Source organism: Schistocerca serialis, unplaced genomic scaffold (assembly GCF_023864345.2).
Source record: "Schistocerca serialis cubense isolate TAMUIC-IGC-003099 unplaced genomic scaffold, iqSchSeri2.2 HiC_scaffold_1428, whole genome shotgun sequence".
Classification (NCBI taxonomy): Eukaryota; Metazoa; Arthropoda; class Insecta; order Orthoptera; family Acrididae; genus Schistocerca; species Schistocerca serialis.
This window is the reverse complement of record NW_026047656.1, coordinates 102,130-174,218: the sequence shown is the minus strand read 5'-3', so window position 1 is coordinate 174,218 and position 72,089 is coordinate 102,130. Positions and strand designations below refer to the sequence as shown.

Sequence of the window (72,089 nt, the reverse complement as noted above, 5' to 3'; positions counted from 1 at the left end):
GGGCCGGCTGAGTAACGCCTGTCGGTGCTGCAATATCCTCCTGGAAAGGGTGTTTAGTATTTCTAGCCGCGTGCTACTCTTGCGAATACAAGTGTATATGGAACAATTTCTCAATTGGTTGGACAGGTCGTGGATCATCAGCAATAGTGGCTCCCTTGAAATGGCCACCGAGAAGTCCTGACCTCACCACACCTGACAACACGTGATGGGGAGTCATTGAGGTACATGCATCTGCACGTCGCTATGCTGCAGTAGAGGAACTGTGCAATGCTGTTCTAGGGGCACAGACACTAGTCCCTCACCCTCTACGCACACACACACAGCATGGTAAGAGCTGCAGAGATGACGAATTGGTAATATTTAGTGGATAAGCTGACAAAAAAATATACTCTTTATGGAAATGGTAGGAGTGGGTGGGTTCAATCACCCTGCCCGTTTCCTCCAATCTGTTGACGACCCCACCTCAACCAGGTGCAACCAAAGACACCTTGAATTGAAACCAGCCATACCAAGATCCGTATAATTGAATATGACAGATCACCGCTTTTTACCCCTGCAACTACTGCCTCATGAAACCATCCTATCCAGTTTACCAACTCACTAAAATGCACAGGACTAACTATTGACTGGAAACTAACATGAAATCTGCACATACAAATCTTACAGGAAAATTATACAACAGAACAATAATTCTGTAGCCATTTACCGATCAAATATGAGAATTTGATCAGATGAATGACTACTGTCGATTGCCCAACACCGTAAGACGTGCCTCAGTCCTACTGGAACTAAAAATTCTTGATGTTGACGTAGAATAGGCCAGTAGGGGCTGTCTAAGGAAAGTGGCAGATGTAAATTAACGGCTAAGGCGGAGATGAACATTCTTGGGCACTAATATATATTTTTAGAAAACTGGGGTCGTCTGCATCAGCCGACATGTCTCCACAGGCCCTTACATAATCTAAGCTCTCGTATACTTAGTTTGAGCAGGACCCTCACCTGATATACGGATTACTAAATGTAGCTACTTCAGCGAAACCATATTGCCTGTGACAGGTATCGAACGAAACAGTGAGATCTGTTCCTGAAGAAAAGGAGGAAAGTTTGAACTTTAAAGTTCTCTTGTCGTCGAGACCATTCGAACAGTGACATGGGTCCTCAGTAGACAAGGATGGGGGCAACAATAAACAGAACCTGTGTTCAAGGAAAAGCCACGCTGGTTATTGAAATGGTTTGCCGAAACCACAAAAATTTAAATCTGGTAAGATGGACCGCGATTTCATCGTTACCTCTCGTAAACGCGGCGCCGAATATACCACGGCTATTGCTACACATTTGTGGTTTCTGCCGACATTCTGCGTATGGTCATAATGTGGGAATGTCAGGCTCCCTAGCTGTATACCTCGCTTGGAACAGGAACACAAACGCGCACAAAAGAAATATTTGTGGAATAATGTTTGGAGAAACTGTTTGCCAAAGCATGAGGTTGCCACATTCTACAGGCTAGTAGAGTAATTAGTCTCGTGAAAGCTTCAAAGCCACAGCGTGACCAGAGAAATCTGAGTTTCAAATGTGATGTCATAAGACACAGATTCTTCTACGATATTTCTGCAGCCTTGGTCCAGGGGTAGTTCCGCATCGAGCGCCGACTGGGAGGGTCGCCAGTTTACTGTCTCACCACAGTACGCGCGCACCTGGACAGCTTTCTCTCGGTGTCTTTTGTGTCGTCGTGTGAAGCACATGGTCGTCAGAACGTTAGTGTCAGTTGTTGTGTGAGTCCACTGATAACAGAGTAGTCCGCTCATAATATCGGCCATGGATGTTCTGGGAAAAGGTAAAGACAGCTTCAGTTTCGACAAACCCACTGGTTCCTTCCAGCCTGGGTCATTGGAGATTCACAACTGGCTCGTTGATAGAATAGGTGAAACATCTGATCACGTTCATACCGTCTATTTTCATTCTGATATGTCTTTTTCGTTAAGTTTTTGGATCAACTACAAGTTGATAGGTTGCTTTAGCCTCCATGTTCTCAGCTTCTGTTTAAGCACTGAGATGGTTCCAGAAGTATGCTGCTTCCTGGTAACGAGGAACTGAAGTATACAAATGTCTGAGTGTTTAATCTCCGCCAGAAGCTGACAACAATCGACATTTCTCTCTTATAGTCATGTGAAGGGTATACACTGCGAAGCTAGTCCATTCAATACTGGTTGTAATGTTATAGCAGGATCCGTTCAGTGGACATGGTAGTCAAACAAAACATTCCTTCTCATTTACAGAACTCTGATTACCGCACTCATGGAACGAATAAGGGCAAGTAGGGACGTGCTTTCTCTGCAACGAACCTTAGACCTAACGTTCAGAGGCAGGTATTTTTGTTGAAGGTCTCCTCTGAACAGTGTCGGAAACTGCTGTTGGCTGGTCTCGTTTCTACTGCTCGCGAGGTTGGTGCCACCTGTTCTCCGTGCGCAATGGAACAACACCGCCGCAGCACGGTCCTGAAATTGCTGTGGCCAAACTGGCAGTGAAGACAGTGCAACACGAGAGACGTCGTGTGCAGGACAGTGAGGAGTCGGACACATCTACCCCTCACACACCGCCCCCTCAAGTGAGTCTGATGGTTGCTGCATCCTGTAGTGCTGAGTCCTGCACTACTAACAGGGTCGATGGTGTGAAAATGGAAGCTGAGGTGGCTAGTGTCTCTCCTAGTATCCCTCCCACAGCTGCAGCAACTCCTGCACAAACACACAAAGGTGGAGAAGTCGTTGAGCCTTATGGTGCTGCAGTGACTAAACAGCAGAAAACTGACGCGCCCCTGAATTTATCTGTTCCGTTGACGTCCCCCATTCAGGCGACGTGGCAACGACCTTCTGTTGTTACTCCCATCGAGGGTATTTGTTTACAGGAAGTCCTGCCTGTCGACCAAGATGTACCCTCTCTTGTGCGTTGATCGGAATATCAAGTCTCTAATTCTAATTGTTTTCACCAACTTTGGTTAATGTTCAACAACCAAAAATGAATGAGAAGGCGTTATATAACGTGATACCGTTTCCTTCTTTCTCGTCTCAACATATACCTATGGCACAAGAGTAACATAATCTGCCTGACGTTGTCGTCTACTTCCAGCAATGATAAGGACAATGCGCCGGGACAAATAGGTGCTAACAGTTTCTTATCACCAAAAGCTACGCTCTCGTACATGGAGTCAGTGTATTGAACAGAAAGCAAAGTTTTTAATAGTAGACAGTAGTTGTAGCATAGCAATTGTCATTGCCCTAATTTTGTCATGCTTTTCAAAGATTAGGTTCACTTCAGTTCCTAGTAGTTTTCTATCATGGAGAATTCAAACGCGCACATCACATTCCGCTTGAGTAGCTACTAATGACAGATTTCTCCTCTGTCGTCATCAAGTCTACTCCGATGCTGCTTATGTACCAGGCCGGAGGGTGAACGATGTCGCAGATCTACTTCACGGAGGAAGAAACAACTAGAAAGAAAACACTTTGGCAACAGAGGTTGCGCGATTCGAATGCCGAGCAGAAAATAAAGCGAAGGAAATCCCTACGTTTGTCGCTTGTAAACCACCCTGTTCCTAACGATCGATTAAATGTACACAATTTAAATGTTTTAATTGCGTATTAGGGCTTGTTTCAGTGAGAAGGGTGTAAGGAAAAGCTCTGTCAATTGTAGGGGCCGCGTATGTGGCGTTGCAGTGTCAGTCGTACTAAACACGACGACAGCATCCATCTTATGACGACTCGGCTTTGTATCACACAACGAGATTTGCCGCGAAGTGTGGAATTGTATGTGTAAATGTTCTAAGGTAGATGACTACATCTCCATACGCGTTTCCGGGGCTGGGTTTACAGTGGTGAGTTGTCGACACTGCTAAAGGTGCGAGTGCTTGCCGACCATCAGAAGCACCCGTGTAACAAAAGTCGTTACAGTTTGCCCAGTGACGAATCACCGGGCAAAAATTTGGTCACTCTCTTTCAAAAGGGAGAATTTCGAGCTAAATGACTGCACGAGCTACGCAGCCATCATATTCCAAAATCCTTGCTTCGATGAAAGTAGGGATGTAGGCTACGTCGGTCGTCAGAACTAAAACTCTACGAAAGGCGAAAATTTTTGACACAACAGAACGTTAATCTCTAACCCAGTGTTATGAATTCCCCCTACAAGTAACGTATCCTGGCACATCTTTCTTATCTCGATATTATATCGTTAGTCGTATTCGATTAAGGAGAAGTCATAGCCTTTTATTCCCTGTAAAAATCGGGCATTACGGACATTACTTCACAAAGCATAATAAAACACATCACACGTACTCCTCAGTAAATGGCCAGAAAACCATGTGCTTCCCGTCAAACCGATATTCGGTCTCCTGTGAAAACGGCCAGCTAAATGAGCCACAGTTCAACAAGAACAGAAAATCGTCGAATTACTGCAATTCTATCGTTTGTGTAAAAAACGAATTGCCGGGACAGTGTTTGAAACGTTTGCTGTCGTTACACCGAGCCAAACGTAACAACGATAGTTATCGGACTAATACTGCGACTCTTGGGGAAATTTGGTTAACTGAATTACTGCATGTGTGACACTAATACAACAACGAGATCAGTTGTTGAAATCAGTTCTTGATTCCAGGTACAGAGGCTACAACTGTCTGATCTATTTGGTTTCAGATACCATCAAGCAGGGATTGAAGCATGCGCCGTTTGTTTTTGCATGTCTATGGTCCATGGCATGAAGGGTGGTGTTTGTCCATATACGAGAACTAGGGGCGTATAACGCAGTCAAGCACCGTAAAATAAAGCTTTGGTGGCCTTCGTTCTCGCTATCGCTGCTGCCCAGCGACACGACCGAATAATATCGCTGACACAAGTTTCTTTTTCTTTTCATTGCCTTTTCAGTGAATTAATTCTCGACTTGGATGCGGTCCTCCTCCATTCTGTAAAGGCCCTCGACGCATCGTTTTTTATCTGTTGCCGTTTGACGAATGCTGTTTATAGAATCAGAGGGAGAACAGCGGGACACATTGCCACGAAGTAAAACTGGTTCTCGCACTGAGTTTATATTTCGCATCGATACAAAACACGTGATACTGTTATCTTGTTTGTTGGGTCTAGACAAGCGATAGCTGGTGACAACATATCCACTAATTCTACATACATAACTAAGATATCGGCTTGAATCGAGAGGGATATTTCTAGCCACTCCAAACATCAAAACCATGGAGTGTGAACACGTTCGCCCTTTTACCGCTTCGCATATTCTGCACAACGCATGTCATCCAGGTGAGCATAATAAAACAGTATCACGTGAGTTAATTGGCTTGGATAAAAACGTTTTAAAGGTAGTTTTGACGATTTCTTTACGTGTTTTCCGTAAGGTTTTCTCACACAATCGCCTCCTTCTCATGTAAGTTAACATCAGCAGGAGGCAGCTGTGTCAGAAGGCTATCCATGAATGTGTGGAGTACGAAACAGCACCCTCCGGATCCATTAAAATGGTACAACTGGCCAGCGACTAGGAGTGTGATTTCCATGTGGGAACGGACACGCATCTCCCAACTGTAGGGATACGCGAGCTTCTCATGTGGGAAGATATTAAAAATTAAGTCGCTGCACCAAGTAGGGATTCACTCTCATTTCGATGATGAACACTTGCATGTGAATTATTTCTCCGTTTTCATTTACTTCAGAAAACTGCCATTACGAGAAAATTAAAAACTGCCATCATTCCGCGCTGCTAGTAGCAACAGTCAGTCGCTGAGACAGCAACAACGGTTGAAGGAGACATAAGATTAACTTAAAACTAAAGTGGATAGGTTAAAATTAGATATAGTGGGAATTAGTGAAGTTCGGTGGCAGCAGGAACAAGACTTTCGGTCAGGTGAATACAGGGTTACAAATACAAAATCAAATAGGGGTAATGCAGGAGTAGGTTTAATAATGAATAAAAAAATAGGAGTACGGGTAAGCTACTACAAACAGCATAGTGAACGCATTATTGGGGCCAAGATAGACACGAAGCCCACGCCTACTACAGTAGTACAAGTTTATATGCCAACTAGCTCTGCAGATGAGGAAGAAATTCATGAAATGTATGATGAGACAAAAGAAATTATTCAGGTAGTGAAGGGGGACGAAAATTTAATAGTCATGGGTGACTGGAATTCGAGAGTAGGAAAAGGGAGAGAAGGAAATATAGTAGGTGAATGTGGATTGGGGCTAAGAAGTGAAAGAAGAAGCCGCCTGGTAGAATTTTGTGCAGAGCATAACTTAATCATAGCTAACACTTGGTTCAAGAATCATGAAAGAAGGTTGTATACATGGAAGTACCCTGGAGATACTAAAAGGTATCAGATAGATTATATAATGGTAAGACAGAGATTTAGGAACCAGGTTTTAAATTGTAAGACATTTCCAGGTGCAGATGCGGATTGTGACCACAATCTATTGGTTATGAACTGTAGATTAAAACTGAAGAAACTGCAAAAAGGTGGGAATTTAATGAGATGGGACCTGGATAAACTGAAAGAACCAGAGGTTGTACAGAGTTTCAGGGAGACAATAAGGGAACAATTGACAGGAAAGGGGGAAAGAAATACAGTAGAACAAGAATGGGTAGCTTTGAGGGGTGAAATAGTGAAGGCAGCAGAGGTTCAAATAGGTAAAAAGACGAGGGCTAGTAGAAACCCTTGGGTAACAGAAGAAATATTGAATTTAATTGATGAAAGGAGAAAATATAAAAATGCAGTAAATGAAGCAGGCAAAAAGGTATACAAACGTCTCAAAAATGATATCGACAGGAAGTGCAAAATGGCTAAGCAGGAATGGCTAGAGTACAAATGTTGTGGCACAACTTGACTAGAAGAAGGGATCGGTTGGTAGGACATGTTCTGAGACATCAAGGGATCACCAATTTAGTATTGGAGGGCAGTGTGGAGGGAAAAAATCGTAGAGGAAGACCAAGAGATGAATACACTAAGTAGATTCAGAAGGATGTAGACTGCAGTTGGTACTGGGAGATGAAGAAGCTTGCACAGGATAGAGTAGCATGGAGAGCTGCATCAAACCAGTCTCAGGACTGAAGACCACAACAACAACAACATAATCAGCTTCTACATTATTGCTATTGTCCTTTATGATTAACGTCTAAATGTGCTCACAGTCAGTAGTGTGATTATGCGGGTCAGATGGTGCTTTCGTGATTCTGTGTTTCGCGTGCTGGCTTTGCAGTGACGAATAGCCAGACGACCGGGCTGGAAGTCATTCAATGACGTATGTATACCGTACGTAAAAAATGTATAATTTAAGCAGTGGTGGTTGAGCAAGGTTTGCCATCCGGCAAAGTTATACAGAGTGCGAAAAATCAATCTGCCCAAAAGAGTAGGGAGGAAAGACAGTATGAAAGACATGAATTCGAGTACAGCAACTCGCGGTTGCAAATCCATATTTACGGCGCTACAGTAACGCAATTAAAATCTGACATACTGACGTCTTTACTGAAAATGAAATGTATGCGCAAACACACTCTAACCAGTCTCCGGGATGATATCAAGAAAAACTTAAAACATCACATACTCAGCTGACGTTCCAGACAGCACTTCATTAGAAACAACCACATGTCCATGTTTTATGTTTCAAGATGTCTTAACAAGCTCGATGTAAATAATAATTAAGCGTCCACCTTAACAAAGGTTGAAACAGACTACCACTTTATGCTGGCATAGCGCCGTAAATATTCAACTACGATCTCTAGTTCCCATACTCAGACTATTATTATTATTTTTGATGCCGTCTTTCTGCCTACACCTTCGGTCATGTTGTTTTTACGCACACTACATATCCCAGACAAGATGTTACAGAATGATGGTCGAATTGTCAGGAGACCATAGAAAGTGCTGGAAACGGCAAAATGACAGAATGCGTTCATGGCGATTTATAGCTTTGAAATTTACCAGATGGTAACTACGTGACAGAAAATGAGATACGTTTAACCAAGGTGCTACGATGTAAGATGTAAAATATGTCTCTTCATTACAGAAAGTTATCAGCTGAAATAGTGAATGTATAAATGTCGTGACAAAAGGGTACGTCCTGTTACTATGGGCAACATATGAGACCCTACAGGATCGGTATTAATGAAGCGAAGGACTATGCACCGTTGGTCAGTTCTCAAAGCATTGAAAATGAAACACAATTTGTGTTGGTAGCAATGCTGCTGTCATTCTGAGTAAAGACGAAATAATTTTATTGCTTCTGTGATGTGGAAGTGATGACTCAGAGACTGATGCATAGTATGATATCAACTCCTCAACTCCTCTTTGCATCTGGATATCTATCTGGGATACAGTAACCTAGTGAGTAAGCCTTGTGTGCATAGTAATTCTTGTGCACAATGACTCTTGGACATGCAGTAACTCTTGTGGATGTAGTAACTCTTGCATGCACAATAATTGTGCTCTTGTGTGTGCAGTAACTCTCATGGGTGCAGTAACTCTTGCATGTGCAGTAACTCTTGTGCATGCAGTAAATCATGTACATACAGGAAGTCTTGTGTGTGCAACAACTATTGTGCATGCAGTAACTCTCATACATAGTTATTCTTTTGCATGCCATACCTATAATGCAGTCAGTAACTGTTGGGTGTGCAGTAACTGTTGCATTTGCAGCAACTTTTCTGTACACAGTAACACTTGCATGTAGAATAACACTGGAATGTGCAGGAACTCTTGCACATTCAGCAATTCTAGCTAGTGTAGCAACCATAGTGTGTGCAGGATCTCTTGCGTGCACAGTATTTCTAATGGGCAGTGTAAGTCACACTTGTGCAGTAGCTCCTGGGTACACAGTAACTCCATCATGCACAGTGACTCTTGCATGTACAGTAACTCTCTTGTTTTCAGCAAATGTGTGTGCAATAACTGTGCAGCTTGCATTAATTGCTTTGCATGCTGTAATGCAGAAAGAAATAGACGGAGAGAGAGAAAAGTAGGAAGTAGAGAGAATGGAGGGAGGGTGGGAGGGTAGGAGGGCGTGATGGAGGGTGTGACGCAGGGAGGCAGGGAGGGAGGGGAGGGAGGTAGGACGGAAGGGAGAGAGGGAGAGGAGGTGGGAGGTTTGAAAGAGGGAAAATGGCAGAGGACAGAGATAAGTGGAGGAGGAGGGGAGGAGGACGGAGGTATGGTGAGAAGATGGAGGAAGGGTACAGGGCAAAGAGGATGATAGGAAAAGAGGGGCTCGAATTCAAAGATATAGTAGCAACAGCAATTGAGAGATTCACACCTCATAAATTGGTAAGAGATGGAACTGATCCCCCATGGTACACAAAACAGGTCCGAACGCTGTTGCAGAGACAATGGAAAAAGCATGCGAAGTTCAGAACGCGAAATCCCGAAGATTGGCTAAAATTTACAGACGCGCGAAATTTCGCATGGACTTCAATGCGAGATGCCTTTAATAGGTTCCACAACGAAACATTGTCTCGAAATTTGGTAGAAAATCCGAAGAAATTCTGGTCGTATGTAAAGTACACAAGCGGTAAGACGCAGTCAATACCTTCGCTGCGCAGTGCCGATGGTATTGTTACCGACGACTGTGCCGCTAAAGCGGAGTTATTGAACGCAGTTTTCCGAAATTCCTTCACCAGGGAAGATGAATGGAATATTCCATAATTTGAAACAGGAACAGCCGCTAGCATGAGTTTCTTAGAAGTAGATACCTTAGGGGTTGCGAAGCAACTCAAATCACTTGATATGGGCAAGTCTTCAGGTCCAGATTGTATACCGATTAGGTTCCTTTCAGATTAAGCTGATACAATAGCTCCCTACTTATCAATCATATACAACCGCTCGCTCACCGATAGATCTGTACCTACAGATTGGAAAATTGCGCAGGTAGCACCAGTGTTTAAGAAGGGTAGTAGGAGTAATCCATCGAACTGCAGACCTATATCATTGACATCGGTTTGCAGTATGGTTTATACTGTATACAAACATTATGAATCACCTCGAAGGGATCGATCTATTGATACGTAATCAGCATGGTTTCAGAAAACATCGTTCTTGTGCAACACAGCTAGCTCTTTATTCGCACGAAGTAATGGCCTCTATCGACGGGGGATCTCAGGTTGATTCCGTATTTCTAGATTTCCGGAAGCTTTTGTCACCGTTCCTCAGAAGCGATTTCTAATCAAGCCGCGGGCCTATGGGGTATCGTCTCAGTTGTGCGACTGGATTCGTGATTTCCTGTCAGGAAGGTCCCAGTTCGTAGTAATAGACGGCAGATCATCGAGTAAAACTGAAGTGATATCAGGTGTTCCCCAGGGAAGCGTCCTGGGACCTCTGCTGTTCCTGATCTATATAAATGACCTGGATGACAATCTGAGCAGTTCTCTTAGGTTGTTCGCAGATGATGCTGTAATTTACCGTCTAGTAAGGTCATCCGAAGACCAGTATCAGTTGCAAAGCGATTTAGAAAAGATTGCTGCATGGTGTGGCAGGTGGCAGTTGATGCTAAATAACGAAAAGTGTGAGGTGATCCACATGAGTTCCAAAAGAAATCCGTTGGAATTCGATTACTCCATAAATAGTACAATTCTCAAGGCTGTCAATTCAACTAAGTATCTGGCTGTTAAAATTACGAACAACTTCAGTTGGAAAGAATACATAGATAATATTGTGGGGAAGGCGAGCCAAAGGTTGCGTTTCATTGGAAGGAAACTTAGAAGATGCAACAAGTCCACTAAAGAGGCAGCTTACACTACACTCCTTCGCCCTCTGTTAGAATATTGCTGCGCGATGTGGGATCCTTAGCAGGTGGGATTGACGGAGGACATCGAAAGGGTGCAAAAAAGGGCAGCTCGTTTTGTATTATCACGTAATAGGGGAGAGAGTGTGGCAGATATGATACGCGAGTTGGGATGGAAGTCATTAAAGCAAAGACGTTTTTCATCGCGGCGATATCTATTTACGAAATTTCAGTCACCAACTTTCTCTTCCGAATGCGAAAATATTTTGTTGAGACCAACCTACATAGGTAGGAATGATCATCAAAATAAAATAAGAGAAATCAGAGCTCGAACAGAAAGGTTTAGGTGTTCGTTTTTCCCGCGCGCTGTTCGGGAGTGGAATGGTAGAGAGATTGTAAGATTGTGGTTCGATGAACCCTCTTCCAAGCACTTAAATGTGAATTGCAGAATAATCATGTAGATGTAGATGTAGAGGAGGGAATGGGCGAAGAAAAGAAGCAGGAAGACAGATGGGGGACTGAATGCAGGGATATAGAGAAAAAAACAACCAAATGCATTTTATACCATATTTCCTTTCTGTTGTCTATAATTACGAGGTGTTTCCGAACTTAGGGAGGGAGTGTACATATATATATTACCCTCCGTTAGTTGGGAAACTGGGAAACACCTAGTAATTATAGACAACAGAAAGAAAAAACAGTATAAAAATTCATTTTGTTGTTTTGCAAATGTTTATTAAGCTCAAATAATACACAGGAAGATGCAACCATTAAATTTTAGTTTCCTCAAATTAGCCACCCTTTGCTTTCATCACTGCCTTGCACACTCTCAGCATGTGCTGCATCCGTTTTACCAAGATTTCAGTTGGAATTAATCTCCATTCTTTCTGTAGGAACCCCCACAATTGTGATCCACTCATGATTTCCCATTTTAGGCTCGTCCTGTCCAATTCATCAAATAGCAGTTCGATTGCATTACGATCAGGGGATTGTGGTGGCATTTCCATATTTTTCAATATTTTATGAACCCATAGAGACTTCACATAGTTCTGACACAAGCGAGACGTATGTTTTGGGTCGTTGTCTTGCTGGAAGTTAAACCCTTGCACAATCAGACTCAAACCAGATGTCTTAGCATGTCGCTGGTAAATGGCATGATGATCCTTTTGGCTCTTTTTTTCCATCTATTTTCAGCAAATATCTGACTTTATTCCCTCCATAGGATCCCCATACCATCACAGAACCCCCTACATGCTTTACAGTTAGAATTACACACTGTGGATTCAAGCGTTCATGGGGTAAACGGCTTAAAAACTGACGGAATTTACTTCCAAATATTTGGAACTTGGATTCATCAGTTAGTAAGACTCTTTCCCAATCCTTTGCTGTCCAGTGTTGGGGTGTCTTAGCCCACTGAAGCCGTTTCTTCTTGTTAACAGGGCGCAATAGTGGTTTCCTTGTTGCTACATAACCTTGTCAACTGCCAGTCGTCATCTCACTGTTGACTCACCCACTGGAGTATCTCTCGTTACGTTTATTCAGCAGTCAATTCAGGGACAGTTTCTAATCTGTTACGTTTACTGGTCACTACCAAATACTTTCCTTGGCGTTCTGATATCTTCCTGGGTGCTCGTGAGCGAGGTCGATCTCCATAGGAGCCTGTTTCTTGACGCTGGTGTATGGTTTTGACAACTCCGGTGATGGAAATCATCAGTTTCTTTGCTATTTGTCGGACACGATTGACATCTTGGTGGAATGTGATACTCATTACCCGTTATTCATAAGGTTCAAATGGTTCAAATGGCTCTGAGCAGTATGGGACTTAAATTCTGACGTCATCAGTCCCCTAGATCTTAGAACTACTTAAACCTAACTAACCTAAGGACATCACACACATCCATGCCCGAGGCAGGATTCGGACCTGCGACCATAGTCATCGTGTGGGTCCAGACTGTAACATGTAGAACCGCTCGATCACTCCGGCTCATAAGGAATCTGGCACTTTGTGGTTATTTTCAGTTACTTTCGCAGCGTGTTATACCTTTATGCAAACACATCTACAAGTGAGCAGAAATATAAACAAAGTACCTCTGCATAGCCATGCGGTCTACTCGCGCCACCTGGCGTGTTTAGTAGGACTGCTTCGACAGGTAACGTTGGTTTACATAAATAGGAACGATACTAGTATGTTCCAAAATGTATGTATATGTACAATGATTAAGTGTACAATACTGTACATGTCATTATTAACCGTTATTTGAGCTTGCTATTCCGTATACTAACAAATAAATCACACAGTGTTTATATATATTTTATATAGTGTAAATAATAATATGTTTACTATAATTGCGATCACGCCAACATGTTTTTCAGGCAATTAAGTGGAGACTGATGAGGAGCAAACACACACTAATTCTCTGGTGATACGAGAGTATGATCTTCCATGAAGGTGGGCGATATCGATTAATACAGTGTTGACACCAAGTTGTAGAATAGGGGCTGTGCCAAACTGCAAACTGCTATCTGTCACAACAGCAACAGAAATTTACAGATCAAACACGCACAAATCGCCGTACATTGGAGCATTACAATATTTAAACCACAAGCACTGCTGTGTGACGCCAGTGGAGAAGTTTTCAGAAGAGAATCGATGGTAAGCAATTTGCTCTAATGTGGGATGTGAGCGAGAGGTGCACCAGCCCCACTAGATATGCCTAATGCATTGTGCATCCAACAATGCACGTGAGATACCAGCCCTGCTAGATGTGCCTAATGGCATTGTTTGTCCATCAGTGTGTTTGACATACCAGTGCTGCTAGATATGCCTAATGCTGTTGTGTGTCCAACAGTCTGCATGACATACCAGTCCTTCTAGATACGCCTAATGGTGTTGTGTGTCCAACAGTGCAAGTGACATACCAGCCATGCTATATATGCGTAATAAAGATTTGCAGCCAACAGTACATGTGTGGCAGGATATGTGGTGGTCCCTCTGGCCTTCAGAGTGTGTATATTGTGCTGCCTGCTCATAGTTGCACTCCATGCTACCCAGCACAGGAAGTGTTCCTTTCACGGATTCTCGAGTTGTCATGCGACTTGTCCCCTGTGCTCTGCTTGATACCAGCCCCCTAACAATGCGATCACCAAAAGCAACTGACTGCGAGAGAAACTCATGTCTCAAACACCTCGCACCTACTGCACTTCCCAACACATCTCAGCTCTACATTACATTCCTTAGAGACTATTCACCACAACTTTTAATGACAAAGTATGCGACATGCCCACACTCGGCTTTTTGTGTCTTCTATAATCGCAAGCTAACAACTTTCCGCTATTTGCCTTAATGTGAACACTTGATTCTATCCATGTCTCATACTTCTAGATCAACAGAAAGCACACTACTGGCGTCGATGGCGCGTCTCTTCGTGTTTTAAAACATGCAACATAAGTGGCAGTCACGTCTGATTGACTTCACTTAGGAGCACGAAACTCTTACACCGCCAACAGACCATCAACCTCAGTTTGTGACATAAATTTGAACTTGATACACCAAATTGTTCCACGGAAAAACGGTTCATAAGACGGACACACAAACCAAATAACTGATGAAAAAGTGAGAGAAAAGGTATTTTTTCATGTTAGATAATTAACTAAACATCTGCCCATATTTGCCAGATGAGGCAAACCATACAGTGGTAACTGAATGACGCAGACAAGAGTATTGTGACAACCTGCATTCTGTGCCACTTTCCATTGTTGCCAGATGTATTGAAGATGGCGGCGATGACGTCATCCAAGATGGTGGCTATGATGTCATCAAAGATGGCGGATTTAGGTGGGAACTTTGAATTTTGATGAGAAGAAGGTCAACTGGGCTATCTGCACTAACATAACCCCCCGAAAAATGGGGGGAAGTTCAGATTCCAACAGGTTAACGAACACATCACACCACAGTTATCTATACTGACCTAAGAAAATGGCAGGAAGATAGGTCACTTGGGCTACCTCCACTATCCTACGTCAACCGACCACCACCTCTTCCTAGGAACTTGTGGGGAGTGGACTCGACCTGTGCTTGATGTAAGTCTTTATTATTTTGCAAGCGCTATTTTATTTAAACAATTAGAGGCACTACCACCGTCCAGTGTGGTCGCCAAGGTGTCCAGACTTCATCTCACCTAGTCACAGTAGCACCACCAGAGGGAGCTGTCATCTTCCTGTGATGTAATCGAAGATGGTGGGAGGGAATGGAGGGAAACAATGGGGTCGCCATGGGGTCTGGAGTCCAACTGATCTAGTACACAGTACCACCGCCAGAGGGCGCTATAATACATGCCATAATCCAAGATGACCACCATGATGATGCAAGTACTGTTATCCAAGATGGCAGGAAACAGTGTGTCCACCACAAGGTCTGGGTCTAATACACAGTACCACCACCAGAGTGTGTTGTCATACATCCTATGATGTAATCCAAGATGATGGTCTAGGGGGGGGGGGGGAGGAAAATGGTGGGAAAAGGACTCTGTCTGAGCTGTACATAAGTTTCTATTTTGCAGAAAGTGTGTCCATCACAAGATCTAGAGTTCAACTGACCTATCACACAGTACTGCAACCAGAGGGTGCTGTCAAACCATGCACACGTGCCCTCAAGCATGAGGCAGCGACATCCATTTCATACTTGACACCTAAAGAATTCCTCCCAAAAACAAGTGATCACCTAGACACTGTTGCTGACACGACCTGATGGGAGTGAAGCCCTAATTGCACAGTGAAGACACCCCATGGGCGCATGCACCTCCGCACTGCCATGAGTCACCACCAGATGCAAGCCAGTGTGACCCATCACTCCCTCACTGTTGCTGCCTACACTGACCGGGTGAAAGTTGCGAATATTTTCGAGTATACATTTAGAGTTCTCCAAGTGTTGTACTAACATCACAGAACTCCAGCATGCACTCATACCATTCCCATATGCAAGACACCTCTGGATAGCAAACGTGTTTTCCCATTAATGATGCGATACCTGAGGATACTACCGTCACCATATAGCACAGGGTGCATTGTTCCTAGCACGACATGTGAGATGCATGTAACCATGCTTAACCACCCAGCATGACTGATGCAATGCCGTGAAGTGCGCATGTGTAGCTACAAACCATCACAAGCGCATCTAACAAGGTTCTCAATGTTATACTGATGTCACATGGCTATGCAAAATAACTGCCAGGTCGACCTCTCAGAAAATGTATAGTGACCCAGAAAGAGTTAATGCTCGCTTTCTTGATGTCCCAGCTTGTATGCAAGGAAAGTCTTGCCCTAACAGAACCTTTTTACGAAAATAACTCAGCATAACGTCGAATGCGGTCTTCCTCGTGGTCCTAACATGGCACCCCAACCATTATGTCTTACCCTTCCTGCTTTCAACATACACAAACGTTCTCACCGCTGTGTAGAGATTCCTATATCCTAGCAAAAAGGATGTAAATAAGTAGAGAACTATGGTTGGCTCTTATCGAATTTACACTATGAATTACTGATGCTGCAGGTGTGGAAGCATCCTCTACCTTTTTTTCTTTCTTTCTGCAGACCAGACTTTCAGCAGTTATTTTACACAGATCGCTATATTGCACCAGCAATTAAATCTTACAAACTACCCTACATATCGTCAAATATGGAAAGACACTTATTCAATTACACTGCTCTCCCACAGAGGACAGGACCTTCAATATTAGAATGTGAAACCGACCCGAAACCCATCAATATATCACAGTGTACCCTACATATTGTCAAATACAGAAAGATTCCTACTCAGTTACACTGCCCTCCCACCCAGCACAGGAGCTTGAATATTAGAACATGAAGCGAATCTCCAACCCATCAATATATCGCTGCATACTGTGTCGATGTAGTAAACATACAATTCCTATCCTGCACCGTACAAAAATCGTCCATTTTACATCATTCGTACATGTAACGTGAAGTCAAACAGCACAGTACATATATCTACATCTACATCCATACTCCGTAAGCCACCTCACGGTGTGTGGCGGAGGGTATCTTGAGTCCCTCTATCTGTTCTCCCTTCTATTCCAGTCTCATACTGTTCGTGGAAAGAAGGATTGTCGGTATGCCTCTGTGTGGGCTCTAATCTCTCTGATTTTATCCTCATGGTCTCTTCGCGAGATATACGTAGGAGGCAGCAATATACAGCTTGACTCCTCGGGGAAGGTATGTTCTCGAAACTTCAACAAAAGCCCGTACTGAGCTACTGAGCGTCTTCCACTGGAGTTTGTCTATCATCTCCGTAACGCTTTCGCAATTAGTAAATGATCCTGTAACAAAGTGCGCTGCTCTCCATTGGATCTTCTCTATCTCTTCTATCAACCCTATCTGGTACGGATCCCACACTGCTGCGCAGTATTCAAAAGTGGGCGAACAAGTGTACTGTAACCTACTTCCTTTGTTTTCGGATTGCATTTCCTTAGGCTTCTTCCAATGAATCTCAGTATAGCATCTGCTTTACTGACGATCAACTTTATATGATCATTCCATTTTAAATCACTCTTAATGCGTACTCACATATAATTTATGCAATTAACTGCTTCCAGTTGCTGACCTGCTATATTGTAGCTAAATGATAAGGGATCTTTCTTTCTATGTATTTGCAGCACATTACACTTGTCTACATTTAGATTCAATTGCCATTCCCTGCACCATGCGTCAATTCGCTGCAGATCCTCCTGCATTTAAGTACAATTTTCCATTGTTACAACCTCTCGATATACCACAGCATCATCCGCAAAAAGCCTCAGTGAACTTCCGATGTCATCCACAAGGTCATTTATGTATAGTGTTAATAGCAACGGTCCTACGCCACTCCTCTGTGGCACACCTGAAATACTTCGGAAGACTTCTCTCCATTGACAATGACATGATGCGTTCTGTTATCTAGGAACTCTTCAATCCAATCACACAATTGTTCTGATAGTCCATATGCTCTTACTTTGTTCATTAAACGACTGTGGGGAACTGTATCGAACGCCTTGTGGAAGCCAAGAAACACGGCATCTACCTAGGAACCCGTGTCTATGGCCCTCTGAGTCTCGTGGACGAATAACGCGAGCTGGGTTTCAAACGATCGTCTTTTTCGAAACCCATGCTGATTCCTACAGAGTAGATTTCTAGTCTCCAGAAAAGTCATTATACTGGAACATAATATGTGTTCCAAAATTCTACAACTGATAGACGTTCAATACAACTGTTCGACGTCCCTTCTTGAAAACGGGGATGACCTGTGCCCTTTTCCAATCCTTTGGAACGCAACGCTCTTCTAGAGACCTACAGTACACCGCTGCAAGAAGAGGGGCAAGTTCCTTCGCGTACTCTGTGTAAAATCGAACTGGTATCCCATCAGGTCCAGCGGCCTTTCCTCTTTTGAGCGATTTTAATTGTTTCTCTGTCCCTCTGTCGTCTATTTCGTTGTCATCTGTGCGACAATCTAGAGAAGGAACTACAGTGCAGTCTTCCTCTGTGAAACAGCTTTGAAAAAAGACATTTAGTATTTCGGCCTTTAGTCTGTCATCCTCTGTTTCATTACCATTTTGGTCACAGACTGTCTGGACATTTTGTTTTGATCCACCTACCGCTTTGACATCAGACCAAAATTTCTTAGGATTTTGTGCCAAGTCAGTACATAGAACTTTAATTTAGAATTCATTGAACGTCTCTCGCATAGCCCTCCTCTCACTTCATTTCGCTTCGCGTAATTTTTGTTTGTCTGCAAGGCTTTGGCTATGTTTATGTTTGCTGTGAAGTTCCCTTTACTTCCGCAGCAGTTTTCTAACTCGGTTGCTGTACCACGGTGGCTCTTTTCCATCTCTTACGATCTTGCTTGGCACATAATCATCTAACGCATAATGTACGACGGTTTTGAACTTTGTCCACTGATCCTCAACACTATCTGTACTTGAGATAAAACTTTTGTGTTGAGCCATCAGGTACTCTGAAATCTGCTTTTTGTCACTTTTGCTAAACAGAAAAATCTTCCTACCTTTTTTAATATTTCTATTTACGGCTGAAATCATCGATGCAGTAACCGCTTTATGATCGCTGATTCCCTGTTCTGCGTTAACTGTTTCAAATAGTTCGGGTCTGTTTGTCACCAGAAGGTCTAATATGTTATCTCCACGAGTAGGTTCTCTGTTTAACTGCTCAAGGTAGCTTTCAGATAAAGCACTTAAAAATTTCACTGGATTCTTTGTCCCTGCCATCCGTAATGAACGTTTGAGTCTCCCAGTCTATATCTGGCCAATTAAAATCTCCATCCAGAACTATAACATGGTGGGGAAATCTACTCGAAATATTTTGCAAATTATCCTTCAGGTGCTCAGGCACAACAACTGTTGAGCCAGGGGGCCTATAGAGACATCCAATTACCATGTGTGAGCCTGCTTTAACCGTGACCTTCACCCAAATTATTTCACATTTCGGATCTCTGTCAATTTCCTTCCATACTATTGCACTTCTTATCGCTATAAACAGGCCTCCCCCTTCGCTGTCCAGCCTGTCTCTGCGGTATACATTCCAATCTGAGTTTAGAATATACTCGTGGCACTAGATATTTACCGTGAGGTTGACTGTCATCCACTCCCAACGGGTGACCAGAGTACCCTCAGAGGACCGAAGTCACTGTCAGAACTGTTCAACAGATTAGGGCTTGTTTCCCCCACGACACAAACGCATTACTGTCTGTGATCCAGATCTGCTTGCTTGCTTGTTTTTCTACACCCGTCTCCAGAGTCTGGGATTACAAGAACACATGTATTTTATCATGGTTCGCCATAATATAATACAGTAGAGCGTCGATTATCCGAACGTCGGTCAACTGAACGACCGCTTAACCGAACTGTGTACTCGCTCGCACCTGTTACTCTCCCACCCTACCGTCCATCATCGCCCTCACTCCCAAACCAAGTTTCCCACAGTAGTCGCCGCACTGGGCCACCGCTGCTTCTAATGGGGCCTTCACGAGGCGCTGCTGACCGGCCGAGCCGCCAGTCGCTGTGTTTCAACAATCAGCACACTTCTGTCGGCTCGGCACTGGCGGCAGAAGTAGCGGCAGTGTCAGAGCTGTCCACAGCAACAGCTGCGCCAGCTTAGAGTTGGGGCGTGCCGCTCCGCGCAGTTTGAAGGATTGGGCGCCTTCAAGAAGAGCAAACGGTCACCTTCTGTTCTCTGTTACGACCACTTGTGTGCTACTGCGTGAAGACGTGAACTTGACGATACAAAATGCTTCAACGTAAACGTGTTGTCCTTTCTATGAGGGACAAGTACGAGATTATTAAAAGTTTAGAATAAGGTGAATCTGCAACCACTTTATCCAATGAGTACAAGGTGGGGAAGTCGACAATTACGGACATAAAAAAACAAAAGACGAGCATAGCAAATTTTATAGCTATGCTTGATGCTACTGATGGATCAACAAGCCGTAAACCTATGAAGCTCGTCACTAACACAGATCTAGATGAAGCTGTTTACAAGTGGTTTACACAAAAGAGATCGGAAGGAGAACCTATCTCATGTTCCATTCTGTGTGAGAAGGCAATGCAGTTCAACGAAAAACTTGGAGGGCCTTCGAACTTTAAAGCGAGCACGGGCTGCTTAAAACGCTTCAAGTCAAGAAACGACATTCGTCAGCTTACAATACAGGGAGAAAAACTGTCGGCTGATTCTTCAGCAGCTGATTCTTTCAAAGTCAAACTAAGGGACGTGTTAAGGGAAGAAGATTATGCTCTCGAAAACGTTCACAATGCTGACGAAACTGGACTTAACTGGAAAGCTTTACCGAGAAAAACTCTTGTTTCACGTCATGAATTAGCAGCACCTGGTCCTAAAACAAGCAAGGACCGTATTACAGCTTTGGCTTGTGCTAATGCTACTGGAAATCACCGACTGCCTATGTGCGTCATTGGTAAAAGTAAAAAACCGCGTTGTTTCATGCACGTTAATATGTCAGCCTTGCCTGTTGTGTACACCTCGCAAAAGAGTACCTGGATGTATAGTACGATTTTTATGAAGTGATTTCAGGACGTTTTCGTACTCTCTGTAAAATCTCATCAGCTAAAGAATGGGAAGAGGGAGAAAACACTACCTCTCCTTGACAATGCACCAACTCATCCGTCATGTGATGTTTTAAACGAAAAAGACGAGGTTGTAACCTCCCCCTCACTTACCGACCTTAATGACAGTGAAAAATGAAACCGCGTGTACCTAATGGGAGTTTTGGAAAAGCAATCGTCACCGAAGTTAACCTGTCGGTAAAGAGGGAGGAAAGGGTTACATCTAAATGAAAGGAAATGTGCTAATGAAACTGGTGGAAATTAATTTTGAAAAGGGGTAAAGTTAATAAAGAAGGTAAATGTGCAGCCGTTACGTTAACAATTAACTAGCGGTAATTAGGTATTTGAGATTTGGGGGAAATCACGGTCGCCAGTCCTAAGGACAATTACTATAGTAACTGAAAAAGAAAGGTTATTACACATATAATTAGCACTAGAAGCGTGGCAACTAAAGGTTGACACGTGTAGTGTGAAAACTGAAAGTTTGTCAGAAGTAATAAATTTCGCTACACCCTGACTTAATTTAGCAAAAGAATTAATAAAACCGGAAAATCGAAAGTTAATTTAGTGACTGAAGTTAATAGTGACCTTTCTTTCTGAAGCACATCGAAATTCAGTAACATACAGTTAGTCTTGGACTACCTCAACAATCATTTCAAAAACTACTTGAATCTACGCAATTTAGAAAGAAGAGATTTAACTTTGAACTTGAATTAAATGATTCTGAACAATTAACAATAGTAAAATTTAGTACGTACCAAGCTGAGCTGCAGTCACAGGTAAGCTAAAATACGGTAACAAAGCTCGCACTCTTAATTCGTGCTTGTGTAATCTGAATATTGTAGCCAGCTATTAATGCCATAATTGAACTTTGAAATTAAAGCAGTGAAAACGAGTTAGCTATATTACTTTAATGCTGGCGTTTGAATTTCAACGACACTCGGTTCATTTCGGAAAAGGAAGGGACTCTGCTTGGTAATGCAATTGGGACAATGAGCAACAAAAGTTCATGCTAAGTTGCTGTAATTATAGTGACGAAAATGGTACAGTTTGAAAAGCTGAGGTCTGCCATACAGTTCTAAAACTTTACTTGCTTCCAGTCTTCCTTGTTGGTCGATTGAAGGTTTGAAGCCGTCGATCGAGGAGGTGGCGACAGTCACTCATTGTCGGCCGTCGCTGTTGCAGAAGCTGGATGTTGGCGCGCCTTCTTCTCGACACGGTCACCAGACGAAACGGGCTCTTGATGTGCGCCAGCTAATGCTTCCCGTCCGCGACACCATGTCAGAAACTATCATCGCAAGTCGAGCGCAATTACATGCTGCCAAACCCCGAAAGCGCGGCAACTCGCGGGAGCGTCACACAACACACCTGCTCCACCGCCCTACTCCCGCCAGACTCCTTCTGCCCCGCCCGCGCTCCACGCGGCAGAGTTAACACTACCAAAGATCCTACACACTTTGAGTCTTCACACGACCTATCGATGTAATCGTTCGATAGCAGTTTTCCCTAGGCAAGACCCAGCGTAAAAATACAAATAATATTTACGAAACAAACCAATTATACATCGACATAAGTGCATAAATATATATATATATCCAAACAGTAAAGCAATTACAATATATAAAGAGACAGAAATGTCATATCTTGAGGTAACAAAACAAGGAAAAAAAATAATAGTACAATAGATGGAAGTAGGAGGATATGCATTTCCGGCGTTACACGTGCCCCACATTGTCTGAGAATGTTCGTGTAACGTAAACAGACTCAGAAAATGTCCCAAAAAAGAAACAGCGGAAATGCATATGCTCAAAACATCAACAAAATTTAGCATTCGTCTAATTAAGCATAAATAAATTTTTTAGACCATAATAATTGAGTGGAGACACTCCTAATCTTATTCCACTCTGTCATCTTGCACAAAATAAAACAGGTTGACAACATATTAAAATTCATAGAAAACATAGAAAATGGTTTAGCTATTCCAAAATCATTAAAATTCGTAACACTATGAGAAATGGAATACTATTTGCAAAATTAATTAGATTGCATGGTCATAAAAACAGGTAGATCAAAATACGCAAATTAATTATTAATTACATAGAATACACATTTTATATAACCTTTTCATAATTATTATCTCGTCATGAGATTCCACTTAACGCTAAACAAGAAAATAATATTCAGTAGATCGAAAAAAACATAAATATTGACAGCAGAATTCTTTCAGCTGTCCAGGAAGAAAAACAATTCCGCCTTCCGTACTCGCAAGTACAAAGAATGCCGAGAACGGCACGGAGAGCCTACGGCGGCACAAGAGCCGACAGCGGCCCCGCCTCGTCAGTATTGTTGCGCCCGCCTGTGCGGCACGCTTGATCTCACTCGCCTGTCTAACGGCATTTCCAGAACGTCCGCTTCACTGAATTCTTTGGGAAAAACTCACTCCCGAGTAATCTCAAGGAGTCCATTAACACTATCACAGTGGATAACTCAACACTGTCCATCATCACACGCATGTACTAGCCTGAAACTTAAAACAGCGTCTAAGTACATCGGCAATGACTAGTAAATCACATCTTTATGGAATCTTACAGCTATTTACAAAATCATATTTACATTCCTTAATCTACTGTGACTCAGCTGAAAACTTAAATAGCAGCTTGGATTTTTCAGTTGATTAGATCATGATTAAATTGATTAAAATTAAATTGATTAATCAAAATTAATTACTTATTAATTACAACTTCTTTAATGACCTTGGTCAGTCAAAAGCATGGCAATCTAGCAAACCTTAAATCTTACACTCTATATTTACATATTGTACAAATTACCCATTGTGTGGTATTAATCGATCCTAGGTTGGTACAATTTCAAGTCTACTATATTCCGTATACCTAATCGGTTTCCAGAGCTTGGATACTCTAAGCAATAAGCAGTTGTGTGAGGTATACCAATAACTTTATATGGTCCATTATAAACAAACTTAAATTTAGAGATTTCATTGTCTATCTCGCTCGATTTCTCATGAGCTTTTACAAGTACTAAGTCTCCGATCGCAAACTTAGCAAAACGCGCTTTAGCGTCATGACGACGTATGCGAGCATCGGCTTTAAGCTTCATTACTTCTCGCAAACGATCTTTTTTCACACCAATACTAATGTCAATCCGTGGAGGGAATTTGATTATCTCTTCCACTAAACTTTTACTTCTGTCATCCAACAGGATTTCCTCTGGAGAAAATCCCGTAGATTCATGTCTCAAGGTGTTCATAATTCTCTCAAATACTGCTACATATTTGCCCCATGCCCTATGGTTGTGATGGCAATAGGTACGGCAAAGTCGGCCTAGCTCGCGCATATACCTCTCAGCGGGACTCCCAGCCGGACAATAAGCTGAAATATGGATCACCTCGACCCCATTACTTTCCATGCCTTCATTCCACAACTTAGAAGTAAATTGTGCCCCATTGTCTGATAGAATCGCCTTGGGCTTACCAATATGAACAAAATAATCGTTCACCAGCTTGCTATAGACCGCTTTGGCTGTAGCTTTCCTAATCGGGTATAGTTTGATGAACTTGGAAAAAGCTTCTAGCGCTACTAAAATGTAGGCAAAGTTTCCTGATGACTTGGGCAAAGGTCCGTACAAGTCCACGCACAGTAATTCAAAGGTGTCGTTAGGCCTTATACTTTGCATAGGACCACGACTCGTACAGTTGGTAACCTTCACCTTCTGACATAAATCGCAAGTTTTCACTCTGTCAGTAACGCGTTTTAACATGTTGTTAAAATGCACTACTTCACGCAGCTTTTCCGTACATTTCTTCGGTCCACAGTGACCATACGCCAAATGGTAGTAGTCTATTATTTCCGTGACGAATTTGGTGGGCCAGCATACCCGCCAGATATTACTATCTTCACCCTTACGTATGTACAAGATATGATCGTATATCTTGTAATACTTCCTTAATTTCTCTCCTTCTGGACTCTTTTCATCATATCGGGTTTTCACCATATTTAAACAACCATCCTCGTTCTGATGAAGACGTAGATTCTTACAGATGTTCATTATTAATTTACGTCCCTCAACTTCTTTAAAATAGTACAATTTGACCACTCCATCTGCCTCATCTTCCAATAGACCTTGATTAGACTCGGGCAACCGCGACAGCGCATCCGCTACGCAATTGTCGGTCCCTTTTACGCAACAGATGTCATAGTTAAATTGCTGTAAATACAGCGACCACCTAGTCAGTCTTTCGTGAAGTAGTTTACAATCCTTCAGATAAGTGAGCGCCTTATGGTCCGTATGAATAATCACCTTACGGTCCCACAGGTAACCCTTGAACTTCTTGAATCCCCACACGATAGCGAGACACTCTTTCTCAGAAATCGTGTAGTTTCGCTCACTTTTTGATAAAGTTCGACTCGCGAACGCTATCGTCCGGTGTTCCTTATCCTCTCCTTTACCAACTTCTTGGAACAGTTCTACCCCCACCCCGTAATTCGACGAATCCGTTCCCAGATGGAAGGGTAGCGATAAATCAGGATGAAATAGTATGTTAGATCTTAACAACTCGTCTTTTAATCTCTCGAAAGCGGTCTGACACCCGTCAGTCCACACAAACGGAACATTTTTGCGTAAGAGGTTATTCAAATTTTCATCATTAAACACTTGTCCTTTTACAAATTTACGGTAAAATCCTGTGAGCCCTAGAAAACTTTTTAACTGTTTCCTAGACTTGGGTGGAGGACAATTCCTTATTGCCTCTAGTTTCTCTGGGTCTTTCGTAATACCAGCAGTGGTAATTACATGCCCTAAAAATTTCAGTTCCTGCTTCACAAATTCGCATTTCTTTAGCTTTAGAGTCATTCCGCCACGGCGCAATGCTCTAAAAACTTCATCTAACAGGTCACAATGGTCATGCCAAGTGGCATTGGCCAACAATAGGTCGTCAACATATACAGTTAATCTTGAACTCAAAGCCGGTCCTAGCACTTTATCTAGGGCCCTGATGAATACGGACACGGATATATTAAGTCCAAACGGCAGTACTCTATACTGATAACACCTGCCCGTAAACAAGAAGGCGGTGTATGGCCTAGATTCTTCTTCGAGTTCTATTTGCCAGTAACTAGCCGTCAGATCGAGGCTAGTCATGAACTTAACGTCATGAAAACGTTGCAAAATCTCCTCCATACTCTCTGGTCTGTCTGTTTCACGTTGAACGACCCTATTCAACGTGCGTGCGTCAATCACAATACGCACACTACCATCCCGTTTTGCTACAATGACCAAACCGTTATTGTATGGACATGTACTTCTTTCAATCACTCCCCATTCGATCATCTTATCTGTCTCCCGTTGCACTGCTTCCTTTTTGGACAGCGGTATAGCATACGGTCTCACGAAGAATGGTTCGTGCGGAATTACATGCAACTTGCATTTATATCCTTCCACAAGACCCGGTTTGTCTGAAAACACACCCTTATTCCTCATTATTACTTCATACAGGCCTCGTCTTTGTTCGTGTGTTACGTTTGACACACCGTCTACAATACTTTCCAATTCACTTTCTACACTATTGTCAATGCCGAGATTCCTCACATTACAGTAGTTCAAATTCATACCTACGTCAATACCATTCGGCCAGTTAACAATGTGTATAGGCTGGTATTGCCTATGCACACCGTCTCCTGCCTCGTCAAAACTAACTACTATCGTTTTATCTTGGGACGTACATGTCAAAGTTTTGCTTTCGCAGTTAATCACTGCATGGTACTTTAATAGCCAATCTAACCCGATAATTACTTCCGTAGTTAAGTTTGGCACGACGACAAACTCTTGCTCAAATCGTGCCCCACATATCTCGAAGTTGACAAAAATCTGTTTTGTGAACGGTTTACTGGCTTTCCCAGTAGCACCGATAATTTTCACTCCTGTTACTGGCATAACTACGATGCCGGGTCTGTCTTTCAGTAACTCAAATATTTTCCCAGATACAGCACTCAATTCTGCACCGGTGTCAATCAACACGTTTAGTTGTAGGTCGTGCATATTAACAGACACTACTATCTGTCTACACCTGTCCTCGACAGTTTCTTTATTTTCCCACAGTAAATCCTCGTCTATATCCAGGTCATTCCAGAAAAAACCATCCGGCTTTGATCCTAAATTCGGCTTATCTGGCGGCTTTTCAGCCTCTGTTCACATACAGTTTTAATTTCAACACGTTTGTCCTGAGGCATAGTTTGTAGCGTCGCCTCCAATACCGAAACCTTTTCCTGTAACTCGTCAACTAGTGAGTGTTGCTTTGCTATCACTTCACTAATTGTCACCTTCGTTGATTCCTCTTTGGTCAGATTGATCTCATCTGCCAATCTACCTGGAAGAATGTGCCCAGTAGCATCTGAAATTACTTCCTCTGGATCTGCGCAACCCACACTGCTACCGTCTGACCGTATAACGTCAGCTCTAACCTAATACACGCTGTAATCTACGTGCTTTTCTACCAATCGTGTCCGGCTATCACTAAAATTTTCATAATCTTTCTCCTTAATACTCTCGCAATGTTTAAACTGGATGTTCGCGTCGGATGGGTCGGCTACTTCTACCACTACAACTTTCGGTAAAGTCTGCCGGTTAGGGCCAGAACTTTCCGTTACTACTTCAACATTCAACTCCTGCGGGACGAAACACGACGCATCTTGCTCGTGCTCCCCCTTAACATCAACTATTTCTGGTAAAGTCTGCCGGTTAGGACCAGAACTTTCCATCACTTCACAAATACTATCTTCCTGCGGGACGAAACGCGGCAAATTCTGCCTGCGCTCCCCATAAACACTTCTCCCGTACAGGCCCCTATAATCTCTTAGTTCGTCGTATAAGCGACCGAACTGCCTTAACCAGACCTCATCCCTCTCTGCATCCCCTCGCTCGATGACGGACGTTTTATCCGACATCTGATCTTCTTTCAACACTTGCGAATCATTCTTAAACTCAATCTCCAGTTCCACTGTGGGTGTTACAGCTGCCACTTTATAATCGATTTCCGGAACACTGCTTAAACTGTTCTCACTGACAGTGAATGTATTTTCTACTGCCGTGTCTACAGCTGATCTACTACTTGTGGGCGCACTCCTTTCTCCTAATACTGGCACACTCTCCCGCCGTTGATTATTCCATACGGAATTTCCATAACGACGACACCTCGGTTTTCTACTGTTATTGGGCCGCCAAAATTTCTCCACGCCCGGTCGGCCCCTCACCGGCGCGGCTAATGGTTTCCCTGTCTCGTCCCAGCAGATACGCTCCCCGGATGCTGCTGAGGCGGCTGATCACACCCTCTGGCGTTATTACTATTCTGTGAAGCTCGTATCACGTTAGTGTGATACTGGTTTCCGTCATTCCTGTTATTATTTGCATTGTACCGATTGTTATTACGGTCCGAACCATTATTGTTATTGCTGCCATGGTTGCGGTATGCATTATTCCCATGGTTATCGTTGCTGTGGTTGCTGTGGTACCCGTTGTTGTTACCACGGCCTCTACCACTGTCGCGATTATTGCGCCAATTGTCCTCGTCCTCAACTCTTTCTAGGAAATCATTGATTGTCTTGTAACTGCTTCCTATGTAGCGTTTTGTATCATCTGGAAGCTTCTTGTAGAGTTCCCAGACTATTTCGGATTCCGTGCGGCGATCACGCAAATATTCCAACTTGCGGATCCAGCCCTCACAAAACTCCTTCATCGAAACGCGCGAATTCGCATCGAAAGGCCTCGATACGACAAATTCGCGCCAGACACCTTGCTGTTTCTGCTCTGACCAGTATTCAGCCAGAAACAAATTTTTAAACTCGTCAAAAGTCAGGTTCGTAATGTTGAGGTTTAAGCCCCAACGCTTGGCATCACCAGCCAACACATCAATAACCGCATTAATTTTTCTGTCATTAGTCCATGATCTGGGTAAAACTCTTTCACAATTTTTAATGAAATCCGTCGGGTGTATACCGCCTTTTTTCAAGGGGTCGAACCGCTCCTCTTTCGTCAACAACTCCGAACTATGTGCACAGATTGGCACATAGCTCTGTTTTTCGTCAAGTTTCCTTTCTAATTCCGACACCCTCGTCATCACTTGGCAAGTGGTTGTCGCAAGCGTTTCCACTTCCCTCTTTTTCTCTTCGCAGGTATTAGCCTGCTTCGTCACTTTGCTATCTACTTTGGATACTAAAGCCTTTAAAGTTTCCACCTTCTGATGATCCTCTTTTCTCACTAATTGAATTTGTTCCGTCACCTTATTCTCGATGATCGGAGCAACTGCGTCTCCTACACTTTTCTCGATTCTGCTAATTTCGGAATCAAAACGAGTATTTATGCTCGCAATTTCCGCCTGAACGCCTATCATTTCCTGTTTAAGATTACCGATTTCGGTATTAATTACAACAATATCTTCTTTGATTTTATCAACTTTTGTGTTAACAACTCCAACATTGTTGATAACAACGTTAATAGCTTTGTTCTGATTGTCTAGCATCCGTTCAAATTTTTCAGACTGAGCTTCTTGCTTGGCAGCCTGAGCTTCTTGTTTGGCAGCCTGATCTTCTTGCTTGGCCGATTTACTCTTGATTTCGTTAATCAAAACATTCAATAAATCAGTTAAATTCCCGGAAACTACCGGTTTTACTTCCGCAGCGGCTTCGTCTTTAATTGTCCCCCCGTATTCGTCATCAAGGGATTCAGATTTGATTTTCACTTCCGATTCCGAAACAATTTCTGAAGTTTGGAATTCCATTTCTGCTCTTTGTTGCGTTTCGGCGGTCGCGTCTTTCATGCTAGCCGCCTGCCCCTGAACAATGGGTACCGTGGTGCGCGTTTCCCACTGTTCGACCGATTGTTCCGTATCCAAGTCTACCAAATTTTGGCAATTGTTGCCTTCACTCATTTTAATATTTTTCAATATAAATGCCAAATCTCAAATCTAATAAGGATTACTCCCACTCCTTATTCTCGCTGACGTAACGGCCTGTACATAACCAGTACTTCGTTACGAGATTTGCAACATACAAAATTCGTGTCCAGAACAACCTCAAATCCGAAGATTGTCCTGTCACCAGGTCGCCACGTGTAACCTCCCCCTCACTTATCGACCTTAATGACAGTGAAAAATTAAACCGCGTGTACCTAATGGTAATTCTGGAAAAGCAATCGTCACCGAAGTTAACCTGTCGGTAAAGAGGGAGGAAAGGGTTACATCTAAATGAAAGGAAAAATGCAAGTGAAACTGGTGGAAAATAATTTTTAAATAGGGAGAAAGTTCATAAAGAAAGTAAATGTGCGGCCGTTACGTTAACAATTAACTAGCGGTAATTAGATATTTGAGATTTGGGGGAAACTACGGTCGCCAGTCCTAAGGACAATTACTATAGTAACTGAAAAAGAAAGGTAATTACACATATAATTAGCTCTAGAAGCGTGGCAACTGAAGGTTGACACGTGTAGTGTGAAAACTGAAAGTCTGTCAGAAGTAATAAATTTCGCTACACTCTGACTTAATTTAGCAAAAGAATTAATAAAACTGGAAAATCGAAAGTTAATTTAGTGACTGAAGTTAATAGTGTGCTTTCTTTCTGAAGCACATCGACATTCAGTAAAATAAGGTTAGTCCTGGACTACCTCAACAATCATTTCAAAAGCTACTTGAATCTACGCAATTTAGAAATAAGAGAATTAACTTTGAACTTGAATTAAATGATTCTGAACAATTAACAATAGTAAAATTTAGTACGTACCAAGCTGAGCTGCAGTCACAGGTAACTAAAATACGGTAACAAAACTCGCACTCTTAATTTGTGCTTGTGCAATCTAAATATTGTAGCCAGCTGAACTTTGAAATTAAAGCAGTGAAATGGAATTATGCTGGCGTTTGAATTTCAACGACACTCGGGTTCATTTCGGAAAAGGAAGGGACCCTGCTTGGCAATGCAATTGGGACAATGAGCAACAAAGGTTCATGCTAAGTTGCTGTAATTTTGCGAGGCAAATGGAACAATTTGAAAAGCTGAGGTCTGCCATACAGTTCTGAAACTTTACGTGCTTTTAGTCTTCCTTGTTGGTTGATTGAAGGTTTGAAGCCGTCGATCGAGGAGGTGGCGACAGTCACTCATTGTCGGCCGTCGCTGTTGCAGAAGCTGGATGTTGGCGCGCCTTCTTCTCGACACGGTCACCAGGCGAAACGGGCTCTTGATGTGTGCCAGCTAATGCTTCCCGTCCGCGACACCATGTCAGAAACTATCATCGCGAGTCGAGCGCAATTACATGCTGCCAAACCCCGAAAGCGCGGCAACTCGCGGGAGCGTCACACAACACCTGCTCCACTCGCTACTCCAGCCAGACTCTTACCGCTCTGCCCGCGCTCCACGCGGCAGAGTTAACACTACCAAAGATCCTACACACTTTGATTCTTCACACGACCCATCGATGTAATCGTTCGATAGCAGTTTTCCCTAGGCAAGACCCAGCGTAAAAATACAAATAATATTTACGAAACAAACCAATTATACATCGACATGAGTGCATAAATATATATATACAAACAGTAAAGCAATTACAATATATAAAGAGACAGAAATGTCATATCTTGAGGTAACAAAACAAGGAAAAAAATAATAGTACAATAGATGGAAATAGGAGGATTTGCATTTCCGGCGTTACAGTGTGGTATCAGTGGTAGCCACAGATCTCAACCCAGGCTACATCGGTCTGCCTGTGATGGCTGGTGAACTTCTCACCACTCTGTTGTCTCCACCCCAACCCGTGGCTATACATTCTGCAGTCGTTACCCTACAGCCAGATGCCAGTGTAATGTGTCGGTACGATGCTCTCAAGTCCCTCATGCCGATGATTCGTTTTTTGTTACAAAGTCGTAAAGATGCACGTACCTTGGACTTTCTCTTTTGCGATTTGCGATGAGTAATTCCAATAGCATTAGGAACAGAACAAACATCGTGTACACACATCATTTTCCATCTGTAGCAATGTCTTTTTTGTACTGAAAATAGGCTCGCATAAGAACGAAATGCCAAAAATCTGGCACGGGCATAAACATAATGCAGTATTTTTCTTAAAGACGTTGTGCCTGCCATTAACTGTAACATTATTTGTTTTCACGACTGCATTTTCGATCCTATGCCCTTTGTACAGGTATACAGCAATAACCTAAAAGTGAAGTGCAGATGGCATGTATAGAACGCCACTATCCTCCCACACATGAGGCAGTTATATTACAAAAAATGCTAAAAACAGCACATCACTTGCATCGGGCCACTGGAGGTGTCAAAATTTACAAATCTTCTGACGTGTGTATATCTCACTGTTGTCTCTGTATGCTGAGTCTCCTAACTCCGAGTGTACATCAACTTTACATGAGCGTAAGGATCATAGCAATGGCATAAGGTAAATTTATTGTTACTGATGTTAACATCACTAACATGAATCCCCTCTAACCACTGTTCATGTTGTTCATATGACAACTGAGGCGGTTGGTGGGGAACATATTCACAAGTCGTTTCTTCTTTGCCCTTAGCAGTGATTGTACATGCCACAGTAAACGTTTTATACCAGAGTATCTTAATATCGTGTTTACATTTGTTAACAAAATTTGGCATTCTGTTTACGATACAAGCATTTGGTGTAAAGAAATAAGATAAGACATTTCTTTATTGTGATAGTGCGTAATAGCACATATGGTATCCATCGTCAAAGGCTTACAGTAGCTTGGCTGCTCATAAAAACATGGCAGTAATAATCATATATATATATATATATATATATATATATATATATATATATATATATATACATGTGTATTCTTTGTACCATATTAACATCACAAAGGCATAAATCGCCTTCACAACAAATTTCGTACATGAATTGATCCACTGGGCAAATAAAAAGAAAAAGGAATACAAAAATGACGTAAAGACATGTGATGAGATACTTCTCACAAATTACAGAACATTATGTGTATCACCATGTAATTGCAAAATGTACTGTTAATATGTAAGGTACTGTACCAGTACAAATGTAGCCATACATTTCCATGGCCCTTAGAACGTTTAGGCCGAGAATGGCTTTTTCAGCTACACCTTATTCATTTTTTTACTGAATTATTCAAATATATTTCTTATGTTAAAATAAATACACCCTAATTATAAAAACGTGTATGAGTGGACATAATTCTTTCTCATTTCCATACATATCATACAACTCACAGGAAACGTCGTAAAGACTACTCATATTATAAAACCAGCATAGACACGATCCTGTGCAAATCGTTACGTCCTATGCTTGTCAGTAAGTCAAAGTCAAATAGCTAAACTATACATTCTCATTTATGTTGCTTTCTATTATTAGCACGTAAAACTGACTGGAATTTATCTCGAGGTCTCTTATTTGTTAAATCTATCTTATTGTTGGGCATGCCGTGTGGGTGATTTTTGAAATACTTGTATATTTCCACTTCTTCAGATATTTTGATACTTCTACCCTTAGGTTAATTTTTATTACCGGATCTGCGTTAGGTGATGGTACTCCTCTCTCTTTGCTTGATGTGCTCTTTAAATTTGTCGCTGGAATATGAGCTTTGTAACGTCCGGTCAAGGTGTCCATGCTGTAACTCATACGATTACTGACATTGTATATTGATCTAGTTTCAAAAGGTAAATGTTACCTGCATACGCTTTGTGGGGGCAGTTAGTGAAAGCTGTGCTTCTACAGAAGTCTGATCCACTGGCTTGTTCACCAGTCCGTCGTCTCCCGTCTTGTGCAGGACTGCAGGCCCAGGCGGCTGTTTTCCGGGGACGACTCTCCAGCTACTGGCGGGACTTGGCGCAGCTGCTCTCACTCGGTGCGACGCACGCCTCGCAGATGTTGGTTCCCCTCGCATTCGAACGAATGGTAAGTGGAGTCTTTCCCTCCTCTAATAAACTGTATTATACGTACAGGGGGTGAAAAAATGACACACACCACCTGGTCAGTTCTTGGAGAGTGTTTCCCAGTTTACCTTCTTCACACTGTAGCTATCTTTGGCTCTACAGTTCTAATACTAACCTTCTGGAAAAATTCTGAACCAACCTCTACTTCTGTGAGCCTTTTGGGGCCATGATGCAGCGAGGCTAAGCTCGGAATGGTTAGAGATGGAAGAAAATCGTCTGTATCTTTCTTTTCTCGTATTTGCTAGCTAATTCTCTTACAGATTCAGATAACTTTGCATCCAATCCTGCTTTACAAGCTGAAGCATGTTAGCTTCATATTTAGTGGAGAGTGGTCTAGAGTCTCAGTGTGGCATTTAAAGTCTCCATCAGCATCAACCTGCAGTTGAGGTCCACCAGGTAGCGCGTGTTGCGCCAGCGAGTGGCTTTGTTAAAGGCACTGTGCTGCTACAGTCACAAGCGGAACATTTTATGAATATGTCAAGGCCAATGAAAATCTGTGCCAGACTAACCTGAAACCGGATGCTGCTTTCTGAGAGCATCCATCTCAGTCGTTAGCCTTTCTGCACGTGTCTCGTGGCCTAACTCGAACCATTATCGAGTCTGAATTCTCTGTCTGTGATTTATGAACACCACCACCAGTGATTTTCCCACTACCGAGGATAAAAGCTATGTGAACACATACACTGGACTCGCATTTCGTGAGGACGACGGTTCAATCCCGTGTCCGGCCATTCTGATTTAGGGCACGGCCGACTTCCTTCCCCATCTTTCCCTAATCCGATGAGGCCGATGACCTCGCTGTCTGGTCTCCTTCCCCAAACAACCCAACCTTAACACATAGAATGGCCACTGCACATTATGACTGTTTGGATTCTGAAAGTAGTATACATGGAAAGCAAAAGGACGCAGTATGATCTGTGTCTTTGTGTAACTTTTGGTGGCGTATGTAGCAACGTGCCAGTCCCTAAAGTATCGTGTGAGCCCCAACTTCGATCGTTTGAGAAGAGAATTAGGCGATACCTGTTTTAGTGAACTGAAAAGGTTCTGAGTAGATTAAATCTTTTTCCTATAAATATTACGGATGTTTGCTGGATGGTAATTTCAAAGATTGATAGTTGCGGGTTCCGCATTTAAGGATGGTTTCTGCCGACATCGTGTCATGTCCTGTCATTGCATCTTGTTTTCGTTACCATCATCTATGCATTTCACTGCAGGAAAGGCAATTTACCTGATACGTATCCATTATTTTGTAGAGTTAGTACCTCACAGCTTGCGAGAATGTTTAAAGGACGACTTCTTTATTACATTTGCGGTGCAGATACGCTTCGTTGATCATACACTGCACCTGCTTAGGAAAAGTGTAATTGCGAAAAGTTATTCCGTGAAACCAATGTTGTACAGATAGTTTCGATTTAAAGACACACTTTGCTTTCTGAATGAAACTTGGGTCTTCAGACAGCTGCAGCAGTCTCGAGGTATTCGTATTCGAGATAATTCCTCTCGTGGTTCTTCACTACAGCCCTGCAGAGTAGTTCGGCAAAGCGTGCTGTGGCCCAGGTAAGGACGCAGCTCACGATTTTGACCCTGTGCCCCTGGTAACTGGGCTCTCACATAATACTGTGCACAAATATGTATGTATGTATGTTCAGAATAGTTCAAATGGCTCTGGGCACTATGGGACTTAACTTCTGAGGTCATCAGTCCCCTAGAACTTAGAACTACTTAAACCTAACTAACCTAAGGACATCACACACATCCATGCCAGAGGCAGGATTCGAACCTGCGACCGTAGCAGTCACGCGGTTCCAGACTGAAGCGTTTAGAACCGCTCGGCCACACCGGCCGGCATAGATTAGGTCTAGATGGCAGAAAGCGCAGTGGCGCCATGGCAAGGACGACGGATTCAACGTATTGGAAGGTGCCGATTCAAAAGTGTGCACCACCTTCCAATTCACTGCTCCTGCACAACGATGGAAATTCTGAATTTTATTTTTCGTTTTCTGTACTGCTTATCGACGTACGCGTAAGAGTCGACTGCAGCCACGTGTCACCACTACAGTGATTTTGGGTTTGTCCGTACGCCGGGCCCCCTACTGTGTGGACTCGGCCCGTGTCGCTCGCTGGCCTCCCTCGCCCTGTGTTGCTGTGACGCCCACAGCCGGGCTGTCGGAAGCGCGAAGCGGCTCAGACCGCAAACGGGATGTTAGCTGCCCGCTGACCGCTAACCGCACGCTGTCACTGCGAGGACGTGACGCACGTCCCACACACACACACACACGTAAACGCGTGCAGTATTCCCGGCGCACATCCGCAAAGCTCTACTTACGCAAATACGAATTGGAGGCGATAAATCGCGATCCTGTCTAGAACCGGTCGGCCATGTATGTATGTATGTATGTATGTAAATTTAAAAAATATTGTATTCGAAAAGGATTTATTTTTCTCTGGCTCCTGCCATCAATATAAAACTGATAAAGGAGATATTTCATTCAAAAAATATGAAAAAGAAGAACCACTGTATTGTGAAAACAACTGAAAGCTTTTTAATTTCCATTTTTTCTCGTATTTGTTATATACGTAACAGTTTTGTTATTTCGTAATTGATTCATTACAATATACACATTCTTTTGTGAATAAGGTAATTTTTTAATTTCCAATGTCTATTAAACACTTATTAGTAACTCATAGAGAGAGAGAGAGAGAGAGAGAGAGAGAGAGAGAGAGAGAAGTTTTCAGTGTGTACATACAGGGTGTTTCAAAAATGACCGGTACATTTGAAACGGCAATAAAAACTAAACGAGCAGCGATAGAAATACACCGTTTGTTGCAATATGCTTGGGACAACAGTACATTTTCAGGCGGACAAACTTTCGAAATTACAGTGGTTACAATTTTCAACAACAGATGGCGCTGCAAGTGATGTGAAAGATATAGAAGACAACGCAGTCTGTGGGTGCGCCATTCTGTACGTCGTCTTTCTGCTGTAAGCGTGTGCTGTTCACAACGTGCAAGTGTGCTGTAGACAACATGGTTTATTCCTTAGAACAGAGGATTTTTCTGGTGTTGGAATTCCACCGCCTAGAACACAGTGTTGTTGCAACAAAACGAAGTTTGCAACGGAGGTTTAATGTAACCAAAGGACCGAAAAGCGATACAATAAAGGATCTGTTTGAAAAATTTCAACGGACTGGGAACCTGACGGATGAACGTGCTGGAAAGGTAGGGCGACCGCGTACGGCAACCACAGAGGGCAACGCGCAGCTAGTGCAGCAGGTGATCCGACAGCAGCCTCGGGTTTCCGTTCGCCGTGTTGCAGCTGCGGTTCAAATGACGCCAACGTCCACGTATCGTCTCATGCGCCAGAGTTTACACCTCTATCCGTACAAAATTCAAACGCGGCAACCCCTCAGCGCCGCTACCATTGCTGCACGAGAGACATTCGCTAACGATATAGTGCACAGGATTGATGACGGCGATATGCATGTGGGCAGCATTTGGTTTACTGATGAAGCTTATTTTTACCTGGACGGCTTCGTCAATAAACAGAACTGGCGCATATGGGGAACCGAAAAGCCCCATGTTGCAGTCCCATCGTCCCTGCATCCTCAAAAAGTACTGGTCTGGGCCGCCATTTCTTCCAAAGGAATCATTTGCCCATTTTTCAGATCTGAAACGAGTACTGCATCACGCTGCCTGGACATTCTTCGTGAATTTGTCGCGGTACAAACTGCCTTAGACGACACTGCGAACACCTTCTGGTTTATGCAAGATGGTGCCCAGCCACATCGCACGGCCGACGTCTTTAATTTCCTGAATGAATATTTCGATGATCGTGTGATTGCTTTGGGCTATCCGAAACATACAGGAGGCGGCGTGGATTGGCCTCCCTATTCGCCAGACATGAACCCCTGTGACTTCTTTCTGTGGGGACACTTGAAAGACCAGGTGTACCGCCAGAATCCAGAAACAATTGAACAGCTGAAGCAGTACATCTCATCTGCATGTGAAGCCATTCCGCCAGACACGTTGTCAAAGGTTTCGGGTAATTTCATTCAGAGACTACGCCATATTATTGCTACGCATGGTGGATATGTGGAAAATATCATACTATGGAGTTTCCCAGACCGCAGCGCCATCTGTTGTTGAAAATTGTAACTACTGTAATTTCGAAAGTTTGTCTGCCTGAAAATGTACTGTTGTCCCAAGCATATTGCAACAAACGGTGTATTTCTATCGCTGCTCGTTTAGTTTTTATTGCCGTTTCAAATATACCGGTCATTTTTTAAACACCCTGTACTTAGAACAGCAATGGCAGCTCAAAAACAATACATACACACACACACACACACACACACACACACACACACACACACACACACACACACACATGGACGCACGCAGTGTGCAATGAAACATTCATAATCTCAAACATACACTCAGAACTGTGACAAACAGCTCATCAAAGTAGTCCACACACACCCAGTCAAATGGAACACCTTTTTACCTTTTTACTAACAAATAAACCCACCCAGACACATCAGTAAATAGTCTGGGTGCAGCAGATTTCCACACCTATGCCCCCCGATGAACCACTTGTGATCGTGATAGGACACCCCTGCTTCCAGCTGGAATTGCAGTATATTCCTCAGTACATAACCTCAATCGAAAGGTCTCCGGATAAGCATTTGTGGCGCAGCGCCAGTGCCCTAGAGGAGGCACCTGTTGAAGTCCCTGAACGTGAAAGTCTTTCAGGCTGTGCAAATCACCGTGTCTGTCATGCAGACTTGTGGGATAGTCCAGCTCTACCTCTAGGACATATCCCTCAACAGCATCAGCGGCCACATATTTGATCTCTTTCCTCAGTCTGGTGATTTCCGCTTTGGACATCCATGAGAGCCCTTGGAAAGGGAGACTTTGTTGCATGGTTTGCTTTGAGAGACAGTTTACATCCAGGTAAAGGATGAAACTGAAATCGTCAGACAACCTGTACTCCCCCTCGATTATTTGCAAGTTATTTGCCTTGGCATACCTGCGCACACATTGGCAAAGTCACTTGTGGACCGCATGTTCCAGGAAGACATGCATCTCAACGTTGGTCAAGAATTTGCTGCTGGCTTGTGTCTTTCTTAACATGGCATCCCACGAAATCTCAGCCATATGCTACAGAACTTCTCGAAGATGTTGCCGGTCAGATGTTCATTCGTGTTCATCATTTTACATGTTCTGATAAATCAAAGATGCCGAAGTCCTGCTGTTCATTCACCAATTGCCCGTTCTTTCTATTCATTATGGAAATGCCTCTTAGTTTACTAGAGAATCCAGATATTCGTATGGAAAGACCCCTTCTCCGTCACAAGTTGAAACTCTTGAAACTCTACATCATCGAGATAAGTGGCTCCCTTCGCTAAGAATATCTCCAGGACGCGTTGGTTCAGCAAATTTCTAAAGAGACGTGAGCATGAACCGTTGTGAATCCAGGAAGCGGCATGTATTTGTGAACGGTGTCAGCAATGACACTGATCTCATCATCCTACTACCCAGACTCGTCAAAGTGCTGAACTAGAAAGTGGGCATCATGCTCACCTAAATTGTGGAAAAGATGGCTGTGTGCTGTGGCAGTTGGTACTTAAGGTTACACGGGTTGTCGGCTGCACTCTGGTACTTCCCCGTTACGTGGCCACAGTGTCTACAGGGAGCTTCCTCACCTCTGTCCAGACAAAGTCCCCAGGTATAACGATCAGCTGCCTGCTTGTACAGTGCATCGTTCTCCTTCACGATGGTCATGAGGATGTTTTCACTATAAATGTTATAAACATCCCGTACAAGACTTTCAAGCTCAGTGAGCAGCCATCTCGCACTATCCACTTGACGTAAGACTTCAATTTTAGTGCACAGAACTTGATGGCTAGCCACATATCGTATGCATCATTTTGTGACAGTGATATGGGAGGCAGAGGCACCACGTTCACACTGTACCACAGGAGCTAGGACAGAAGTGTTGGTGAGAGGCATTCTTAAACTTCTAGAACCATTTATCCTTGATAAGCATTTCCACACCTATTGTTTCCTGGCTCTAGCAGTCAATCAAGTGTCTTTCAAGATACATGCTCTTGGTAAACGAGACATCCACAGCAAAAATGTCTTGCACCTTTTCTGTTTTCATTTCAGAGGAACGTAGGTGGGACATGCATTTGATCCAAACGTTGTGTTGCTTATCGTCTTTAGAGATTAGCAGCACGTCTACACTTTTTGGATGTTTCTCGGTTAATATAGACAAGAAGAGGGGACCACCTAATTTACGCTCGACTTCTTTGTCGATGTACCACACAGCGTGTTAATGTTTGTCTTCTTCTTATGGCTTTCCTACATTCGGGTCATAAACGAGAAATTAGAACGTCAGTGGACATCTGGTGTTTGTTGTGTATCTGTATGCCCTGTATTTTTAGGGTAATTTCTATCGCTAGCGAGCAGAAACCATGGAAATCAATTTAAATTCCTCTCATCATGATTCTGGGCATTAGGACATGCTTTTTTTTAGCAATGTATACTTTTGAACGGAGATGTAACTGGACCCCACAATAAGTTGATCAAAATCTTATGAACATAAATCAAGGCAGAGCATACAGCTGAGTGTCTTACAGGACTCCCTTTCCTGCACCTCAGAAAAGTGACTCAGTATGACCGCTCTGGTATCGACTCACCCCATGATGTCACGACAGCTTTCCCCCTAACTTGGACAATGCTCTTCGCCTCAACGACACGTCGAACTCCTAATAACTCTGCACACAAAAAGGAGAAAGAGACGCAGTTGATAAGTATCTAAGGAAGGAGAAATAAAAATCCGTATTCGTATAATAATAATAATAAATTCTGAGTACTTACAAGTAAAACTGTTGTTGTGTTCATTACTGGAATACACTTCCAGCAACTCATCATCAGTGGGCATGTTTGTCATTAAGGGCATATCCAGCATGGGATCTAGAGGAGGTGTATGACGTCGGCAGGGGAATGTGTCTGAAAGAATACGGACAAACCCAAACGAAAACACAGGTGCAAAAGAACTAGTAGCTGGTGGTCGTGTCTAAACACCTATATTCGCATTGAGAACATCTACAAACAAGAGCATCTCAAAAATAACGACAAAAAATTTAATGCTGTAGAATAAGCGATATCTGCCTCTGAACAATCGAAGTCGTTCCCCAGAGATCATCATCATCGTCATCATCATTATCAGCTGCTGGGTTCAGATCCCACAGCGAGTAACGCCTGCTCACACCTAGAAAAGAAGAAGTAGAACCCATAAGAATAACTTACACTACTAGCCATTAAAATTGCTACACCAAGAAGAAATGCAGATGATAGACGGGTATTCATTGGACAAATATATTATTCTAGAACTGACAGTGATTACATTTTCATGGAATTTCGGTGCATAGATCCTGAGAAATGAGTACCCAGAACAACCACCTCTGGCCGTAATAACGGCCTTGATACGTCTGGGCATTGTGTCAAACAGAGCTTTGATGGCGTGTACAGGTACAGCTGCCCATGCAGCTTCAACACGATACCACAATTCATCAACAGTAGTGACTGGCGTATTGTGACGAGCCAGTTGCTCGGCCACCGTTGACCAGACGTTTTTAATTGGTGAGAGATCTGGAGAATGTGCTGGCCAGGGCGGCAGTCGAACATTTTCTGTATCCAGAAAGCCCCGTACAGGACCTGCAACATGCGGTCAGGAATTGTCCTGCTGAAATGTGGGATTTCGCAGGGATCGAATGAAGGTAGAGCCACGGGTCGTAAGACATCTGCAATGTAACGTCCACTCTTCAAAGTGCCGTCATTGCGAACAAGAGGTGACCGAGACGTGTAACCAATAGCACCCCATACCATCACGCCGGGTTATACGCCAGTATGGCGATGACGAATACACGCTTCCAATGTGCGTTCACCGCGATGTCGCCAAACATGGATGCGACCATCATGATGCTCTAAACAGAACCTGGATTCATCCGAAAAAATGACGTTTTGCCATTCGTGCACCCAGGTTCGTCGTTGACTACACCATAGCAGGTGCTCCTGTCTGTGATGCAGCGTCAAGGGTAACCGCAGCCACAGTCTCCAATCTGATAGTCCACGCTGCTGCAAGCGTCGTCGAACTGTTCGTGCAGATGATTGTTGTCTTGCAAACGTCACCATCTGGACATGGCTGCACGATCCATTACAGCCATGCGGATAAGATGCCTGTCATCTCGACTGCTAGTGATACGAGGCCGTTGGATCCAGCACGGCGTTCCGTATTACCCTCCTGAACCCACCGTTTCAATAGTCTGCTAACAGTCATTGGATCTCGACCAAAGCGAGCAGCAATGTCGCGATACGATAAACCGCAATCGCGATACGCTACAATCTGACCTTTATCAAAGTCGGAGATGTGATGGTACGCATTTCTCCTCCTTACACGAGGCATCACAACAACGTTTCACCAGGCAACGCCGGTCAACTGCTGTTTGTGTATGAGAAATCGGTTGGAAACTTTCCTAATGTCAGCACGTTGTAGGTGTCGCCACCGGCGCCAACATTGTGTGAATGCTCTGAAAAGCTAATCATTTGCATATCACAGCATCTTCTTCCTGTGGGTTACCTTTCGCGTCTGTAGCACGCCATCTTCGTGGTGTAGCTATTTTAATGGCCAGTAGTATATAAACAAAAACACTATAGAAAATATGTATACTTGCTTTCATCCTCAGCCAAGGTGACCACGATGAGTGACATCACAGCGTCGTCGGTAAACAGTGACAACAGTGCGGCGTCGTCATTGTTGTCCAACGTGCGTGGCCATGACTGCAGTCACCATCGTCGTCACGGATACCGCACGAGCGCTTGACTCCGATATCAGGGCTGGCTGGCAGTCGGAGAGAGAGCAAGACTCGGGTCGCCCTCCGCAGGGCTGTTTACAAACCCCTTCGGCCACGCAGCGTGCGCTGATCAGCAATTCAAGTCGCAATCCATCACGCTTCTCCTCTCCCCACTAACATTACTTACACTTAGCGCATTGCGACAGTGCCCAGCGTGTTGGTACAGATTTGAACATGCCCCTCACAACTTGCTACTACTCTCACTACTTACCAAGCGGGGACGCAAGGCAGCACAAACGGGTTTATTTCTCGTAAGAAGAAGAACTTCCACATATTAAACGAGTGGGATAGTGCTGTGACAGAAACGCACGAAATGGAATATGCTGGCTGCAAGTAGCTGCTGATCGGTTACGTTTTGAGTGACACATTGCAGAAACTTGGGAAGTCATCTCGACAGTTCTCCAAAAAGAGTGTAGATGTCACCTGGTAAATAAACGTAGCTGACAAAAGAACTGTAAAAAATGAGCTCGGGAGTATCTAAATAAGTACAAAAATTTTATTAAGAAAATAATATTTGCAAATATCTGCAACACAAGTAAATCCGTTTTTCTCTCCATCACCGTACACTTGCCTAAGGTGTCTGACTGACATACAGTTGAATGATTCCAAATTCAGGATGGCAGTGTTCTTGAAAATATCCCACATTCTTGCCACCACCTCACGACCTTTGACGTGCAGGACGCTCTCTCTGTGATCACAGTTTCGGAGTGATATCAGCATATCCTCACAGGTCATTCCTGTATCGTGGCGGCTACTGCGATAGTGGGATCGAGTCAATCACGCTACTGTCTTCCAAGACATGCAACACTTCGTTGTTCTGAGCAGCTCGGCGGAAGTGACAACTGTGTAGAAACTTGTCGAAACACAGACTGAGTCGACGCGTGTGACAACAGCCGCACCTTCAATCATCTTTAAACATGAAGCGGCCGCACTCGTCGTGGAGGCCTCGCCCGTGAGCAACAATGTTGTACCAGGAGGCGGGCAGCTTGGACCCTGGCAAGCAGGTCTTCAGCTGTATCTACAGGTGTTTCGTACACCTACATCTAGGCATCACCTCAGAGAATGAAGTCGAGCGTTGTAAGATCCAGCGATCGCAATGGCCATCAGAGAGAACCCCCGTTTCCAGACCAACAATGAGCGTGAGTATTCTTGAGTGTGCTTGCAAACATTAACATCAAAGTCGAATGATCTTGGATATTGCCCTAAAATACCTTGACAGAGAATCTTTGCTGTTGGCCTCCGATATGGGTGGCGTGGGTGTTGTCCTCATTCTAGATCTGCCTGTTTGGCTTTTGAAAACAACATCGCGGATGAATGAGGCCTCATCCGCAAACAATACGAACTGTATGAAGTTGGAAAGTACAGCTCTGTGAACGATACTGGATTGACACAAGCAGACCTAGGGCTCAAAATCCGTTTGTTGCAGTGCTTGCACATTTCATCTTTGATTACTCATTGTGCACTGTACACAGCAACACACCTCGCCATGAACACGACACAAGCTATCTGATGCAATGGACAGCTGACAGCAGGGTCAGTGGTGTGCTTGCGGCACAGGTTAATGCGCCACTGCGGTGCTTGAGTGCTACGAGCCGAGTTGTGTACAGTAGCTCCGTTTAGTGGTCAGGTGTCCACACTGTTTATCAGCTGCTATTGTTCGAGTGCACAACGGACACCCGAGATCTTTGCCAGAGTGTGAAGAGCTGCAGGCATCATTGCAATACATGCATTCATTCAGACTGACAGTCGTTGCTTTGAAGAATTGCTGTGAGCTTCATTGTTGTTAGGTGGTGTATGCTGTGTATGTCCTTAACACAATAAATATACACTTTCGAGTATTGGTTCCCTATCTCAATATAATCTATTGCTGTGTATGTCCTTAACACAATAAATATGCACTTTCGAGTATTGGTTCCCTACCTCAATATAATCTATTGTGTAACTACTGTCACCTGTTTCAGTGTGACCCAAAAGGATTGGGGACCCCACGTACAGAGAACAAGAGCAGTTCTGTCCCACTTCTCTCAGACTCTCCCGACGGCACCCATGTCTGTGGTGAGCACTCACCTTCCACAACAACATACTGGGTGATGCTAGGGTAGATAGAAGAAAGGAAAACAGAATGGGCAAGTGCGAGAGGGACTCACGCACTAAGGGTTCTGTACAAACTCCCCGTCCTGGGAATCGAGATTCCCAATGATTTTTGCCTGTTATCGAGACTCTGTAACTTTACTGGCAAGATACTGCTCCCAGCAATACCAAGATCGGTCCAGAAATTCTTCGTTATTTCCTCAGCCCAGCCCAAACAAACAAGAACAAGCAAGCAGAGGACTTTAGTTTACATATGTAGGGAGAGAAGATTTAATAACATATTTCCGTTTACGTACTAAATCATGAATACAACATACATTTTATGTTTGGATGCAGTAATGTTCGTATGTTATACTTTCAACAGGTCATGAATACAATGTATGTCCAAATCGAAAACGACATTTTTATGTGATATAATTACAAGTTAACAAGTTTCAGATTTTTTGCTTTACTTGTACCGGAAAACTTAGTTGTTGCCAAATCTCACGATTCCAAGTCAATGGAGAGCACCCTATAGGTTTCGATGACTGAGTTTTCGATTATCAAAACACGAGACATAAACGGCCGTATCTGTTGACTGGAGTCAGTTATAAGCTTACAGATTTTACGCCGCCAAGGGTCCGTATACCTTTGTATGTGACATAATTTGAACATGATACCCACAACGTATCCAGAGAAAAAGATTCCTAACAGATGGACAGACAAATAGACAGACTGATAAAAAATAATACGAAAAGTATTTTCTAGAGTTATATAGTTACCAATTATGGATTTTAAGATTTTTTTCATTTATTTGCACTGTGAAATCTGGCTTCTTTCAAAATGTCATGATTCTAAATCAACAGGGAGCACCGTATTGATTTTATGAGTGATGTTTCGAGTATCAAAATATATAATTTAAATGGCCGTATCTTTATTGCATTGACTTAGAAGCTTACGATTTTTACAACGCCAAAGTAACATAGACCTTAACATGTGACACAAATGTGAATTTCGTACCCGAAAATGGTCCAGAAAAAATGATCTTAACACTCGGACAGTCAATACATTCCTTCAAATCTGCAATATTCGAGACGTGTTCAGATACAGACGACATCGTGTTAGATGACGAGCAACAAACGCAAATTTTCGGCAAAAGCGATCAGCCAGGCAACAAACAAACGCTACAACATTTTGAGTCAAACTGACATTTCGTGTGTGCACAATAAACTCAGACAATGTTTCAGATATGGAGCGGCGGATGTCTATCGTTGCGTTTGTAGAAGGTCATAACATGTGTTCAGGTTTGTCACAGCGTTGGTAACGAGTAGGATTTTGACGGATTTGTCAACAGTCTGGCTATTCTATTTTCGAAAATCGTTCAAAAGTTTGAATAGAATCTCGTCAGAGTTCCAGCTACGCCATGTGGCTTTACACGTAGGAACTCGACGCTGCTGGCAGCTCCAGAACATTTCAGTTGGATACATCGTCACGGGAGTATACATTCATACATTCAGACGTCTGCAATGTCAACTACCAAGAAATATCTGCACCTCTCTTATCGGATGTCACAGTTTGAGAAATGTATTTATTTAATAAAACCCCACTAGGCATCTGCTGTGCATTAATGTTTTTATGCCTGTACAAAACTGAATGTACTACACTCATGCGCTGGCAGTAATTTCAGTGTCATGTAATAGTGCTACACGTAACTGTATACTAAGACAGGCTGCTGCTTGTGGATGTTATGAAAGTAATTTGAACTATTTTCTGTGTGTCTCAGGGTAACCACGCAAGTGATCAGCAACTCCACGGTTGGATTAAGGACATGGAACGTGTGAAAGACATGCTGCGCACGAAATTAACCGGATGTGTACAGGACTTGCAATTCTCCAGCAAACAGGTGGAGCACTACGAGGTGGAAGAAGATAAGGAGAGGCCAGGGCACTTGATAATCAGGTATAGACCAGTGTACACTCAAATGTCCGTCACACTCACTATGGTTTATTGGAGTTTATCTCACTTTTATCCATTAAAGTATTCATTAAAGTTATAGAAAACACAGGGATCATTTAATTCAAAATGGAGTAAAGAACTAGCACTAAGAGACAGTAGTGAAGGGCATGGTTACAGAAACTCGTGATTTACAAAGTTTTTTGACTCCGCTTAGCCTTCGATTTTTTGATTCGTATTGTGTCTTAAAATGTGCCACGTATTACGTAACAGACCAGCGGAGAAAACTGACACAAAAAACGATGCTACTGCATTTACTAGAGAAAGCATTGATGGTTACAGACACTTCCGAAGTTTTCATAATTTGTGGAAACAATGATGTGGAACCTGACACGAAAAGTGAGCGTGTTCTCGTCTTATTCGGGACAAAAAAAAAAAAATCACTTCGGGAGAAATTACGGTAATACCGTGTAGTTGCGACTCTAGTCCAGATACTGGCATCCAGTCGGTGAGGGAAAGAGGCCACAAGTCATGTTCATCTCAATACATGGAGGAAAAATCTAAGCAGCGATGAGGGAAGATGGGAAGACGTCAGCAGAGGGCAGGAAGCGGATAGCCATCGTTCTTATATTTTGTCCTGTGGTTGGTGTGTTTAAATCAGTCCGTAGTATAGAGCGTAAATAGTGGAGGTTGTGAGCGGGAGGAAAGCGGAATAGTGTCTCGAGTGTTTGACATATGGGGCCGTGGAATGGAGTGTTGTAGGAGATATGTTGGCACTATGGAGGGTGACCAGGTGGCCTCCTATGTGGGAATGGGCAAGCTCCCAGCAGGCAGCCCAGGTCTTGTGGCGGTGTTGTTGGACTCTTTCAGGTGGCTTATTGTGGAATAGCTATGGAAGTGGAGAACATGGATTAGGATGGACAATTAGACTCAGTCGTGATTGCTATCAATAGGATGAAAGACTTCTGCAGTTATATCTGAAGATGTCGGTAGGGGAGCTACTTTGGGATGAGTGTGTCTGGGAAATGGACTAGGTCTTTTGAAACGAAGGTGATCATCCGACATCTACAGTTAAGTTCATCGTGGGAACTGATGTGGGTAAACAGCTGTGGAGAGGCAGTGGTCAGTGTGAGGAACGAAATTACGTGCTATAGGATTTCTCGGACAGAGACAGGCAGTAGGACAGATCACGGCCAGGGTGGTAAAATACACACTCAGGGTAAAGTATTATGCAGGATGATTGAACATGATTTGTAGCCAACTGGAGCTGTTTTCGAGGAACGGTATTGTTACTCCACAACGTTTATTGTTTGGGGATTTTTGGTTTGCTACTCCACATCTGTCATCAGAACTGTGAGTGGGTTACTGATTCACTGTGTACGGACACATGCAGATAGTGTGACGGGATAAAACTATCGATATTGTGTCAGGCAGTGGGAATGAAGGTAACAGTGGTTGGGAAGGTGAACTGAAAATCGGAGATGGGTAGATTTCAAGACAGGGGTGCACTACACAAAGGAAGCAGCTGATCGGATAGCAGAGTACTTGTGGAGTGCACGTGGGGGGTTTCAGGGTAGCCAGTAGTTTGAGGTACTCTCATGAACACTCGCCAGTTGGTACACCTTTAGGGAAATCAGATAGCTTTCAGAGTAAAGTCAGTTCGACTCTGAAACTTTTATCAGTCAACTGTCGAAGTATTTGTAACATAGTTCCCAAATTTACTCTCCTCCATGAACGTTCTCAGCCTCAAATTATTCTTGAATTGAGAGCTGGCTAAGACCCAAAGTAAAAAAACTCTGAGATATTTAGCGAGTCTTGGAATGTTTATCGGAAAGACATATTCGACGCCGTAGGAGGGGAAGCGTTCATTGCAGTTGACAAAAAATATTCTCTTTACTGAGGTTGAATATGAGTGCAATAGTGAAGTTACGTGGTCGCACATAACAGGACTAGGTGAAACCATATCAGTTGTTGGATGTTTTTACCACCCACCCGACTCCGCTGGGACAAATGTGCAGCCATTCAATGAAGGTAAATAGTCAGCATTGCATTAATATCCAGATCACGCGACACTAGCTGGCGGTGACCTTAACCTACCGAGTATAGACTGGGACGTCTATGGATTCACTGCAGGTCGTGCAGACAGACAGTCTTGTGTAGGACTTTTGAACACGTTTTCCGAAAACTGTGTTGAGCAGCTAGTTCGTCAGCCAGCACAAACAGGCACGACCTTATCGATGGCGTCAGCATAGAGATGGGGATTAGTGATGGTGATTTCATCATAGCGACTATGGTTACGAAAGTCAGTAAATCAGTCAAGAACGCTAGGAGAGTTGATATGCAGTTGTCAGCGTCTCACTTAGACAGTAAAATACAATCATTTAATTCCAGAATTATGGCCATAGAGGAATTATGGCTAAAGTTTAAAGAGATTGTAAATCGTGATCCGGAAAAGTATGCGCCTACTAAGTGGATCAAGGGCGGAAAAGACTCATCGTGCTTTAATAACAAAATTCGGAAAAGGCTGAGGAACGAAAGGCTGTTACATTCTCGGTTCAAAAGAGAACGCGCAAATGAGGACAGCAAGGTTTGTAGATATTCGTGCGTCTGTGAAAAGATCTGTGCGCGAACCATACAACTGCTACCACCGGAGAACCGGAAAAAGTTTTGGTCCTCTGCAAAATCGTTAAGCGGATCTAACGCTTCTATTCAGTCACACGTTGACCAGTCTGCTTTGGCGCTAGAATATTCCAAAAGGAAGGCCGAAGTTAAAAATTCCTCGTTTAAGAAATCGTTCACGCAGGAGAATGGTACAAACGTGCCGTCGTTTGACCATCGCACAGAGTCCCGTATGGAAATCATAGAAATGAGTACCGCTGGCGTAGAGAAACAGCTGAAACAGCTGAAAATAAATAAGTGGCAATGCCTAGGTGGAATGCCAGTTTGGTTTTACAGAGAGTAGTGTGCGGCACTGGCCCCTTACTTAGCTTGCATTTACCGCGAATCTTGCGATCAGCGCTAAGAACCAAGCGAATGGAAAAAAGTGCAAGTGAAGAAAGGTAAAAGAACGGACTCACAAAATTACAGACCAATATCCCTAACACATGTTTGCTGCAGAATCCTTGAACATATTCTCAGTTCGAACATAATCAACTTTCTTCAGACTAAGAAGCTTATGTGCACAAATCAACACGGTTTTGGTAAGCATCGCTTCTGTGAAACTCACCTTTTCCTTTTCTCGCATGATGTACTGAGAGCTATGGATGAAGGGCAACAGGCAGATTCCATATTTCTAGATTTCTCGAAAGCATTTGACACGGTGTCCCATTGCGGGGTGATAACGGAAGAACGAGCACATGGAATAAGTTGAGTGACTGCAGGTTGACACAAGATGACAAAATTTCTAGTTGGTGTCATGAATGGCAGGTGGCTCTTGCTGTAGAAGAAAGCGGATGAGTAGAAAAAACGAACCCGTAATATCCGGATACGGCATTCCAAGTGTCCTGCTTACCACAGTCACTTCGTTTAAATATCTGGGCGTAATGTTGCGAAGCGAGATGAAATGGAATAAACATGTGAGGATTCTGGTAGGAAAGGCGAACGGTCGGCTTGGGTTTATTGGGAGAGTTTTGTGAAAGTGTGGTTCGTATGTAAGGGAGACCCCGTGTAGGACGCCAGAGCGACTTCTTGTTCAGCATTGCTCGAGTGTTTGGGATCTGCTCCAGGTCGGATAGAGAGAAGACATCGAAACAATTCAGGGGGAGCAGGTAGATTTCTTACCGGAGTTTCGATCAGCATGCAAGTGTTACGTATATGTTTCAGGAGCTCAGCAGGGAATTGTTGGAGGGAAGAAGACACTCATTTCAAAGAAAACAACTGAGAAAGTTAAGAGAATCGGCACTTGAAGCTGGCTGCAGAACGATCCTAATGACGCGAGCATACATTTCTGGTAGGGACCACGAAGACAAGATACGAGGAATTACGGCTCCTAAGGAGGCATATAGACAGGCGTCTGTCCCTCGCTCTGTCAGCGAGCGGAACAGGAAAGGAAACGACTAGTTGTGGAACAGGGTACCCTCCGCCACGCACCGCACGGTGGCTTGCGGATTATGTATGTAGATGTAGATACAAAGCACGATAGTTGAGAGGAATTATTCGTTTCATGTCCGTAAATTTAGTGAAATCATTTTTGTCTTGGTTTCATTTGAAATCGTGAGGTTTTATCTATTCTATTTCATCTGTTTGGTCTTGTGACTGCATGCATGAGGGTTGTGGTGTAGTAGGTGGCCCCAGTTGTGTGTAGATAAGGACATTGACAGGAGTTTATGACGGCGGTGACGAAGCTACGGTGGTGGTGGATGTGGTTGGAACTTCCTGCACCGGCAGTGGTGGGGGCGATGGGGCGGGCCGCGGTTTGGGGCTGGCGACTGTGTTGGCGACAGAGCCAGCGGCAGAGGCTGCTGGAGAGGGAGTCGACGGTGGCGCAGGTGGCGGCGACGGTGGTGGAGCATTTGACGCAGGCAGTGGCGAAGGAGCTGCCGGACTACGGCTCTCTGTGAGTGGTGAAGCAATGAAGACGACGACGAAGGGTGGGAGACGATCGGCGAAGAACCACTGGGAGAGTCCAGGTGAGAGCTGAGGTGCTGGCGAAGTATAGTGGGGCGTGTCAGTAAAACGGAGGATATACTTCGTACTGGAAATTTTGGGAGGACATTTTGAGGTTTACATGAGTAAAGCGAGTCAGAGAATATACTCCAGCCGAGAATGTGCTCATCGCGAGTAAAAGGGTGAGGGATGTTGCTCAAAACAAAGAACGTTCTCCGATTTCGTGTTAACAAAACTAGAGGAGCTTCTCACAACCGGAAAATATTGAAGTGAGATCTGTAGCACTCTTCGGGCTGAGGGGCCACAGCGGCAGTGGTGCAGCTTAGGTACCGCCCTCCTAGTCCAGGCAGCGCGCCATTTCGTGTCTCTTCTGTAGTTCACGTATCGCCATTTACAGTCGGTCATTTCTAAATTCCGCCAATCCACTTCGTTACTGGACTCGCATGGTACGTTCAGTAATGGCTCCAGCACTACAGGCCAAAGCCGCCTATATATAGCACACAGACCCCTCCCTGCCTCTGCACGCAAATTGTCGACGATTGACTTCCGTGGCAGCGGTCTGCCCCGCTTGTCGACACTCTAGCTCCATGTGGCGAGTATTTATTGCGACCTCTGCTGATTTTCCACTTTGTGTTGCAACGCACTTGCTCCTAGACTGAATATGGTATCATTATAGCTGTGTAGTACATTCCCAACTGTCCAGAAGTTTCGAGATTTTCTTTAGAGCTTGTTTCACTGGATATTGTTTGTTCACTTCCTCGCTTCATTTAAATCCGTTCTTTCGTTGCCTTATGGAATGAACGGCTCCATTATGTTAAAAACAGCCCTTTCCCGAAATTCTTCCACAACCAAATCTCCGTATAATGTTTATTCAGATCATTGTCAGTATGCACGTACATCCTCCATCTGGGGCGTAGAAATGATGATTTTCATCACGGCACGGGTTCTGAGTCCCAGCTTGTCAGTGGAGTAGGTGTGGTACTGTACCTCCAAGCAGAACAGCGTGCTGCTGTACGTGGCGTGGAAATGATTTGCGAGCCTTAGCACCATGGCACCACATGTCTTATGGGAGGGACAGCTTTCCGGTCAAACTGGGGACCCAGACATCACACGGAACTCATTATGATGCAGCTTCATGCTTTAATTGGCTATGTCGTTGTCAAGTAACAGTGATGACCAAGGACCATACTACAAGGAGTACAGGGAGTACTGATTGTTCTGCATTGTATGGAAACTTTCCATCGTTGATGGGCTATAGGGAATGTAGTCGTAGATTAATCAGGAAAAAATTGTCTCATACCAGATTCTGAGGGCTCCATTCTCATCATAATAAGTACCTGACACATATGCATCGAATCGATGTACCTTAGGCCAACAATTTCTGTATGATAATTTTCACTGCCAAACTAGACACCCGCACCAACCAATCACGAAGCGAGACGGAGCGAATGCTTCAGAGCCAAGTAAACAAACATTTTTGTGCAATAGTGAAGCATCATTTTGTCAAGTTTTACGTCAGCAGACATGTACTTCTGCACGTCAAGCATAGCAGTGTGAGATGGTGGGATGCACACTGCCGGATGTAAGCAGAAACATTATAAAAATGCCACAACTGACAAGGGTATAATGAGTAAAACGAAAGACCTATTGTGAAATAAAAACACATGTTTGGTATTTGCAAAGACGGTTTTGAAATAGCTTAAGTCATCGTATCGCGCTGTCCTTAGCCGTTGGATTGGCTGAAAGGGACTGAATAAGTGGACCTGCTTGACGGTACACTCACGTTTGTCCATAGAGCTCTTCTTCCTGTGGGAGTTCCGCTTTCAGCTGTCGTACAGTCTTTACGGAAAATTATCGCAGATGCCACATCACCTAAAGCAGATAGGAAACTTCCTGGCAGGTCAGAGCCGTGTGTCGGATCCCCGACGTTTCAAATGGCCGCACTCTCCACTGCAGAGTGAGGATTCGCCCAGGAAGCAACTCCCGAGGCCTCTGGTCACTGCAGTGCCCATCCTTCCGGGAGCGCTGGTTCCGCCAGCCGTGCAGGGGAGCTTCTGTGACGGCTGGAAGGCAGCGGCTGAGCTACTGGCGGAAGTAAGGCTGTGACGGCGGCTCTCGGTTCCTGCCTGCCCAGCTCTAAGTCTATTTTTTTAAGGACGTCATATTCGCCATTGACTTTAGAAATTGTTTTACAATTGCAGTTTCGACCTTATGAGCCATTTTCAAGTGGTAATGTGGAAGATTTTGCTTCAGCTAATGACAGACATGTCTACATGTCAGCGTCTAAAATGATCTATAACAAATTCGAACAAGTCATTCATATCCTTAACATAAATATCACATGTTCACTTTCTTGCAATGCATACGAAATTCTTCTTTAAAGAAAAGAGGTATTCTGCAGGAAGCGCTGCAGTTCTGCTGTTTGATGTGCCTGAAACCAGTTAAAACGATATAGCAGCACAGAACGGACTGGATGATCTGCAAGAAATAGTTATAATCGGTGTCTCACTGAAGTGCTCCGAAATCTAAAGATGAAATCTCAATGCGCTAAAATGCTAAGAAGACCAAGGATTTGCGATTGTTTGCTGTGTTTCTATGCATCCTTTAAAGAATGAAAAAGTTCCACGTCTGTGTCCCAGTCTGGCACACAGTACTCATCTGCCAGGAAGTATCTTATGCACTGCTGATTGGAAATCCGCTCTGGATACTTTTAGCCGCCCGGGATTAGCCGAGCAGTCTGGGGCGCTGCAGTCATGGGGTGCGCGGCTGGTCCCGGCGGAGGTTCGAGTCCTCCCTCGGTCATGGGTGTGTGTGTGTTTGTCCTTAGGACAATTTAGGTTAAGTAGTGTGTAAGCTTAGGGACTGATGACCTTAGCAGTTAAGTCCCGTAAGATTTCGCACACATTTTTGGATATTTGTACGTTCTTGCATAAACTATACATGCTAGGTTTTCAACTTTTAACCTGGCAGCTTGTGTGCTACAGGCGGCCGCTGTTGAGTGTACGCCTGCTGCGCTATCAGCCGTGGAACCTCTCCTTTCACGACGACTTCAGTGCGCTGTGCAAGGAGCGGCAGCCAGAGGCGTCGCAAATGTTCAACCTCGCTGATGAACTGTACGCCTTCCATCGTGTCTACTGGTCCACTGCAGCTGAGCACACCGATTCATCCTACGAAGATGATGTCAAGATTGTAGGTAAGTTTAATACTGGGACCCGGCCACTTCATGGTTATGCGCTGACAAGTGTTCAGTTGTTCGAGGAATGAGATTCAAATATCCTTCTGAATATGTAGTTTTAGATCTTGCGTGATTTTGCATGCCACGCAAGATAATCTCTGGTGCTCTTTCCAAAGTCAGTGTTCAGATTCCTCGGCAACTCTCCGTCTGGATCTATGACAAGTTTATGTGACACAAAGGTCAAAGGTGTACCCCCAGCTGCTCGTGGCCCGTGAAGGTTTCGATGCCGGCGATGTACAGAGGCTGTGTGATGTTTCGGAGACGTTACTCAAGTGCCAGCTGGCTTCTAATGATTGTGCAACACACTCGAAACAAGTGGGTGTCTCACAAATAATGTTTGCAGCCTCAGCCTAACAGGCAGCCGCCTCACCTGGGGTGTCCGCCAGTGTCTGGTACACTCAACAACTCGTCTCCCTCCCGTAGGAGGCACGCAACACCTCTAAAACAGGGCCCATCCCACAGCACTTTGAACTCCGTCTCTGAACGCCAGTGCAGATAAGACCTTCATACATGTGCGACACGTGCCTCACATAAAAAAAGTGTTCCTTCTTATGTTCTATAAACGCTCTAAAATTCTGTACATGTAGTTTTTTTTTCAGACCTAGTCTAAGGCTTGTTTTGAAAATGGCGAATAGTTTCTGCAACTTAACGGCTACAGAAAAGCTAATGTTTTGTCAGTACTGTAACTTGTGTAGTGTTCTACATTTCTCATCTATGATCCTGGCATGATACTGTTCGTATTTACTAATTTTCTTTGACGAATAATATTTCGATTTGTAACTGAACAGTTAATTGTACGAAATACACAGTTAATATTATACTTAGAAATGTTGATACTATGAACTGTAGTAGGACTGAGGAAACACAGCTATCGCACCTGTCTGCTAAACAACTCTATTTGTTTGAATCACTATATTTTTTAAATTTATTATTTTATTCTCGTTGCTGGACTTTATCTCTTACTCGATCATCTATCTATCGTGCACCAGACATGAAACGAGTTGCAGGGTTTTCATTGGTAGTAAGCTGACTAATTAAGAAACTAAGGTGGTCGAAAAGGGTTACAACAGATAAGGAAGTAAGTTATCACAAAAATATCCGTATAGTAGAACCAGGAACTGTAATACTGAGAAGAAAGGCCTTTCCAAAATTTCGGCTGTCGCCGATAATTTACTGCAGACACTCACAAGAATAATACTGGCACATAAAAGGAAATACGCATTGTTAGCAAGTTACTAAACAAGCAGACTCTTACCCCATCTGTTGCTAGACTGAGCTGCACTCTGCAGCATGTCTATAATCATGACTGAAACTGTTATGGACACCGAGAACAAACGTGTGAGCTGTAGTTGATGTTTCAATTCCTCACGAGTGGCGACAAGATATTAAAGAATGAGCAGCGACAAGACCTTACAGAGTTGTGGACAACTAACCGTTTGTCTGGAAGCTAACTTTAAGCCTGACATTGAAGATATCTCCAGGGGAAAGTTCTCGTGAAAATCCAGAGAGATCGGAGAGGACGTGGCAGTTAGGTCGACATGGAGGTGGGGGGGGGGGGGGGGGGGGGAAGGAAAGAAGAAACGGGTGCGAATCTCTTCTGAGCACGTGGCGATGTTCTAAATGGTTTGCACCATCCAGCAGGCTGCTGCAACGCCCCTGTCTGAAAGAGTTGCCCTCGCCACTATTAAAACCGTGGCGCTTCTCTGCCGGCTTCTTTACGCATCACTGTCCAGCAGAACTAGATGCTTGCCCACAACAGACCAATGTATCAAGAACTGAGCCCTGATCTGTTGTCGCTGCCATTGTGTAACATCACCTAAATCGCAAATCCAAGCCTACACATCTCACAAATACTTCCTGTGTGACGACTATCTGACCCAGTATCGCAGAACCACCTGACCTATCCCACTTACAAACGAAACCACCCATCAGTAGGACGAAAAACCAGTCCAAGTTGCAAATTTTTATTTTTTATTCATTCGATGATTTGTTTCGGACCGAGACCCATTTTCAAATCACCATAACATAGTCGAAAATGGCATTTCCGAAGATGTCAAAAACGTGCAATGAACATTTACAGTGCATAGAGATAACTCACCGAATGAACAAAAACTTGGAACGGTTTTTCGTTCACTGGTTACCAGAAGCTGCTGACCCAAACTACTGCAGCATACTGGAAGTTCGTAAAACCTCCCATGTTAACTGTGCCCAAATGTACAATCCTTGCACAACTGCATCATCTCCACAGCCTCAACTCGAATGATCTAATAAATATAAAGTAAACGCATTATTCACGACACTAAACTTACATTCCGCATCCCAACAACTACGTGCATTGCATCCTCACCATCAAATATATTGAGTTCAGATCCACAGTGTTCTACACCATCAGTCGAGCTCACCGTCATCATCTCAACAGTTTTTTGTGTCGCATCCCTAACATGAAAGACATACAGTTTTTCCACAACATTCACTCGCCTTCTACTCTCGTCCAACAGATGACGACAACACCAACAGTCACCTTCCACTTTTAACATCCAAGTCACCTGTTCCAAAAAGCAATCCAACTTTATCTTCAGCCACACCAAAACATCAGCTTAAAACCTATACCTAACCTTGTTTCGCCACATAAAACATCAAGACAAAGCAGCAGCATAGCATTCCATCCACATGTCTGTTCCCTCAGCTCCAACAAGATCTTCATCACTCACATGTTATCTCAATGCTACAACTATACTTTAATGAAAATTGTTACAGTTTCGTAACACAGTCCCAGTCACTATACACTCTACAAAGCACAGATAATTGCTACAACATAGAATCAGATGGTACTGCCAATGGGTGCTTGTGAGACATCCTGATACCAGCACCTCATTCTGCAGATCAGAAACCCTGGGATTGGTGATACACATGAACAAAAACACTGCCACATTTTCCATAAACTGAACAATCTATTGAAAAAGGATTCATTCTCCTCTCATCCATAACAACCACACATTACCAAACAACCTCAACAAGCCAGACTCAGTACTTCATATCTTAAAGATATACTCACTGTATCTAATGACTGCTCGACAATTCGGTACATACAATGTCACACAAATACGACCACCATATCTCTTGGTCCCAGTTTAAAATACCTGTCTATAACGCCACAAAACGAATTAAATATAGCATTTACAACACAAGACTATAAAGCCACACATTTTGTGAGTGTGTGGGTTGGTGCTTTTCTGTCATTCTGCGCAACAGATTAATCTGAGATGTACCCTTTACCCTTTGGCCCCTGCAAGATGCAATTTCCACCCCCACACTACTACAGGAGTCAGACGGACACTCCTAACGTTCTAAAGAGAAATGCCTGAATAACTTTCAGCAATAAATACCTTCTGGAGTCGTCCACTGTAAGGAAATGACACAAAAATTCACAAAATGTCTTACGTAACTAGTGGGATACTTGGGTACTGGAGTAGTGCTAGTTAGTGTAAGAAAAACATGAAAGTAACGAAAATTATTATTTATTTTGCAAAAATTCTGAGAAATCACAATAGCACTTTTAGTTATGAATTGAACACGTTATTTGTGGGTTCTTTTCAGAATGTGAAGTTACCTCTTAAGGATAGGATTCGCTAGTGAAATTTCTGTGCAAAGTTTAAGATTGTTATTGACTTGGCAGAATGGCTGAGAGCCGCACCTACTCAACTTGAATAATTATCGGTTAGAATGTTGCTAGGTACAGTCGAGGCTGTCACGTGTGATATGCAGTGAAGGGTACTGTTGTGGAGGAAATGTGGGGGTCGCAAGAGCTGTAGCTGCGATGACTGCTGTCTGCACCGCTCGCTGCCGACAAATAAGACAACTCTCGTTCTATCTGGATTGACCTTCGCCAATCAAACTCTCCCTACGCCTTGATGAAGTCAAGGACTCCTATTCGCCCCTAGTCTAACTATTGGCGTGGTACACGGGTCAGATAACCAGTCCACCACGATGCCACTCAAAAATTCGCTCGCAGGCGTTTAACTATTACTCAGTCCGTTCACACCGCACAATAAGTGTGGCGGCCAACACAGTGAACAACGCTTAATCGCAAGGACTCAATATACAGTTTCACTTCGATTCGCTCTCGACAGAGGTGCTCTCCCAGTGAAGTACTGAGGAGAGACTTGTTCCTCGCTCTTTGAGTACACGTACGAGCGCGCACGCTCTCGTTACGTGTTCTCGCTCCAAGAGCGACAACGGAACGGCCCCTCTGCACGCCAGACGTGAAGGGGTATATCTTTCGGTCTCTTCCATTACTCCTTCAGCTCAAGGCGTCAGAAATATCGTCTGCCAATCAGCATTGCTCTTCTAAAATGGGAGAATGACGTTTTGTTTAAGGTGACCAATCCGGAAATCTGTAGTATCGGTGTTTGGCGTTTGCTGTCTCCCTGTGAAAATCTCTGAAACTGCGTTGTATGTGTAAAGAGTGCGTAGGCTAACCGCTCCCACACAATGTAGCGGAATTTGCTTTTAAGCCGAACACGGGGTCGTCCTTTCACTCGGGCTAACGCTGTCTGCTCTACAGGCGGTCACTGGCCGACGTAGATAGCTTGTGACCGGCCTCCTGGGATGCAGTTGCCTCTCTCCAGCTAGAAGCTCCTGTGACCGTCGAGTCTGGAATGTGTGTGTGTGTACGCCAGCCTCGGGTATTTCAACCACAGTGCGCACTTGCGATTTATTAGTTATCTGCGTATCGTTTACATGAATTCATACAATACTGACTTTATCTTATCGAGTTTGGGCTCGAATGAAGCGTCTTGATGTGCAGAATATGATTGTGAGGGCGGAATATGTAAACAATGAAGGAGACCACGACGTCTTACAATTCCAGGAAATTCTTATTTGAGGCTGCTCATGACTCGATTACTTTTGACCTTCTTAAAAAAAAAAAAAAAGCCTCTTATTTCCAACTACCTCTAGTCAAGTTGTGTGATATAATACTGTACCCAAGTTTATATCCCACGGCTCACCTATGATTTAAGGGTAGTGTCTTTGTATACTAATCAAAACGTCATGGAACCCAGGCTCGAACCTTGCTACTGCTTAAACTTAGAATAAAAATCATCAGTAATGATGGATGGGCGGATAGAGCTTCAAGGCACTTTTTTCCACTGCTCCTAAAACCCTGAAGAGTCAGCAGTGCTCAAAGGCATGAGAATGCAGAAGGTAATGGGAACCACTGGTGTCTGTCCACAGGACATGTGGCCTACAATTGAAAAGTGGTATGATGACTGCTCCACTGGCGAAATATTCCGCAATAGTCGCACATTCGGATCTGTGGGAGGGAACTGGCAAGTGCCAGGTGTCCCAATGAATTATGTTTACTGTATAGCTCCTTGTCTGGCACACCATGCTTCTTTTGTCACTGTAAATCTTACTCAACAGCATATCTCCATCTGCCTCGATAACTTCACCTCTTGGTGTAGCCTCTACTACATCAAAATCACTTATGTTAAAAACCCAAGGAATTATTACAATAAATACCACCAATCATTTCTCTCTCCCTAACTTCCACCATGGCACACATAAACATGACTGTGTGGTGGTACTCTCTTCAAAGGTGAGCTGATTCGAATCCAGGTGATGGAAGAAATTTGCATTGCTGGTATTTCCCCAGTAATGGGAGGGGGAATTGAAGCATAAAGTTTCTCATCACCAGACCTCGTGTCAGTGTTCTACATTACATTACCTCTCCTCAGTGTATCATGATACACTGATGCCTGTGACACTGTTGAAGGTGGCACATGTGGTGTCGACGATACTCGCCTGCAGCAAATCGTCAATCGACCACCGCAGAGATGCTGTACACGTAAGCAGCATCGCCACCGCCTATGAGAAAGAAGTAGTAAGCCACTCCTCCTGTAGCTTCGAGGCGCCACACACGACAAGTATTTCCAGCTCTGCCAGTGCCTGGTACGAGTTCTGCCAGAGTCCAGCCTGAGTTCTGTTCTGTCCACGAGGGTATCAACAGTTCCATGACGACTGCATGGAAGCGACGAATTTTCTGCCTTCAGAGTGCAGTGTCGGCGTAACGTCACTCAGTCAAGCCTAGGCCAAGCATGCACGTACAGAGAGTCGAGGGCCAACAACAGACACATATTTGGCACAGTTGTAGTAAACGTTCAGTGCTCATCGTCTGCAGACTTGCACTGTAATGCCGCTCAGTGTTTTCAGCAGCTCCTGCGTATTTGAACCCCAATTAATACGTGCTCCCGCAGTCACAGCCGCGAGGAGTTAAAAATAAGTTTATCGCTTTCCAAACAACAAGGCGTTCTTTTCATTGACTGTTTCATTTATGTACTTGTAAATTTATTAAAACCATGACACAACAACATGTGTGTCGGAAGTGGATGTTAAGCTCTTAACGCATCCATTATAGTCATGTACACTCAACAGATAACTTCGAGTCACAGTTCTCTCACAATGCAAGGACAGTGCCCAATTACGTGGAGGAAGATAAGTGCTTGCAGTAAGGCGGTGGACTTGCTGCTCCATTCCTCTCTGCTGACATGGGCAGAGGACTCTCACTTTCTTATATCTTGGAATAATCACGGAACCCCATCCTACAACAAACTCAAATTAAGAAAACAGCAAACTCTACAATGTGGGGATTCCATCATCCAGCCATCCTCTGTACTTGGAAAAAACCAACTGAACGAGGCGATGCTGTGGTAAGCTGGTGGCTACAAACTTGATTTTCGACCAAATTTAGTTTCTCTGCGATGTCCCTACTCAGCGTAGGGTGAATGACACGACGGTTCCTATGGATGGACGCAGCTGTCCTGCTTCCCCGTTCTTCCCAATTCTGGGTTATGCTCTAATAGCTGTTTCACCAACAGGACGTTAACCCCTGATCTTGTTTCTTCCTTCGTCTTTCCAAAAGCCTTAGTGGCCCCAGTGTTACTTCCGCCAATATAGCTTGGATCTCAGCACTCTCAAAAATTTATCATTCCTTACAGTCTTAGAACACCTTGCACTCTGTATCATCTTTCCCGTCTCAGACGCAACCTCTACCAGGTGATTACATTGCCCTCTCTTCTGAGGTTCCTCAGACTTTGTCACAAATTGCAAATGTTCCATAAACGTGGGAAACAAAAACAATTTTTCTCGCCTATCCTCTGGATACCTAGGCTCCTGGTGCGCCTATACCAACATGTCATACCCATCCTCCACTTGCCCGCCCCTTCTGTATCCTATTCGAGCGGAACTTCAGCTGGCTGGTTCTTCCTATTCCAGAATAGTATGTAGACACTTACTCCTCCAACCAGCTATAATCCTAGCGTCTACGCCTCTTCAATATGTAGATGATCCCGCTTCCAGCCTCCTGACCACTGCCATCCCTCCCTCACACCTCCCTCTACCCACATCAACTTGTCAATCATACTTCCCAGCCCACTCCAACACCTTGAATACATACACCCTTTCTGGCCGGCACCTGCATCATACTGTATTACCCTCGTAGTAGTTATTGGGAACTGACTGCCAGTGACTTGCCAGAAGCAAGAGCCTTATCTTCCCCATAGCACCATCATCAACTTCAATGTACATGTGTTTATGTAGAGACGCTATGGCTTTTACTTTTTTGAAACCTATCATTTTATTCATTCTCCCCAAAAAGCAGCAAAGTGTCCGAACCTTGCGCACCACACGATAATGTGGTAGGAGTGGAATGAATAACAAAGAAAATGGAGTGTTTACGACAAAATCGTGCATTCGGCTTTTCACAGACTGTGCCTGTGTATAAGAATCTTTCAGAACTTATTCGTCTTACTGGGTATACATTTGCGCTCAACACGCCAATGAGGTATACATTGGATGACGTGTAGCATATCAGTATCACTCTCCTTTGATTTGTACTCTGAACAGGAATAGTGCTCGAGGACAACGACCATCAGGACTTCTCAGAATGCAGTAGGTAAAGCCGTCATCAAGCTGAAGCCTGGTTTGGTCACCACAGTGCTGTCCTACTGCAGGTTGTCGTCACTCGCCGCCTTCCTACTTCTGAGCTAACTTACCCAGTTAATAATTGTGGGACACAGTTAATTATTGGGTCTCCGAACAATTCTACAGTTCCAACATTTTCGATTTCCATAAATCAATGTCAGAGGTGAAAGAAGAGATAAGTGACAGAAGGAATCTCGGGAGCAATGCCTGAATCCCAAAACTCTGGAGTTGTAATCCCACATTCATCCACTCAGCAGCTGAGGCATATATGTCCCAATTGCATTTATTGCTGCATCATTATCATTACACAAGGTACGAATGAGACAAAGTAATTACATTTTTTGCGTGTTTTTGAATGTATGCAAACAGAGTATTAACAGTAAATCGTTCATTGTGGTAAAGGAACTCCCAAAATCGTCAGTTAATGTATTTTGTTGTGCTTTTTCTCGACAATCTCGTGCTAACGAAACAAACTGGTGACAAATATGCTCCATCACTTTTTTTTACGCTGCGTGATGGGGTCACTAAGTTCACGGAGGAAAGTGAAATATCACAAAGACGAGAATTCAGCCTGCATCCTATTTCTTTGTACAGAACGCCTATGGAGTTATGTCAAAAGAGTATATTCTATATGGACGTAGTTAGATATAAAAAAAAATACGTATCCAACGGATCAGTGTATGGACGATCACACCTTCCTCAGATATCTATGTGTCTCGCTGTCCCCCTTGCTTTATTGCGGATCGTTCTAGTAATTCTGCTTAGAAAGACTTCTTCAACACTTGTGTCAATTTTCCATTAATCTTTCAACGTTGAGCCACATGAGGCTTTATTATTCTTCATATTCAGTTATTTGCGTGGTAAGATCAAAAGTTTGTCATGACGATTTCAAAAGGTTGTTGAGGTGGTAATGTTGGGATTTCGTGGTAACCACTTTAATGTGGCTTTAAATGCTGCAGAACCAAATAATCCGAGAATAAGTTGTTCATTAAGAAACAAACACATCTGAACAACAAAACGAGACTCAAGCTCCTTCCTTCTACAACCACACAAGATCCGTGATTGCCTTGTCATGGAGCTGAGATACTGAAAACTTCTGTTGTACAGAGAAATGGAAGTTCCCATTCATGTAAGCTTCGAAAGAATGTGGTCCTAACAGGTATTCTGATCACACAATGGCCCACATAAGGTGAGGTAGGTTCCTTTCCAACTCTTGCTGATAATGGGTACTTTCCTTAGACAATAAAACAATATTTTTCCTGAGCAAACAGTGGTATATGGCACATTTATACGTAAACAACACTCTTGAGCGAGACATGGCACAAGTCGCCACAAGGAAGTACGGTAGGTTACAAATCGTTGCTCCACACCATTGTCAGATAATTCAGTAACAAACATGGGCCTAAATCCTTTCGTATTCATATTTTTTCAATATGGTCGTGCATTGTTGAACAAGATGCTTGAAGTCCAACTACTCTTTTGCAAATTATTTTCATTGGAGACTGCTCATCTGATTAAGAGTGGGTGACACACGTTTCCTGTCACTTTTTATTGCTTCCAATACGTGGCCTGTCTTTGAGACAGCCTGAAAATACTGGACATTTATCTCAATCAGGCATGGCTACTTTACGAGGGGGACTGAGGCAAATGGTCTCATCATGCGTTACATAGTTTTTCCTATCTGCGGACGTTCATGAACCCACGAATCCTCCACTAATCCCTCCTTTACAAGATGGATTCGGAACTCAAAGACTGCAGTGCTGAAACAAAAATATAATTCGGATAACGTTGTTTTTTTCCATGCAGGACTATCAATAAAACCTATTTACTTCCTTATCTTTAGTATGTCAAGAGCGATACAGGGACTTCTTGGGCACCCTGTAGATGAAATAGACGTGCATAGTAACAATGATACCTGTCTTTGTTAATACTCTTACTTTGTGTTGACATGCCGCCTTACATAGTTCTGGGTAACTGAACCAGGGTAATGCGGGTAAACGACGCCCAGGCTCGTCACCCAGAGAAGACTTTGGATTCAGCTGCCTGCAGTGTACGGCCACCACCTACTTGCTGTCGTTTTCTTGCAGACGAGGAGTGGCAGCTGGAGGACAGAAGCCACGCTACGCTCTCCGTGGACACTGACTGCGTGCAGCTGTTGGTGAACGCCCTGGACCACCCCACGTGTCCGCTGGAAGACCTGCCACTGGAAGCCGTGAAGCAGCGCGAGCGGTGCCGCGAGCAGCTGTGGGACGACGTGGTGCAGAGGTCGCCCCACATACCCGTCACCAGCTACCTGGCCTACACGCAGAGGGCAAACGTCAACCTCTGTCTGCTGGCCTGGATGGCTGTCAACTCGTACGGCATTTGTCAGGACGTCCCGTTCAGTATGATACAGTCCGTGCACGATGCTCGCTGCTATTTCGATAGTCCTGACGATCAATCGTGTCTGCAGTCGAACGCTACAGACGCCATCTGCTCTGTTTCCAGAGCTATTCTGTTGCTAAAGTGTCGCGACTTTTCCTCCATTAAGACTTCCCATAATTGTACGTTCAGTACGTTGGGATCTCTATGGTCCTATAGTACGAGTAGTATACTGGATCAAAAGCTAACAGAACAAACACTGAACTACAAAAACAGTTTAACCAACGCCACCTTGAAATACAAGGATTTCAAAATTGACAGCTTGAAGCCTTTAGAAATGTCATTTATACTGATAAATATCATTTTCCGTTTTTCGACTGCCGGAGTATACATGTACCTTCCCCAGTTGCGCAACTTGCCTGGAAAGATACTCTTGTCCTTTCAGATCACGTGCATAGTCCAGATCCTGTGTTCTGAGGTCGTGTATCGTATGGCAGGCGTCCCTGACTTACCTACAGCAGTGCTGATAGACAGCGCCCTCACACTTCTCAGCTGTTTCTGGCTGAACTCATTCTGCTACCACATGTACGCTTGTGTTCGCCATCTCAGGCTTCCTAACCAGCTACTACCTGCTGAAGTAAGCCAGTTATTCCGTCGTGAGGTGCTGTGCGTGTTTATACCGTGGAGTATAGTGTGTGTGGCAGCTGTTGCTTTGGAAAAGACGAGTAAATATTACCTGATCTACAGTCGCATAGTAGTCCTTGCAGGGATTTCAGTGTCTGTGGGATTCAATTTCGTTTGTCTCGGACTGCTTGGATACATGTACCTACGTAATCGGTGCTCCATGCGGCAACTCGAAATTGTTGATAACAAGAAATTTGCCTCAAAGAAGGAATGTCTTTTTATGTCAGTTAAGGCCATTATATTAAGTGGAACAGGAATTATTATTAGAATTGGGTTCCACCAGGCTCAGGGAATAGCGCAGGTAGTGTACTATATGCATCTAGTTACGATGGTGCAAGGACCAGTGCTCTTCGTCTGTTTCGTTTGCAATGGAACGACGCTCCCCATACTGAAGAACAGGATACTTCTTTGGTGGAACCCAACCAACATCCCTGCAGGTCTAGAGCTGTGTTCGGCAGCCGAGAGGAATCTGGCCAGGAGAAACAATGAACAGTCTCCCTTTTCAGAATCCTCGCTGTAGCCTCCTTCAGTATTTTTCGCAAATAACTGTCTCCACACTACACTGCATTAAACCCAGCAATAAAATGGACTCTACCTGGTATGACAATATTAAATGTCATTAAATCTCATATCGTACAGCCAGTACTTCTCTTTCCTAACGTCTCCTTCATTTATAACTGTGTGCTTATTTGTGAGTGGTAGCCTCTGTCTACCTACTCTAATGCACTGAGGCTACTCACTAAAATTGTTGGGAAATGCTTCGTGTATACAATAAGCTGCGTCAATCACACGGCCTGTTATATACAAGGAAAACGCAGCACGTTGTCGGAGGAATTCCCGTTCGTCAGTGTCATCTACCGTGGCGATGGTGCATTTCTGGACATATGTTCGTATGACGTTTTTTCTCCGTTTTCCGTCGAGGATCTCTCTTTGCAGTTTGTCGATTTTATTAATGTATTATGTATGATATTAGTATATATCATATTATGTCTGAAACAGAAAAATTTTCCGTATGTGTGTGAAAGATGTACTTTTACGTGATTTGTAATTCAAGTACCATGACAAGAGACATTCAGATACTTATAAAATCAAAAGAGAGGGGCGAATGACTGAAGTGGTGTGTGCATGAAAGTGTAAATGGGTTTGTTGAGCTTATTAGTGGTTTGATTACATAGACTGGCTCAGACAGGTATAGTAAGAAAGTAACACATGACTTGTTGTGCGAAATGTGGCTTGAAGTGAACGCAAAATGTCGAATGGCAGAGTTATATGAGATTAGCATTATTGGGTTTGTGAGACAAGACGGTGATTTGTTAAGCTAGAGGTTTGTAAGGGTACTATGGCAGATGTTAAAAGTTAATGTTCCACGTGCCACTCTTGGGCAAGGAAGAACATTACTTAAAGGCGTATTTACAGAAACAGTACTGTGGAAGGATAAACTTGTGCAAGTACTGTGAGTCCTGGAAAACATGTGCCATAGTAGCTTCACTAGAAGCGCACAGTACGCCGAAATTGTTGTGATTCGTAATGAATAGACGATCTCCCATTTGTTCAAATAAAACCTGAGTGAGCAAAGTAAAGGAGTGTCTGTGTGAATTTAGTATGCAGCCCAACTGAAAATCCTGTGATAAATAGTACTACGTGGAGTGATTTTCGTGAATTTTGCACTTAGCAGGCACCCGCAGTGTTAACCGCGATTTCCGTTTGGACGCAGTGGAACCTGAGGGAGGCAGGTGCCGGGTGCAGCCCGCCAGGCCGCAGAGGGGCGCCGGCAGCTCAACAGATTCTGTAAGACCGTTTGACGGAGATTTGCAGGCCGTGCGCCTCGATTCTCTCAGCGCAGCGCCAAGCCAACCCTGCCCGCTCTGCGTGACGTCACGAGAGCGCGCCGCGGCCTTCTCTTTAGGTGGTGGTGGGCCTACCCACACAAGCGTCCTGCACCACCGGGACACGTGTAAAGTCAGCCCGACACAGTGGTCGCCAGCCGAGCCTCGACCCGCTGGAAAGTATCGAACCTCATCGCTCGAAAGCCAGTAGGTAACGGCCCTCGTGCTACCTACTTACCCCCGGCAAGATCCCGAGTTCCGACCGCAGTACTGGGAACATTCACAGCCGAGTCCAGGAAATTACTTTCGACTGGCTGTACGAAATACACAGTTCAAACTCAACAGGAAGACGGTCACTCAAAAAACATTACTCCCAGATTTGGATAACAAACTGAGATTATCGCTATCCAATTACCCCAGCCAAGTCAGTCTGAGTCGGAGGACCACTACCAATTCGCTAACATCACGGAGTTTTCCCTGAGCTACAATTCGCCGTAAACGCCCACACTGATTACTATTTCAACATTCGCAGATAACGACAGGAAAGTTCTTAGGCGGTAATCGATGCGCGCAAACGAGAACGCGTTTGGAAACTCGAGAACACTGTGCGTCGCGACACAGAACTCCGCTCCAGAGCGCCCGCGACCCGCCACGTCGGCCACACGGGCGCCGACGGCCAGCTTTCGGTTCCCCGAGCTCCGAGCCTCTCCACGAAATCCTTCTACACGTGGGCCTTTCAGCCAATCAGGAGCAGCAGAGGACTGCAAGCCCCACCACTGGCCACTCCCTGCTGCTGCTTACAGCCGCTGCTGTCACGTTCTGGTCTTCAAAAAGCCGAACCAGCGAGCAGATATGGGTGGTCAGGGAATCAGCTGTTACAACCCTTTGACTCGTGGGGTATCAAGCATTAACTTCTGCAACCGATATACCTATTAAGGGCTTTCCTCTGATATATCTGGGGACAAGCATTCTCGCAGCCGAAACTGCTTGAACTGTTGTTACATGTACGTAGTTGTTCGACAGCACACGTGTTACTCAGACGATGTCCCCTGCAAAGTGCATCATGCGTAACTCGCGCCACTGCCGTCAAATGCAGCATTGTCAGAGCGACTCAGACTTGGGATCGGCAGTCTGCACAACCGCCACACTTGAGACAGGGACGACCAACCCGCATCTGCCGAGGCTAAAGGCACAGGACTCGAAGCTGACTGCGAGCGTTCTCAAGCAGAGCGGGGGGACTATGGATCGCGGGACGAACAACCCGCATCTGCCGAGGCTAAAGGCACAGAACTCAACGCTGACTGCGAGCGTTCTCAAGCAGGGCGTCCTGTTTCCGATATGCAACAACAGTTTTCAGCGCACCAGACTCAAGTAGAGAACTCTGTCTCCACCAGATCTCCAGAAACGCAACGCTACGCGAACTAGCCGAAATCCCGGACAAGAAACCCGAAGTAAACAGGCAAAGCCGCCACAGACACGATACTCCAATTACAAAAAGTTTACACTCATCCAAATACATCTCACGAAGAACAAGGTTTACAACTGGTTGGGTGCAGATGGAATTAAAGCACATCTAACACAGCTTATGCCACATTAGCAAACCCTGCAATAAACTATAAACTAAGAATGTGGCAAAGAAACCGCCAAATCGTTGTAACCTGCACTAAAACAGTTGCCTGGGCCACCAAGTCGTTCACAAAAAAATCCGAAAAAATTTGCATTCACCACAACACACCCATCAGATATCGAAACCCGAGAGAACAGTTTGAGTTACTTGCCGATCTGAAGCAACAGTAACAGAAATCACACCGCACGCCAAACACTAAGCAAAAGAGAACCCACGCAGACTCACGCTCGCCTTTGTGATAACCAATTTTGACCGTGATACAACAAACGAAAAAACTGAAGGGGACCTAAAGGTACCGGGAAACTAAATGAAAATTCCCCGCTATTCCTTCCAGTCATCTATAGTTACAAAGAACCAACAAACAAGCTACTTGTTCACCATTTCAGAATGCACTGTGTACCTCACAAGGTTGGACTATTTAAACACTACCTCCTCAATAACAGCTACGTCCATATTGCAACACTTTCCAATAAGCCACGAAAAGCTGCGATATAAAGAGAAATGTGAAGAAGGGAGTCGAGCACATCGAATTTTTAATGGCAAAATAGACCCGAAACAAGAAGCACCAAAATGCAGGAGCTGCAACACTGATAACGTTAATAGTGATGAGAGTTGCAAAGAAAGACCAAAACAGCCTATCTCAGCAGACAAAACTGAATACATTAAGCGCATTGATGAAACTATCACGGTCTTCGTCCAAGAATGTCACGAAAACAATCAAACGGAAAACATACTCTGAGTCTTCACTACAGCCCTTCACAACCTGATATTTGTAAGAAGGGAAATAATAACAGCAGCTTCTAAAAAGCTCCTACTACGTTCTTTGGCGAACACGAATCCACGTCTATATCGCCATATTGATAGACAAGGAGGCCTATGCCCAACCTAGCCTGAGACACCCGGAAACAAGAATTAACCTTCACATTCAAGCCTAAGAAAGATATTGCCACTATCTGCATTGTCAACACACTGGGTTTCTGCTCTAAAAACAAACTCCCTAAAGGCATAGTAGAGAAAAAGAAGTTGGTATTATAGTCGCAGCACATACCTCATGAGCAGATAGAGAAATCAATCTAGATAACTGTATCTGTCACGCAAACCAGACCGTAGTAGAAGCTGAGATAGATGCTTCAGAGTCTTTCACATAAAACACCACAACGATGTATCCTGCCGAGGAACCGCCAACTGATCTCGTTAATTATATACCCTCATTGTGCCCAGCTAAAGGAACAGGAGACTCAGTACTAGATCTGCGATATTTGCTGAAAAATTGAACAAGAAAGATATTAAACTTGTTGTAGCCATTTTGAATCACGCTAGACTCAGAAATGACTCGCCGCCTTTTATCAATCACTATGGCACTTCTATCTTAGAATATATACTACGTACAACATAGCTACCCAGATTCTGAAGCTACACTGAATTTGGTGACTGCATAGCTAACGAATACCTACCATTTATTATGCTGTGAATCACAAAAACTAGGAAAAAACTTAAAACGATGATAAACTCACGAAATCGGATAGTCGAAAAAATCAGATTGATACGTTTTAACACAAAACCTAACGAATCAACTATTCAAACTACTCCTTAAGACTCCTGACGTACATAAGAAACAAAATTAAACAGTAGGGAAATTCTGTAGACCAAATGGATATCCTACGATTGGCTTGAACGTTTTCAATGACCTAATAAGAGAAACCCACCAAATGATGTGCGAGGTAATCACAAGAATTAGGTCGCACAATAGAAGTAGTTTTCGGAAAAAAGTTCCAACAGGTCATAGCACACCATTTGCGAACAGCCATCCTTAATAGCAGATGAGAATGTCATTCATTACTGACGACCTCAAAAAAGTTCCTCAAAGTGCTACAAAAACATTCACGGTCATCCGTGGTATCCAAAATTCGATTAAACCGACGAGGAAATAATATTCGAAAATCCGAATGCAACCGCTTAACATCCACTACTTTATAAGATTGACGAATATGAAATGGAAAGAAAGCAGCTCAGAGACTGGAAGCACTGGAAGATAACAAAATAAATCACTCCTTTCACAAGACACCTGCCTCAAACACATCAGACGTTTCTTCGTCGCGGCCATGAAACTGAAAATAGTCTCTCTAAAATAGAAGCAAGCTAAAATCAAGATGATTTCCCAACCCGAAAGACCAAAAAACAACACCAAATTATAGGTTACCGTGCTCTCAGTGACAGGGAAAGCTTTCGAGACAGACCAAAATTGTTCAAGGAATAGAGCAACATAATGGCACAAGAACAAGCCGGGTTCAGCGGCAACCACAGCACAGGTGACCCGGTCCCAGGACTGAGCAGCAGAGCGACGCAGGCTGAACGCAACACGGCAGGCGCGACGCCGGCACGCTTTCTCGTGGACGGCGAACGCGCCTTCCATTGGTTGTGGCATGCTGGGCTGCTCTTTGAAACGTTACTTTTGAACTTCGCATGCCAAAGTGTGCAGTTTACTAAAAATGTTGCTGGAAACAGGTAAGTACAAGCGAGCAGGTCAGCCCCTTCAAAAACAAGCAGGAATCATCGCTAAGCAAGTCGAGTAGATTAAAATACAGTGGATCCACGAAATCTATCCTTCATCACCAACCCGTGATATTCAACTACCCCTACTTTAAATAAATATGTATTCCTCACGTCATCTTCAGAGGTACTCTGACAGTCAGTTATAAACAATGAAGAAATACACCAACTGGAAAATAAGATGTTGTTGCGCTCCTTAGTGTGAAGACTGGTTTAAAAAATAGCTCTCCATTCTACTGTATAACTTGCAGGCCTCTTCATCTCCAAGTACATACTGCAGCCCACATCCATCCCAATCTCCTTACTGTATTCAACACTTGGTCTTCCTCTACGATTTTTACCCTCCACACTTCACTTCAAAACTAAATTGGTTACCTGTCGACGTCTCGGAACGTGTCCTACTAACCGCCCCT

The 72,089-nt window shown here is 43.8% G+C and overlaps 1 protein-coding gene across 1 annotated transcript; it reads left to right on the top strand.

Moving 5' to 3' along the window:
* Window positions 1-33,592: 33,592 nt before the first annotated feature.
* Window positions 33,593-66,523, top strand: LOC126443274 (uncharacterized). Its single transcript, XM_050090891.1, has 4 exons — window positions 33,593-33,826; window positions 46,636-46,811; window positions 54,395-54,603; window positions 64,716-66,523. The coding sequence occupies exons 1-4, from the start codon at window positions 33,593-33,595 to the stop codon at window positions 66,191-66,193; spliced, it is 2,097 nt and encodes a 698-aa protein (XP_049946848.1). The 3' UTR covers window positions 66,194-66,523.
* The last annotated feature ends 5,566 nt before the right edge of the window (window positions 66,524-72,089 follow it).

Excerpts from the sequence above, each read along its gene's own strand:
- LOC126443274 (XM_050090891.1), top strand. The coding sequence starts at position 33,593 with ATGTTACCTGCATACGCTTTGTGGGGGCAGTTAGTGAAAGCTGTGCTT. Across the intron at positions 33,827-46,635 it reads CCCTCGCATTCGAACGAATG|GGTAACCACGCAAGTGATCA; the intron begins GTAAGTGGAGTC and ends TGTGTGTCTCAG. Across the intron at positions 46,812-54,394 it reads CCAGGGCACTTGATAATCAG|GCGGCCGCTGTTGAGTGTAC; the intron begins GTATAGACCAGT and ends TGTGTGCTACAG.